At 37.3% G+C, this 68,439-nt stretch overlaps 3 protein-coding genes across 5 annotated transcripts; 1 reads left to right on the top strand and 2 right to left on the bottom strand.

Moving 5' to 3' along the window:
* Positions 1-9,833: 9,833 nt before the first annotated feature.
* Positions 9,834-54,010, top strand: LOC117921775 (P-loop guanosine triphosphatase YjiA-like). The gene is made up of 11 exons (XM_034839734.1): positions 9,834-9,884; positions 10,146-10,406; positions 16,365-16,430; positions 16,646-16,826; positions 39,422-39,618; positions 39,948-39,998; positions 40,095-40,186; positions 44,965-45,083; positions 50,740-50,831; positions 51,080-51,184; positions 53,662-54,010. The coding sequence occupies exons 1-11, from the start codon at positions 9,834-9,836 to the stop codon at positions 53,803-53,805; spliced, it is 1,359 nt and encodes a 452-aa protein (XP_034695625.1). The 3' UTR covers positions 53,806-54,010.
* A 2,254-nt stretch (positions 54,011-56,264) lies between these two features.
* LOC117922593 (putative disease resistance protein RGA3) lies at positions 56,265-62,537 on the bottom strand. 3 transcript variants are annotated; one of them, XR_004652510.1, is made up of 3 exons: positions 61,572-62,537; positions 59,755-60,381; positions 56,265-56,543 (listed from the first exon to the last, which is right to left on the bottom strand). XR_004652510.1 is itself a non-coding variant. In XM_034840754.1 (2 exons), the coding sequence occupies exon 1, from the start codon at positions 62,445-62,447 to the stop codon at positions 61,611-61,613; it is 837 nt and encodes a 278-aa protein (XP_034696645.1). In that variant the 5' UTR covers positions 62,448-62,537; the 3' UTR covers positions 56,265-56,543; positions 61,572-61,610. The 3 variants fall into 3 exon arrangements, 1 of the variants encoding a protein (XP_034696645.1); XR_004652509.1 differs by having other exon boundaries at positions 59,755-60,364; XM_034840754.1 differs by lacking the exon at positions 59,755-60,381.
* LOC117921774 (putative disease resistance protein RGA3) lies at positions 62,537-64,330 on the bottom strand. Its single transcript, XM_034839733.1, has one exon. The coding sequence runs from the start codon at positions 64,328-64,330 to the stop codon at positions 62,537-62,539; it is 1,794 nt and encodes a 597-aa protein (XP_034695624.1).
* Between the last annotated feature and the right edge of the window lie 4,109 nt (positions 64,331-68,439).

Here is a 68,439-nt window from a genome sequence, read left to right as displayed (position 1 = left end):
ACACACTCTAATTGATTGGAAATATTCTGAAAAACACTTTTGAAAATTTTAAAAAACATTTGAAGTGTTTTTTAGAGAAGCATTTGGGGGTGTTTATTTAAAAATAAAAATAAATATGCCAATGTTTTTTAAAAGTCTTTTTAGTCCTAAAAATGCTTTAAAGTGTTTTTAAGATAAAAAATAAGAATCCGTTTAATAGTAATTTTAAGAAGTGTTTTTAATATTTATAATACTTGAAAAATTTTATAATTCAAATATTAAAAATGCTATAAATACTTTTTAAAACCATTTCCAAACGCACTCTAATTGATTGGAAATATTCTGAAAAACACTTTTGAAAATTTTAAAAAACATTTGAAGTGTTTTTTAGAGAAGCATTTGGGGGTGTTTATTTAAAAATAAAAATTTAAAGAACAAATAAAAAAAGCTTCAAATTTTTTTGTATATTCCTAAAATACCCTTTCCTGGTATCATCGATTTCTCTTTCACTTTTTGCTTCATTCTCACTCTTCTCTTCTTCTTTCACTTTCTTTTCATAAAAATAATTATTTTTAGTTTTTTAACAATATAAATGCTTATATTTTTGTTTGTAATAAAAGTTTTTGGTTTATTATAATTTTTTTAGTAATAAATCTCACTTTTAGTATTTTTTTATTATTAAAAGCATTTTTTTTATTTATATAATATATCATCAAAAACATTATTATAACCACTTTTTCAGATTCTCATAAAAACCTTTTTCATAGAAATGGTATAGAAGAAAATACATATAATAAAAACACTTCCGATAAAAAAGCAGTGCCAAATGGGCTCTAAGTGATGTTGGATTGTTTCTCCGATGAGATGCATATATGATTTTGTCTTTAATTTTATATCATACACTAGGCTTTTGGATTCTTTCAATTATATAAAGTTATTTTTTTATTTTTAAAATTTAGGAGTAATCTTTGAAAGCAAGGCCTAATGGTTAGACGAATCAATTATGCTTTCCCTATGCACTCAATGAAAGCTCACGTCTAGTGATAGTGGAATAATTTAAAATTGAATTAGACCACTAAGAAAGTTTCAAATGATCAAAATGTTGAATGAAGGAGCAACTATAAATAATTCAAATGATCAAAATTGAATTAGCTAGCGTGATCATAGTTGAAATTTGAAGAAATTTGGGGTATGTTTAGGAATTTTTTAGAACTAATTTATTTGAAAAAAAAAATGTCAAAACAATTTTTATTATCGTTGTTCATCAGACAAGTTCCTAAGAATTGATTTAAAAATAGAGTATTTTATAGAAATACATTTGAATTATTTTTCATTATTTTCACTTATTTTATATGAATTATTTAAAAAATTATACTACTGCATTAAATGATTGAAGATAAAATATTATAAATAAAAGTTATTTAAACTTTTAACGCCTTAATTAGTGTTTTTTTTAAAATAATTATGAAAAACAGTTTTTCAAAATTGTTCTTTTATATTTTGTAAAAATAAATTCTATTTGAAAAGTCTAAAATATTATTAACATATTTTTAATGTTTTTAAATATATTTTAAAAATAATTTTTATATTTAGTGTTTTATTTTTAATCATTTTACATGTTTGTATAATTATTTTTAAAAACAACCCTCATAAAATAAGTGAAAATAATAAATAAATAAAAACTAAAATATGTTATTTAAAAATATCTTATTTTATATTCTTAAAAACAAAAAATAGAAAATAATTTTTGGTTGTCAAATATATTTTCCTGGATTTTTTGTTTTAGAGAATATAAAACTTTTTTCGAAAACAATTACCAAACCGACCCTTATTATTTGCCTTGTTTGAAATTATTTTCTATTTTTGTTTTTAAGAACAAAAAAAAAGTTATTTTCAGATAACATTTTTGTAGTTGTTACCAATTGTTTTTACTTGTTTTTTGAAAATTGTTTTAAAAAATAATTAGACAGGTGTTTTAAAAAATAATTAGACAAACATGTGTAATGATTCAAAATCAAAATTAAGACAAAAAAATTATTTTTACATCTTATTTAAAATATTAAAAATAAGTTAAAAACATTTAAGTTCCCAAATATATTTTTATTTTATAAAATATTATAGAATAACTTTCAAAAACTATTTTTGAGAAGTATTTTAAAAATCAATTATCAAAATTTTGTTTATCTGGCAAGTTTTAAGTAAGTTTCGGGCCAACTTCGAACTTGAATCAAAATAGTAGTTAAAAATCCTGAAATTAATAGTGTCCCATTATTTAATGTTTGGTACGAGCAAATTTTTGGATCCAACAAACTATTTTTAAGCTCAATCATTACCATAGTTGTATGATTATGGTTGATAATGTCTCCCCATGCTTTGGGTAAAAGGAATTCAATGGCAGTAAAAGATAAGTAATTATTAGACATCTATACCAATTTGTTAACTAATGAAAGGTCATTTTAGCAGATCAAACACACACACCCACATCTCTTTAACGCATCTATCACCGACTCAATGATTAACGAATTGATGTAAATTTTTTAATTTTTTTTTTTTAAAGAAAAAAATAGTAGGAGGTAAAGACAAAAGACTTGCCTTAAAAAGGAGGGGAAATTAAATTAAAGAAAAGGGGGAGAGATCAACGAACACATCCCAAGTACTCTACTGGGACGAGGGAGAGAGTGGTAAACTACACCCCGGGTTATCAAGTTCACAAATTCCTAAAGAAGTTCATGAGGAGTATCTGCACTCCTTAAAAGGAATTTTGAAATATCCTCGATGTTTTTTAAAATAGTTCTAAAAAATATTTTTTTAGAATAATTTTTAAAATTATTATTATTATTATTATTTTCTGTTTTGTTAGATGAAAATGTGTTTGAAAACTTGAAGATTATGTTTAATTCCTGGAAAATGTAAGAGAAATAAAATAGAGAGAAAAAGTCAAAGAAAAAAAAAGTAAAAGAAAATTTAAAAAAAAAATTAAAATCAATAAATTATTTTATATATTACTTAAAACTCATTTCACTTTTTTTTTTACTTATATAAAGATTGTGTAAATTTCCAACTAATTTTAATTATATTTGATTTTCTTTTGTATTTTTTAACGTTGAAATAAATATAAGAAAATCATTCTTTCTAACATTTTTTTTCTTTTCTTAGTATTTTCCGGAATCAAACATAACCGAAATGTTCCTAACCTATTTTATATGTTTTTCAATGCATTTTAAAGATAAATTTTACTTTATTTTTAATCATTATATATATTTGTATAATTATTCATTAAAATAATTTTCATAAAATGAGTGAAAACAAATAAAAATAATTAACAATATTATTTGAAAACATCTTATTTTTTTGCTTTTAAAAACAAGAAATTGTTTATTATTGTGTTTTATTTTTTTATTTTTAACATCAGAATACTACTTAAAAACCAATTGTCAAACAATAACTTAATCATCCTAAACTTCCAATTATACCAGTTTTTGGTATCACCACTTAACCTCCTTATGTACCTCTTTGTGCATTATAGACTGTTTTGAAGCTACTTTATTTATTAATTAATTATTATTATTATTATTATTATTATTATTAATACTACTATTATTGTGATATTAGTATTATTACATTTATTTTATTATTAATTATACCCATTATTATAATCATTGTTGGCATTATTATTAATATTATTGATGTTATATTAATAATATTATTGATATTATCATGATGATTATTTTATTATCATATTATATTACAAGTCATCATAGTTTTATTGTATTTGTCTTATATGTCGAGTGACTTCATGTCATATATGATTTTTATAAAAATACTAAATGTCTTCAAAATAGTAAGAAAATCTTAAAAAATACTATTCAAACCCACTTATAATTGTTGGCTTGTAATAGAAAACTAATGTTTAGCCCTATTGTAAGGCATTTAACTTTTAAACTATTTGCCTCATATATCTAATACATTTTTGTCACATCCATATCTTATAATAAGTTGCAAAGGTGTCTTATTATACTATATTAGCCGGTGTTTTAAGTCATTGTAGTTTTAGTGCATTTGTTTTGTATGTTAAATGTGTTCATGTCATATATGATTTCTATAAGAAACTTAAAAGAGTGGTGACTTCTAAAGTTGGTCATTGGAGGTTGGTTGCAAGAGCCACACACAAATGTTGACTTATGGTATCATATAGCTTATGTTTTAAGCTACAATAATTTAGTGTATTATGTTCATACATTCAATGTAGGGATAAGGATAAAGAGAAAAAGAAAAGAAAAAAAATGGAATATATATAAGATCCATAGAATAGCATAATATACCTATTTTTCAAATCAATAATTTTTTTATAGGATACAATGAACATACTTAGATTTAGATGTTTTCAAACCTTTTTCCAAGCCAATGTAAAGTAACCTTCTTATCTTAGAGTCTTTCATCTTATGGTTCTTTCTTCAAATTTAGGCATAAGAGAAGAATGGACTTCTTTTCGTTGATGGGATGGTGGCTAAGGTTTCTCCATAGAGTATGGGAGTTCACAAGCTTAAGTGATTAGTGCATGTCAAATGGGCTTAAGTCACTTAATTCAGCCCACTTATTTTTATCTAATTATCTTACCTAATTGATGGACTCTAATTAATTAGCTCAAGTAGAAATCATAAGCTACTTGATTATAAACACTTGTGCAACCTTATGCTTATGCAAAAACAATTATGTTTTTATGCTTATGTACACTTATAATAATAATAATAATAAATAAATAAAAACTCAAACTAATAGAAAAATATTGTTTCCTCATAATCAAATTTGGAAACTCAACACTCCACTAAAGATGATCGATTGCACTTTGGTATCCTACAACGTTAAATTAAGATACAAGCAATTAATTAATTTCTTGAGTTGATGACCTACTATCAATTGGATACAATTTCTCCACGACACCAATGTTTTTATAATGCAACAAGGCAATAACTATCAATTTTTTAGGATTACATCTCCAATATTTAAGTCTCAAATCCACATATGTCATGATTAACTTGACAACTAACCTACTATTGTTCACAAAGAATATATGTTAAATTCATTGGAAGGAATTATTGTGGTCATAGATTTCATGTAAATGCTTAGAATCACCTTAAAGGACATACTACCTAGTGAAGGTTGCATGGTTGAATTATCATAGAATTTATGGAGCCTTATGTGGTTGTTAATGGATACCTTGGAGATGGAAAAATTCAAGTGAAATGAAGGAGATGCAGCCGTATTGATGTTTGTCCTTGGTGGAGAAAGTATGTTGAGTTGTTAATGGTGAGAAATGGTTGAATTGCGGAGAGTTTAGTAGAGATAAATTTTAGCTGTGACGGAGGATTAATATAGTGGAGAGATTCAACCAATTTAAGCTATAATGAAGCTTTGTTTAAGGGAAGAGATGGTTGCCACTTTGTGCGTATTGGTGCCTTAGATTTAATGGAAAGGCTTTCGTCCATTTTCAATGGAGAATTTGCATTGGAGAAGACCTCTAGAAAGACGGCATTGGGAGGTTTTCAAAAAGGAAAAGAGGGTGCCAGCTCCTTCGAAGGGGAATCAATGAAATTTTTTAGTGGGTATCACAGGTGAATTATTTTTAGGAAGAGGCGCCACCAGAATTTTGGAGAGGGGATCAGGTTGAATCATTTTGGAAAGAAAAGCGCAGGCCACACAAAAATACATAGACGGAGGGGAAGGATTGCATGGAGGCATAAAGGGGGGAGTAAGCCTTAGTGCACCGTGAGCAAAAAAAGAGGATTTCCATTTTTTTTTTTTTTTTGAGTCAACACGCACATAACGACCACTGATCGAAGGAAATCAATCCACCATGCTACCACTTTGGATGGACACTTGAAGCACACACACCCATTCACACAAAGGGGATACACCACACAGTCCACCTTGAATGAAAGAGATACACAACTGCAATTTGAGAAGATGAGACCATTCAACACGCTGCCATTCTAAAAGTCCACTATCTGGAAATTTCACATCGTTGCATCTAAGTGGATTTCCACAGCCATCTCATGCTAAAAGAGAGGAGACATCAACCACGAATTTTTTTTTCTACACAGCCAGCACACATTTAATGTCCACGGGCAGGAATTCGGAGTTGAAATCTACGCAGCCGACATCCATACAAGGCAGCACGCAACCAAGGCACATACCCTCAATGAGGTCAGTCTTGATTTTTAATTTTTGTTTAAAAAGTTGGAATTTTTCTTGAGTTTATGATTCATTTGTTTTGGTTTGAAAAGTTAGGTTTAGTTTTTGTTGCTATTCATTAGACTAGTTTGATTTTGTTTTGACTTAGATTTGATCCATCTTACTCTTATAATTTTAAAATTTTTTATTCATTAGTATAAGTGATCCATAGTGGTAAAGTTGGTGATTTTTTTTTATTTGTTATCATTTTAGTTCCTAAGCTTTTAGAATTTAAGTTGATTAGTCCAATGGGTCCCTTGTCATTATTTTCATGTTCTAAGCTTGTTAATTTTAACTCGTGGTTGATCCACGTTTAGTTCATATGTTTTAGAATTCTACATGCTTGTGTTACTATATTCCACATTATGATAATTACATGTTTAGGTGTTCGATTGATCTTAGATTAGTTTCTGTTTGTTTATCTCAATTTATGTATTTGATTTATCCTTGTTAATTCTCAATTAATATCTTATTAGTTTTATTTGATCTAAAATCGTTTGATTTATTGCTTTGGTGGTTGTTTATTAAATTGGATTTTCAAAGGCTCTTGAAGATAATGAAGATCGAGCTCCTCTATTCTCACCATATTAGTTTGATTGGTTGTCAAAATTTTCAATTTGTAATTTTATTTTCCTTAGATTTGTTTGTGTTTGATCCTTATGTTTTGTTTGTAAAGAATTTCTTCTTTTTTTTTTTTTAATAAAAATAAACTTTTTCCCAAGATATTCCTCATGAATGTCATTCAAAAACTCACTTAGGGTCCTTCGAATAAAAAATCATAAACTCGATCTTCAAAAAATCATTTCAAAATAATGATTGACCAATTAAAAAATAGATGCAAAATCTTTAGATTTTTGCAATGCAAACAATCCAAAATTCATGTGAACTCCAACCACAATTTTTATTTTAACCAATTTTTTTATATATATTTTTATCATATATCTTAATATACATTTGACAAGCTACTATAACCATGTGATATGGTACTAATGCAATGTGTTCTAAATAATAAAATATAATATGTTTTTTATTGTGAGTATACACTTTCAAAATTTATATTCTTATCCATGCATATTATATTATTGCTCAATATCACAAATTGTTATATTGTTTTCTTAGAAAAAGAAAAAAAAAAAGAGCATAACCAATATGTTTATTATTATTATTATTATTTTATCATTTTTAAAGGTTTTTAAAAAATATTTTTTACAAGTTTTGAATGATTTCCATCCAATCAATAATTTTTTTTAGGTTATTTGATTAAAAGGATAATTGAAAACTCAATTTTGGAAATCTAATAATTCATTCATTTTTTTTACCTCATTTTGACAAAAATATCCTTATTATTATCTTATAAAAATAATAATTTCTTTTAAAACATATTATAAATACTTAAAATAGTTAATGACATTATTATTATTATCTTGTAAAGATAATAATTTCTTTTAAAACATGTTGTAAATAATTAAAATAGTTAACGACATTATTATTATTATTATTTTCTTGGATCTGTTGGGATGTTTTTGAAAAATCCAATCACCAATATTTTATCAATTTTCAATATATTGAATCTTGATTATGGTTTGATGTGGACAGGAGCTAGAGACTTTTGCCAGGGGGCATTGAAGAAAAATATTATATATAACCATCATTCATAAATTGTAAGGTAATTAATGACATTTTATATTATTATTAAATAATTAAATAATTTTAAATATTAATTATGGAAATGTATCAAGTTAAACAACCATCGAACTAAAAACACTTAAAAAAGCTTTAAAAGAAATTTTCAAAAGAATTAAAAAATAGAAAAAAAAATCATTAGAAATTTTTAATCATTTCGTAACAAATACATTTAAATTATTTTAAAGAATTCAATAATTTTTATTATAGATATTTTTTAAAATGAAAGAGGTGTGTTCTTTAAGGTCTTATTGTCTTAGAACTTGATCTCATTCATTTATACTTTGATTTCATTTTTTATACTTACATCAAAAAGCCTAGATTTTTCTATGTACTTTCAAAAGTATGAGATTAAGATTTCAATAGATACCCAATCAATACTTTTATTTTTATTTTTTCCTTTTTAAAATAACTAAATATAAGATAGTTGAAGGTAAAGTATTCTTTTTAAACTCATGTTTCATATTATAAATCATTGAAACACAAGTAGCTTAATGGTTATATTTTAATGGACTTATATCATATTCTTACTTCCAAGTAACTCGTTAGGGTAACCTAGTTGGTTAGGGCGGATATTAGAAAATGTGGTTTCAGTAAATGACACATGGTTCTCGGTTCCAAACTTATTACTGATGATTAGGGTCCCATGGAAAGTCGTAAGGGCTTGGCCATGATTTCGGTTATTAAAAGAAAAAAAAAATCTTACTTTCAAATAAAAATATAAATAGTTAATAAAAACTAAATAAATATTATTTTTTATGATTTAGTTAAACCAACCATAAAAATAAGTATAAAAAGAAAAAAATATTGAATCAATGAGAAAAAATAAGTATGAATAATATTAAATAATATATCATTATCTTTTTGGTAATATTATTTAATCATATTTATTAAAAAACTTTTTACATGTAAGGAAATATTTTTTTGGAAAATTGAGTGGGCATGTCATGTGGCCTCCATGAGCCTTGGCTGGCTCCGCGAGTGGATGTAGGTGTAGGAGACTCTGAACATTAGAAGTGTGGGCACAGAGGATAAATAATCTCACTCTTTTCTTTTACATACTTTATGTTCTTTGTAAGCAGATCAAAGATGGATGAATATACATGTCGTAGGTATCATGATCTAAATTATTAATAGATATGCCATACAGCAACTCTTCTCATTTTTATTGCCTCACAATACAAAATGCAACAAGTTGAAAGTGATTTCCTAATGTTTGCTCAAGGTAAGAATTGTCTCGTCCGATATAACTAGCTTTATTTATTTATTTATTTAGAGAATAAGAGAAATAACAGAGCAATATTATTTGATGATAATTTAGAATGTTATTTAAAATCCACTGAGAGTGTTATCATTATGCATATACAATTTTTAAAAGAGATAACCGATTAAAATGGATGAAATTTTTTCCACTTTGGAAAACTATTCATTTTTTTTCAACTTAAAAAATTCAATTTTTGACCAAAATATCCTCATCTTTTTTCTTACAAAAGTAATCATTTATTTTAAAATACATATGTAAATAATGAAAATGTTAAAAGTTATTTATGTAAAAAATGAGTTACTCTTCAAGTTCAAAAATAGGAAAAATTAGTTTTACAAATTTGAGATGTTTTCATCGTTTTTAATCAATTAATCCCTTTTAAAATAAGCACAACGTGATGACGATCAAACATCTGTATAAAATATTTGTATATCATGATTATAACTCGAAATAGTCGTGTTAACATTTATTTCAAAAAATATTTTCAATTATATGATGTTATGGACAAAACCAATAAAGATATGACACGTGGAAAAACTTGTTAGCTATATATAAAAAACGAATCTTGGAAAAGAAAAGTGATCTCAGCATATTTATAATTTTCTCGCTGATTAAAATTTGTTTTTTTTTTAATCATGTCAAAATCGTTCCCTTAATAATAAGAGGTGCATCTGAGATGGGTTGTATCGGCTTGATAGTCAAGCCGAACACAAAATGCACCGACAAAGTGACATGCAAAATTATTAGAATTGTCTTATAATTGGGTTAATAACAAACATCTAGAAGCAACGTTTGCTTTGGCATTTTCCTAGGCGCATTCATAAAACTATCTACAAAATCCTACAGACGAGACGACAACTACAACCATAGATAAGCCTGTCCTTCTAAAAATCTAAAACCCCCAGACGCGAAAGCCACACTCTCAACCTATGGCTGCCGTCTCACTCGACCTCGCGACCACCTTTCTCACCTTCGCTTCACGTCCTAGGGTTCGTACCGCAGTGTTGCCCCTTCTTTGGAGGCCGAAGGCTTATGGTTCCCATTCTCTCAACTTTCATTCGTTTCCGGTCCCTTCGAGGAGGATTGTTGCCGTCGCTGGCGTTTCCTCCAAGCCCCAGGGGACCGCCGTCGATTCTCGGCGGTGGCGGCCCAGACGACGCAGAGTGAGGGCTCCGATGTGCTGACGAAAATCCCCCCTGATGATCGGATTCCAGCGACTATCATTACTGGGTTCTTGGGCTCTGGGAAGGTAACATTTTTGCTTTGTTCGTTCTGGAGAATTAATATGCGAATTGGGGTGTCCTCACGTTTTAGTGTTCGTTTCGAAATGAGATGGGCACTGCCATTATTCATTGGTTTCAAAATTTTCAATTTTTTTATTCTTTGTAGTTTGTATAACAGCATAAATGCAGTTGATTTTGCTGGGTTATGTGGATTGCATTTTTGGGAGTTCTATTAATTTGTAGGAAAATTTGGGGGCGTACGAATTGTCTCTTTTGGAGAAGCCTTTTGAGAATCCATGAAGGCCTCATATAGGATAGCTTTAGCTTTAGCTTTTGCTGCTATATAGTACTGATAGAGAAGTATACATTATACAATAGCGTTTTCTGTAGGCTTCGATTTGGTGTTTAAAATCCGTGTTTAGGAACTTTGTATTACCTTGAAATGATGTGATTGCTTTAATGATAGGTACTTTTCTGTTTGTTTGGTAGCTTAAATTCTGATAGTTGAGAAAATAAAAAGAGTAGAACTTCATGAGTAGGTGAGAATTCAAATGCACCCTGAAAAGCTGGAGAGGTCGATGAATATTACATGAATTTAAGCTATCATTACTGAACTCTGTATTTTATCATCCTTCCTGAACTTTATTTTCCTATGACCAGTCATAAGAAATAGGAAAAAAAAAACTTACACCCCCATAATTTTTTCATTAAGACTAGAGAAAACCAAATCTTGAAGATCTCACTGGTATTAAAAATCATTAGCCTTTGATACAAGCTTTTTTTTTCCTTTTCTTAACCACTCTCTTTGCTATCCTTAGTATAGGAGTGGAAAAACTTTAAGGGCAACTAATTTTACTTATACTAGTCTCATTGTTAGAGAAAAAACCTCGTCATTCTAATCTAGTTTCTGGATGCAAATAGCAAGTTTGTTGGTTTTGGTAACCATGTAAAACCTAAGGATATTGTATAAAAATCTTGTTAAAGAACATGATATAAATTGTGAGCCAAAATCCTACAAGTTTAAGTTTTTAAGAAAATTGGTAGTCCAACATGGTATGAGAGCCTTGTCTTACCGGAGGTCATCTGTTTGAGCCTCACCACATATATTGATTTCTGCAATATATTAAACTCGCATTTAAGAGGTTAATTGTGGTTGTTTGCCTTTGGGCCTATGTATTTCTCCATGTGTGGGTATGGGACCACATGTGATGGAGAGTGTTAAAGAGCGTGATATACATCGTGGGCCCAAATCTAGTAAGTTTAAACTTTTAGGAAAATTGGTAGTTCAACAAATATTTTTTTATTTATTCTCTTTGTAGGGGAAATTCCTTTTATACACTTTGCATTTACAACTATCCATGTGAGGATGTTATTCCACGTTGCACATGGCTCATATAATGTTATAATAAGTACATGCCCTTGAGGCCTGACTCAAGTGGTAAAGGGATGGGAGGGTTTGTGGGAGGTTTTAGGTTCAAGTCCTAATGGGGACAAAAATTTAACTATATATATAAAAAAAAATGTTGTAATAAGTACATGTTTCATATTCCAAAAAAAGGGGAAAGTCTAGAATGTACTCCTACAACATATTTTACCATTTATGATGCATAAGTTGCTAGTTGAAATTTGCCTCGAGGTTGAATTTTTTCTTTTTTGATAGGTATTTTTTTTTAATTTTCCTCTTTTTGTCCCTGGTAGGTCTTGAACCTAAAACCTACCACAAACCTACCTTAACCCTTTACTACTTAGCTAGGCCTAAAGGGCTTATGCTATAAGGTTGATGTCATGTGGCATGGATGTACTTAAAAATTTTGTTCCTAAAAGACCAAGTCATGTCAGCTAATGAATTCCATTTTATAAGTTAAGTATTTTCAAAGATTTGATGATTGGAATTTATTTTAATTAAATCAATGGGTGTTGGAATATCTATTAGAATGTTTTGTTGAAAGAATGTCAAACTCAATTGTTAAACCTTGTCATGGAAAAAAAGAATTATGAATGGTGACATGGTATCTAATGAATTTAATCAAGTTGCTTAAATGTACTAAAAGCAATTTGGTGTGTGATTCTAAAGCAATGTTTTTAAAACTGGACTTGTCATTGAACCAGAAAAGTTACTGCTTCATGGTTCAATAGTCGGACTGATGGTTAAATCAAAATTGAATAAGTGATGTCATAAATATGTAATTGATATAGTAATTAAAATTTAAAATATAGATAAATAAATTAAAAATCAATAATATTTATTTTTTTATTCTTGATATTATCAAATTAAACCATAAATAATTATTAATATTTTAAATTTTATTAATTAAAATATATAATGTTTAAATGTGAATATATTAAAAATGAAAGATAATTCAGTTGTTTAATTTTACTATATGTTTTTACTTATATAATTTAAATATAAATATTACAATTTTTTTTGTACAAAAAATATTGTAGTTTTGTTTGCAACATTGATCAATAATTTGTAATCATTGAAGTGGTGCCTCTTCCATATTTTGAACTCAAAGTCCAAGGTTTAAGTTCCCAGCTGAGTTTCTTTCATGAATGTTCTTAAACTCATCTCACATCGGATGTGGATGAGAATAAAATGGGCTTTAAATTCCTTATTTAGCCAAGCAAGAATGTGCGTGTGGGGGGGTGGGGGACTATAGTGGAGCTCACTAGGCAGCATAATGGGTTGGGCTTACATTTTGGTGGTGAATAAGACCAACCCAGAGCCCAGAACTGGCCGGTCTCCACCGTTTCAGCGGTCCACATTCGATGCTGGTTCATTATGTAATTTAGCTCAAAGCCTCAACCGGACCAGATCAGGCTTCAGTTGACAGTCCAACTAGTCTGGTCCGATTCTTAGAACATTGTTCTAAAGTTAAGGTCTTCACCACATTATATGAAGATTGCAAATGGTGGAAAGTTTTGTGGAATGTTCTAGAATGAAAACGAAGTTCAAACTTCATTTACCAGAAACAAGCACATAAATGAGCAAAACAATGGGAACAGAAGTGAGAATTGCAGTCTGTAGGACTCATTGCATGAGGTTTGAAAATTGGCACTGTTTTCTTGTCTGATGCATATATAAAGAGCATAATAAGAGGAATTTTGAGGGTTTGGAGGATCGGTCAGAATTAGCAATGAAAGACCTTGTCTATGCTTGATCATGGGTTTCTTGGAAGATGGGTATTTTTTCTATGCCAATTTCTTCAGAATGCTAGCACACCTATTGTTGTATTTATTTAAATATTGAGTTGTCACATTTGTGTGTGCCTTGCATACTCCCTGTTTACATTGCATAGTACCTGTCTTTTGTTTGGTATCTATCTAATATATCTCTAATTTGCCTGTCAAAAGAACAGCGCAGTCTGAAAAATTTATGGACTATGTGAACAGGAAAATTATTTACAAGCTAATAGAAATGTGTTGGAAGACTTTGTGTGAATCTTATGAAGCGAATGTGAACTATGAAAAGGCCATATGGTGAATGTGAACTTTAGGCAAAAGTCATTATAGAACCAAAATCATTCCGGTATTTATTATTAGATTCAATCAAATTGTAAACTTAAGAATGATTTGAGAAATTTCAGAGAATGTTTATGAAAAATTATGAGAAAAAGACTTGATAAACATAAAAGATAGATTTTGAAGCATGTTGTTTATTGGTTTTCGCTGGATTTTGTAGAAAGTCTTCTAAAAGTTCCAAATAATCATTTCCAATTATTTTTAGTTTTTCTGAGTTTCCATATTGCATGTGCTAACTTTGAAATATTTCTTCATTGTCTCACAAACAGGGTTACTACCAAAACTACTCTTTATAAGATGAAGCTGATTTTTGTTGACTGCTGAATGTGGCCCATTACTTGCCCTGTCTCAATCCTTTTTCTTCTTGCTAATGTGGCATTGTAACTTGGAAAATAATACAAATAGAACTTACCTATAAAAAAAAAAAAAAAAAAAAAAAAGGACAAATAGAACTGAATGTCAGATCCTCTTCCTTGTTGCATACAAGGAAATGCTCTCTATGAGGAGTTTTGTAGTGTACCATTGTGGTAGAATGGAGGCTTTCCCTTCCTATCTTGTATGGAACCCTTGGATCTCACTAAGAGTTAGATTTTTTGCTTGGGAAAATGGGTGGGGAAGAATTTTGGTGGTGGATCAACTCAAAAGAAGGGGGTGAAAATTCCGAATAGATGCAACATGTGCATAGGAGAAGTAAGAAACAATTGACCACATTCTCCTTTATTATTCAAAAGTAGTCATCTCGTGGTAGTTGATCTACACTCAGTAATAGAGTATGTGATGCAATCCTTAGTAAGGAAAGTACTCTTTAGCTGAGTATAGAAGAAGTAAGAAATACTTGACCACATTCTCCTTACTCTTCAAAAGTAGTCAGCTTATGGTAGATAATTTACACTCTGTTTGGAATGGAGTGGGTGATGCAATCCTTAGTAAGGAAAGCACTCTTGAGCTGACATGGCTCCTTTGTTGGGAAAAAGAGGAAGAAATCTTGAAGATTTGCTCCTTTATTCTTTTTTTTTGACCATTTGGAAGGAGAGAAATAGGAGGGCCTTTGAAAATATTGACAAAGCAAAGCGAGCTATCAAGCAGTGTTTATGCTTAATTTTTGGGATGGTTGAAGGTGTATATAGGAGATTACACTTTGTTCATGTTGGACTTTATTGATTGGTTGAGCTTTAGGTTGTGGCTGGTAGTTGTTTTTTGTCTTTACTATGACCTCGTGGGGCCTTTTGATGCCCTTGTATACATTGTGTATACTTTAGTGCGTCCGTTGGTTAGGCTTTGTTCATTTAATCAACATATTGCTTTTGCCTATCATTTAATGAACATATTGCTTTTACCTCAAATGCATTCGATTTTACTCTTCTTGCACTCCTTGTGTTTTTGTCTTCCTTTTTTTTTTATATTCAATAGAATTTAGGTTTATAGTATTTCTAGTGGCTTTCAAATAAAAGTTTTGGATTGATCTAGAAAATTTCTAGGGAGTCCTTTAGGTTTCTCTTTATATCAAGAAAGATAGTTTATGCTAAGATTTTCTAGGAGAAATTTATTTTAAGTAGTTTTTGGATAGGATGATACTGTTTGAGGTTGAAAAAAAGTAGGATTGTCATGTGACATATTTCTAGTGTTTGAGACCTTGAGTAGCACTGGACTTGCTCTTGACAGCTTAAATACAAGATATTAGGGTGTCCACTTCCTTTGCAACTTAACCCAAAATGTTCTCTATGAATTTCCATTAAAAATGTGAATCTTTTTGTTGGAAATATAGGATCTATTTAGGAATGTTTTCACTTCTCTGATATTTTCTAGAACAAAAGTTTGTCTAGGAATTTGAAATGTTCTCAACTTGGTTTCTGTTTCTAAGTATCTCTTAAGAATAATTTTTATTTGGCATGCTTTATTTTCAATCATTCTTTAGAAAACAACCCCCAAAAACAACTGAAAACAACTGAAAACAATTAAAATATGTTATTAGAAAACAATCTATTTTCAAAACAATCCTCAAAAACACGTTTGGGAACAATTGACAACCAAAGGTGTTTTAATGTTTTTTTGTTCTCAAAAATAAAAAACTGTTCTTGACAACAGTGCCCAAACATAGCCATAACTGTAGTTTTCCCTAGAAATATTTTTTGAACATATTGTGGACTAGAGGGGAAAGGATATTATTTTATGAGAGTGAATTTATTCAAATTTGCCCCAAGTTTCACAATGAAATATCTATCAAGAATTTAAAGATGATACTTCCCCTAATCTATTTGACTCCCTGAAAAAACTGGAGAAAACATATGAAAAAAACGCTTAAAAAAATCAGTGATAGGTTCTTTTCTCATTCTTTTTTCAGGTTAGCATTTTCTCTTTATTTCTTTATGTCGATTCTTTTAGAGAATTATTTCCTTTTTTTTTTTTTTTGGGGAAAAAAACCAGTCAATAATATTGATCTGTTTCTCTATGGTTTTGAACAGACTACTTTACTAAACCATATATTAACTGCTGATCACGGGAAACGCATTGCAGTGATTGAAAATGAGGTATGGAATCAATCTTCAATTGCTCAATTGTGATGAATTTATTCAGCATTTATGCGGATTGGAATAAAATGATTTGGGATTTTCTGCTGAAAACTGTGATAGTTTTCAAGCTCGTCTTGTTTAAAAATTTACTAGTTGTTAATTAAGACCTGGTGCTTGTGGTGCCATCATCGAAATGGGTTATCTAAATTCACATCCTTTTGTTGACTTTGCAGTATGGTGAAGTCGACATCGATGGCTCTCTAGTTGCTGCAAAGACTACTGGGGCAGAGGACATAATTATGCTCAACAATGGTTGTCTCTGCTGCACTGTGAGGGGTGATCTTGTTAGGATGATTTCAGAATTGGTCAATAAAAAGAAAGGGAAATTTGATCATATTGTTATAGAGACTACAGGTAGGTATTTTTCTCAAACAACTTTATTAAGTTAATGTATGCTTTGGAGTCTGCAATTACCACATGTTCTCTTTTGATGCTTGCAAGGAAGGAAAAAGTGAGAACAAATCTATAAGAGAATTGTAAAAGCCTGTTGGTTTTGCATTTTTTTTCTTGGGCAAAATATTATTTATTAACAAGGCACCTTACAAAGAGAAACAAGCAAAGCATCACTAACTGGCTCCTTGGAGTCCCTCAATAGGAGCTGATTTCCTGTGGACAATCATGAAAATTTATAAGTTGGCCATGTTTTACAGTCCTCTGTAACAGCACATCCATAATCCTTGTTTTTCCTACTGTTAGTTTCAAACTCTTAAGCAGGAAAAAATCCTATTAACTTTGTTGCTTTTGGAGGTAAGAGTGACTTTCTCCTTTGGAGTCTACAAAGTTAACTTTGCCTGTTTATTCATAATGAATGCACATTGGCTTTAGTGTAGAGGTGCATCTTTGTCCTAGATCCATCTCAATAGCATGAGACAAGCATTCATAAGCCTTATTATCTATATTTTTTTTTGATAGGCAAAAGCACAAATATATGTTAGAGAAAGGGTGCTTGAAAGGCAACCCAGAGCATACAGGGAGTATACAAGAGATACCTAAAACAAGCAACAAAAACACAAGCACTCACCGGCCCTCAACAAGAACCCAACCAATCCACAAAGTTAAACAAAGATAAGGGGCCTACAGCTATAGAAGAATTAGCCTAGGATAAGAGATTACAAACAAATGAGTTTTTCAATCTTTGAGTCGACAAAGCCTCATTATCGAAGACTATCCTATTTCTTTCCTTCCAAACTGTCCAAAATAAACAGAGAGGAGCTGCCCGCCAAACCTTTCTATGATTCTTGTCCTTAAAAGAAACATACCAACTTAAGTTAAACAAATATTCTTGTGCTGTAGTAGTGAAAAAAGATGAGAGAGAGAGAGAGCGAGGGCGATCCTGCGAGCGAAGGGGGAGAAGGGGAAAGCAGGGCGGAGAATCGAGGGAAGAGGAAGAGAAAGAGCTTCGTGGTGGAATCAAAGGAGTTTGAAATAGTAACTGAGGAGAAAAATGGTAAGAGCTTTGCCATTATCTCGGAGAGCAAGGGAGGGGTAGTGTCTTGGGTCCGGCTAGGGCCGGCGAGTGTGGGTCTACTCTTAGAAGGGTTGACACAGTGCTTGAAGGACGGAAAAGATGGCAAATGGGAGAAAGGTTGGAAGGAAAAAGGAAGGGTCTACTCCTTGGTAAGAGAGACTAACAGGGCCGGGAGTTTCATCTGCCTAGGGGTGACGGATCAGGAAAAGAGGAGATTTGGGATCTGTATACCAAAAGGGAGAGGGGAAAAGGGAGGATGGGTGTCTTTGATGGAGTCCCTCTTGTGGGCTGGATTTCGGCGCGAAGGAAAAGCAGTGGAACAAGGGCCAGGGGAGTCAGGTAGGTCATATGCAGAGGTGGCCAGGGGTTCGGGGTTAAGGGACTACGCAAGGGTTAGAGTAGAGCTGAAGGAGGAGGATATACGGAGCAACGTGAACAGACTGAAGCATTGTCTGATAGGGAAATGGAACCCTAATTCGGCTCGCGAAGAAGATCTAACGAGGCTGGGGTGGACAGCGGCAAGAGCGTGGAGATTGAAAGGAAAGTTAGGGCTGGCCAGATTGGGAAAGGGCTGTGCTCTGATGGAATTTGAGACGGTGGAAGAAGCTAAGTGGGTTCTTGCCGCGGGGGAGAGATCAGTGGGAGGATTCCATTTGGGCTTGGAGATGTGGAGTCCGAGCTTTGGATGCGTTGCAGAGGATGAAGAGAGGAAAGATGCGTGGGTAAGGATCCTGGGGCTTCCAATCTCGTTGTGGGTGCCGTCGATTCTGAGGAAAGTGGGGGACGAGTGCGGCGGTTTCGTAGGAATTGATCCTCAAACAGAAAGGAAAGAGGACTTGGAATGGGCGAGGATTAAGGTAAAGATGAACGGAGGCTTCTTGCCGAGTTCGTTGGAGATTGGGGTGGAAGGGAGATGTACGTTGTATCCCTGTGGTGGGAGATCCTGCCGGCATTGAGAAGAAACCAGGGGGATGGGCGTGAAGATGCTGGACGGCAAAAAGGGGAGGTCAGGGGTGATGGCTTTCCACGCGCGGGTTGGTGCGTGGGAGAGAAGCTGGGCGCTGGAACCAAGGAGCAGCACCGGTCAGAGGAAGTGACGGGAGAGCAGGTGGGAGGGGAGGGGGGAGAAGTGTTTGAAAAGTGGGCCTATGTCGGGCGGGTGGCCCGACAGAGCTCTGGTCCAACGGGTGATGGGTCAAGCTCCTCTGGATCGGGGCTTGGTCTCGTGGGCTTGAAGCGGGACAGCGGGCCAGTGTCCCAAGGCCCATCTCTGTCAAAAGGGGATGGAATGGAAGCAGGTGGGCTAGAGTGTGGGCCGGCTGAGGTTCAAGCCCCCGATGGAATGGCGCTCCTGGCCCATGGGCCTGCTGTTTCGGCTGGGGGCCTTCTGGGCCAAAGGCAAGCAAAGTTCATGGGCATAGACCATGAAGAAGATTTGGGTCTTAAAATGGAATGGGATTTTATCAAGTGTCGCGAGAAGGAGATCTATGGAACGCAGATGCCGGCTCCCTTGTGCTCCATGGCAGAGAGAGAGATCGTGGAGGAAGCTCTCAGGTATGGGTCCTCTTTAAATCTTAGGGTTGGGGATTCCTCTCCCTCTTCTTCTTCTCTTTTTGGTCGGACTCCGGCGAGGGAGTATTGCGACCTTTCTGGGGATTTAAGGGTGAGCCGCCAGCAAGAAATCAACATAGAAGATGCAGCTTCAGGGGGGGAGCCAGCGCGAAGAGAGGGCTGTTGGGATTTAGTTGCGATTAATGGCGATGCTTTAGAGGTCCAAAACCCGGACTGGATACCAGCCGTGTCTGGATCCCAGGCCCAAAGGAGTGAGAAGGAGACTATTTGGGAAGAAAGCAGCTTGGCTAAGTTCAGCAAGCTGTTGGGATTTTCAATAGAGGGACTGGAGAGGGAGATTCTGGATTTCTTGTCTAAAATAAGGAAAAGACGGGAAAGGATACACAGCAAGGGATTATTGGAGAAAACAAAATTTGAGAGGGAGCTCAAAAGGCTAGAATGCTCAGTCAAATACAAGGGGAAGGAAAAGAAGAATAATTCCTTGAAAGATAGAGGGGGCCAATTGCTGTTGGGTTAATGAACCTCAAACTAATGAGCTGGAATGTGAGGGGTGCAAATGACATCAATAAAAGAAGGATTATTAAGTCTGTAATTAGAAAACAGAGGGTGGATTTGGTGTGTATCCAGGAGACAAAAATTCAGTTAATGACTGATGGGGTGGCGAAAAGCTTAGGGGTGGGGAGATTCTTAGACTGGAGATCTATTGAAGCTGCTGGTGCAGCTGGAGGTGTTCTGGTTTGTTGGGACAAAAGGTCTTTGGAATTGTTGGAGTGGGAGGAGGGCATGTTCTCAGTTTCTTGCAAATTTAGAACTGTGGAAAATGGGGCAATATGGGTGTTCACGGGTGTGTATGGCCCCTTCAACAAAGAGGATAGGGAGTGTTTCTGGAATGAGCTCGGAGCAGTGAGAGGTATTTGGGGTGATCCATGGTGTGTTGGGGGTGACTTTAATGCTATTCTCGCGCAAGGAGAAAGAAGCAGGCAAGGGAGGGTGACCTCAGTTATGAGGAGGTTTGCTCAGGTTATGGATGACCTTGAGCTCATTGATCTTCCCCTTCAAGGGGGAATTTTCACGTGGAGTGGGGGGCTTCATAACCAAGCCTGGGCAAGGCTTGACAGATTTCTGGTCTCGTCCAGTTGGCTTGACCAGTTCAGCAATGTGACTCAGAAGAGGCTATCTAGGCCTACATCAGACCACTTTCCAATTACAATCGAGGGGGGTGGCAAAAGAAGAGGCCCCTCACCTTTCAGGTTCGAGAACATGTGGCTAAAAGTGGAAGGCTTTAAAGAGCTATTGAGGAATTGGTGGCAGGGGATGTCGGTTAGTGGTAGGGCTAGCTACAAATTGGCAACAAAGCTGAAGGGAATTAAACAAAACCTTAAAATCTGGAACAAGGAGGTGTTCGGGAATTTGGAGAGTAATAAACTGGCTGCCTTGCAGCAAGTGGACTATTGGGACCAAGTGGAAAGTGAGAGGAGGCTGTCTGAGGAGGAATTCTCTAGAAAGAAAGAAGCAAAAGAAGGATATGCTAAGTGGGTCAAGCTGGAAGAGACTCACTGGCGGCAGCTATCTAGGGAGCTGTGGCTAAGAGAAGGGGACAAAAATACGGGGTATTTTCATAGAATGGCAAATGCGCACCGAAGAAGGAATACCATGGGAAGAGTTAAAATCAGGGGGGCTTGGCTGTCAGAGGAGAATGCAATTAGGACCGGGATAGTAGACGCCTTTCATCGGTTATTAACGGAAGACTCGGAGTGGAAGACAGATATAGGGGGTTTAAATCTGAATCAGATTAGCCAACAAGAGGCGGACATCTTGGAGCTGCCATTCATGGAAGAGGAAGTCCACTCGGCTCTAATGGACATGAATGGGGACAAGGCTCCAGGCCCGGATGGCTTTACGGGAGCTTTTTGGCAATTCAGCTGGGAGTTTGTGAAGGAGGAGGTGTTGGAGATGTTCAAGGAATTCCATGAACATAACACCTTTCTCAAGAGTCTCAATGCCACGTTCTTGGTGCTGATACCCAAAAAAGGAGGAGCGGAGGAGCTGGGGGACTTCAGGCCGATCAGTCTTTTGGGCGGATTATACAAACTATTGGCTAAGGTGTTGGCCAATAGGGTTAAGAAGGTGATGGATAGAGTGATTTCCTATGACCAGAACGCGTTTGTAAGGGGAAGGCAGATTTTGGACGCGTCTCTAATCGCAAATGAGGTGATTGACTCATGGAAAAAAGAAGGAAAGAAGGGCCTAATCTGCAAACTAGATATCGAAAAGGCGTACGATAGCGTCAATTGGCAGTTTTTGATGAGGGTAATGGAGAAAATGGGCTTTGGGACTAAGTGGAGGGAGTGGATATGGAGCTGCATATCGACTGCCAAGTTCTCGGTTTTAGTAAACGGGGAGCCAGCTGGCTTCTTCCCTAGCTCCAAGGGACTTCGGCAAGGCGACCCCCTATCTCCATATTTGTTTATCATGGGAATGGAGGTGCTGAGTGTCCTGATTTGAAGGCTGTGGAAGGGGGCTGCATCACTGGATGTAGAATCCAGAGGGGTAGGGGGCAGGCTGTTAGCATCTCTCACCTCCTCTTTGCGGATGATGCCATAGTTTTTTGCGAGGCTAAGAAAGAAGATATGACCTGTTTGAGCTGGACCTTATGCTGGTTTGAAGCTGCTTCGGGGCTGAGGATTAACTTGGCTAAAAGCGAGATTATTCCGGTGGGGGAGGTGGAGGAGATCCGGGAGATGGCTGTGGAATTGGGATGCAAGGTTGGGCAGCTGCCTTCAACCTATCTGGGGCTGCCCCTGGGTGCGCCAAATAAAGCTAGCTTCGTGTGGGATGGGGTGGAGGAACGGATGAGGTGGAAACTAGCCATGTGGAAGCGGCAATATCTCTCTAAGGGTGGTAGAATCACCCTTATAAAGAGTACACTGGCCAGCATGCCACTATACCAGCTGTCCCTATTCCGTATGCCTAAGACAGTGGCGAGAAGACTAGAAAATTTGCAAAGAGACTTCTTGTGGGGAGGGGGAAGTTTGGAGAGGAAAGCTCACCTTGTCAGTTGGGAGAGGGTGTGTGTGAGCAAAGAGAAGGGGGGGCTTGGCTTGAGGAAACTAGTCTTCTTGAACAAAGCCCTCCTTGGAAAATGGGTTTGGAGGTTTGCTCATGCTAAGGAGGAGATGTGGAAACGTGTTCTTGTGGCAAAGTATGGACAAGAGGATTTTGGGTGGAGAACTAAAAAAGCAAATGGGGCTTTTGGTGTTGGGCTTTGGAAGGATATTATGAAAGAAGCAGATTGGTGTTGGAACAATATGGCTTTTAAGGTTGGAAAAGGCACCAAAATCAGCTTTTGGAAGGACACTTGGTGTGGGGATGTGGGGCTGGCCAGGAGATTCCCTAATCTCTTTAATGTGGCTGCACAAAAAAGTGCCACTGTGGGGGAGTTATGGGACCAGTCTGCTGGCCAAGGAGGCTGGAACCTTAGGTTTATTAGAAGGTTCAATGATTGGGAGCTGACCCTGGTTGACGAATTGCTACAAATCTTAAGGAGTCAAAGAATATCCTTGGAGGAAGACTTGGCTGTATGGAAGGGGGGAAAAAATGGGAAGTATGAAGTCAAGGATGCGTATGGCTGGTGACCAGCCATAGCACCCCTATGTTTCCCAAAAAAGGAGTTTGGGTGGAGAATGTTCCTTCCAAGTTAGCGTTTTTGGCTTGGGAAGCGACTTGGGGAAGGGTTCTTACTATTGATAGGCTTCAAAAGAGAGGATGGCAGATGCCTAACAGGTGTTACCTTTGTGGTAGTGAGGAGGAAAATGTAAATCATCTTCTCATTCAGTGTACAGTGGCTGGAGTGTTGTGGGGGATGGTTCTTAGCCTGTTTGGAGCCCAGTGGGTTTTTCCAGAAACTGTAAAGGAGGTGATTATCAGCTGGAAGGGCTCTTTTGTGGGCAAAAAGAGGAAGAGAATTTGGAGATCCATACCGTTATTTATTTTTTGGACGGTATGGAAAGAAAGGAATAGATTAGCATTTAGGGGGGGGAGCTTGCTATACAGAAAATTAAATATTCTTTTGTTTGTAATTTGTGGGGGTGGGCTAAGTTGTATAATGGTGCGGAGTCCCGCTCCCTTATAGGTTTCCTGGAGTGGCTAGCCTCCAGTTGAGGGCTGGTGGGTTTTTTTGTTTGTTTTTTGGTCTTTTGTTGTGAGGCCGTCGTCGCCTCGTATACTCCCTGTGTACCTTGCGGCGTTTGCCTTTGCTAATATATTTGTGTTTACGTATCAAAAAAAAAAAAGAAACATACCAACTTAATAGAGTGTCTCTCACCGAAAACGGTAGAACCCAATTAACCCTAAAAAGAGAAAACACAAGATCCCACAAAATCTTCGTCTTAGAACAATGAACAAGGATATGATTTATCGTTTCCTCTTCAACGCAACACAAACAACATTTGTTGGCTAAAATCCAGCGTGTCCTCTTGAGCTGATCTTGAGTAAGGACCTTCTCCCAAGAAGCTTCCCAAGCAAAAAAACTCACCTTTGTAGGAACATACGGACTCCAAATAATATTGCCCGGAAACGAGACTGCACAGCTATGAGCAAGAGACTTGTAAAGAGATTTTACAGTGAAAATCTCATTTTTCGTCCCTTTCCACAACATCCTATCCTCCCCATCAGCATCCAACCTCTTCCCTTGAATGGACGATAGGAGTCTCTCCACCTCCTCCACCTCCCAATCGTTGAAAAGTCTAAGGAAAAGTGAAGTCCACCCTCCCTCTTCCCCCATTGGGTCCCAATAGTCCGCAACCCACGCATCTTTAGAACTCGCTAAATCAAACAAGGAGGGAAAAGCCTCACAAAGGGGGGTGTTCCCGCACCAAATGTCTTTCCAAAACCTCACCCTTTTACCATCCCCCACCGAGAAAGATACATTATTGAGTAGTAGCAAACCTTCCTTGCTGATTTCCTTCCAAAGCCCTAACCCATGGCCCTCCCTAGCCCCGCAAGTGCTCCACCCTCCTCTTTCAATCCCATACTTCGTACTAATAATAAGCTTCCAATATGAGTCTCTTTCAACCCAACTCCATTTGCACAAGAGGGCTCTATTAAGAATGGAGAGAATTCTAATCCCCAATCCACCCATCTTTTTGTGAGTACAGACAACAGCCCACTTAACAAGATGGGGCCTCTTCTCCAACGCTCCCCCTCCCCAAAGAAAGTCCCTTTGGATTTTCTCATGTCTTAATTTAACCACTCTCGGCATGCACAAATAATGACATAAGATAAGTTGGCATACTCGCCAAAGTACTCCGGATGAGAGTGATTCTTCCTTCCTTAGAAATGAATTGCCTCTTCCACAAGGCAAGTTTCTTCCTCATCCGCTCTTCCACTCTGTCCCAGACCTTCACTGACTTATGCGAAGCACCCAAAGGGAGCCCCAAATAAGTGTAAGGGAGAGATCCCACTTTGCAGCCAAGCTCAGTTGCCAGTAACTTAGCATTCTCCACTCTACCCATCGGAAAAATCTCACTTTTGTTCAAATTAATGCGCAGTCCGGAAGTGGCTTTAAACCACATTAATAACCAACTTAGAAAAGCCAGTTGCTCTTGAGAGTCATCACAGAAGACCAAAGTATCATCGGCGAACAGCAGGTGCGTAACTTGGATCCCGACACCTTCCCTTCCCCCTATCCTGCAGCCTGAAAGAAAACCCCCTCTCACTGCTCTGTTGATGAGACCACTTAAGGCCTCCATTCCTAAGACAAAAAGGTAAGGAGAGAGGGGGTCTCCTTGCCTTAACCCCATGGAGCTCCGAAAAAAACCGGTTGGAGAACCATTGACCAAAACCGAAAACGAAGCGGTGGATATGCACCATCTAATCCACCCAATCCATTTCTCCCCAAAACCCATTCTTTGCATCACTGATAGCAGGAAATCCCAATTAATTCGATCATAGGCCTTCTCTAAGTCCAATTTACACAAGACCGCACTTTCCTTTCTTTTCAACAAGGAGTCTATGACCTCATTAGCAATTAACGCAGCATCAAGAATTTGCCTACCTTCAACAAAGGCATTTTGGGTTGAGGACACCACTTTTCCCACTACCTTTTTCAATCTATTGGCTAAGACCTTAGCAAGCAGCCTGTAGAGACCCCCCACCAAACTGATGGGTCTGAAATCGCTCAAGTCTTCAGCCCCACACTTCTTTGGGATTAAAACCAAGAAGGAGGTGTTCAGGCTTCTGACGAATTTTCCCCTCATAAAAATCTTTGAAGAAACCCAAGACCTCATCTTTGACAAAATCCCAGCAGAATTGCCAGAATGCAAGGGAGAACCCGTCCGGACCAGGGGCCTTGTCCCCATTCAGATCTGATAGGGCCGAGAACACCTCATCCACAGAAAAACTCTCCTCCAGCCTGGCTTCCTCTTCAACCCCAGTGCTCTCAAACTCAATGTTGTTGCAACAAGGACGCCATCCTCCTGGTTCTGATAAAAGGTCCTTAAAGGCCCTCACTACTCCCCTTTGAATATCATGATCTTCTGAAAGCCAGGTGCCATTGACTTTAATTTTTTTCAAACAGTTCCTCCTTCTGTTAGAATTTGCCATCTTGTGGAAAAATCCCTTGTTCTTATCGCCTTCCTTCAGCCAAATTTATCTTGATTTTTGTCTCCATGAAGTCTCCTCCATTAGAGCCCATTTCTTAAACTCCTCCCTAGCCTCCTTTCTCGCCTCTAGCTCCTGCTCATTTAAAGCTCTAAGTTGCTCCTGATTATCCCAGTAGGATACCTTATCCAGAGCCAACCCTTTATTCACCCCCACTTTACCAAAGACTTCCGAGTTCCATTCCTTCAGTTTAATTTTCAGAGCCTTTAATTTTTCTGTCAAGATGAAACTATAGGACCCACTGTAATTAAATCCTTGCCACCAGCCCTTTAACAGCTCCTTAAACCCCTCCTCCTTCAACCACATATTCTCGAACCGAAATGGAATTGGACCTCTCCTTGTCCCACCCCCATCTAACAGAATTGGGAAGTGATCAGACACCGGTCTTGGGAGAGAACACTGAATCGCCCATTGAATTGATTCTCCCAATCCTCCGAAATCAGAAAACAGTCTAGTCTGGACCTTGAAAGACCATTCAGCCCTCCACTCCACGTGAACAACCCCCCATGGAGAGGCAAATCTTTTAAAGCCAACTCCTCAATCACCTCCGAAAATCTTCTCATAGAACCAGTCAGTCTTCCTTCTCTACTGCGCTCGCTAGGAAATCTGACCATGTTAAAGTCCCCGCCAATACACCAAGGGTCAGACCACAGCCCTCGAATGGCTCCTAACTCTTCCCAAAACAACTCTCTATACCGTTTCATAGTAGGTCCATATACTCCCGTAAAGTCTTGTAACAATATCTCGAACTCATCCCCCCTTCCTTCACCACCCGAGGATCTCTTCCCCTCTAGGCCCATCTCCCCATTGCTGCCATTTGCCAGTATAATGCTAAGAGGGAGCTGCTCCTCTCCCTCAATCTCAGAAATCAAACTAGACGAAACCCTCTCTTTCGTCCCCGCCCGATCGATCCCAGAAAAAAGAAAAGAAGGAGAAATTTCCCGACCCCCCACAGAAGGCGAAGGTAGTCCGACATACCTGGAAGCTTCATCACGCAGCGCTTCATCAGTCAACGACCCACTTTTCGTCACCGCAGAGGCTTCCAACGGCGACGCAGCTCTCAAATTGTCGACGATAGGGTCCTCCACTACAAAAGCTTCACTCTCCGAGCTAAACATCTGAGCCCTAGGATGAGAGGCCGAAGGTGCTTCCCCAAGGACAAGAAGGTCGACATCTCCTAAGCCTTTCTCCACGCCTGGTGATTGTGCCCTAGCTCGAGGGCTCGAAATTCTTCCCCATTTAAATCTCCTCCTTTTGCTGCAACAGGCCCTACAATCCCAAAGCCCTCTCCTTTCACCCCGTAAGTGACATTGGGCCTTAAGTCACAGCCTAATTCCTCCTGGGTTTCTTTAAAAGGCCCCTGCCTTTCCCCACTTAATTGAGAAAGGCCCAAAAACACCCCATGGGCTGGCCCGTTTGGCCCGATACTTGGCCCAAGAGCTGGGCTGTCCAACTTATTCAAAGAGATCACATCGCCCTCTCTAACCCGTCCATCAGCTGACCTTACTCTACCCTCCACTGCATCCCCTGCCTCATAGAACACAGCAGGACAGAGGGTAGGATTGCCTCCACAGGCTGACACCGCACTCTCTCCCTGCTGCAACCTCAATTGCTCCACCTTCTCCTTTTGACTTCCACGGCTGAGATCACGATCTGTTCCACCAACCTCTTCTCCTTCCCTTGAGCTACCTTCCTCGCTAAAACATCCCGCCAGCACCACCTGCGTGAACCAGGGGGAAGAGTCCCACCAAAGTTCAAGGGAATAACAACCCGACCCCACAACAATATGGGCAGTGCTGGGAAACTCCCTGTCCACGCACCTCACCAGTATCCGAGCCCATTGCATCTCATGTAAAGGTGATTTATCCGCTGCTATGAATCCTCCACATTCATCTCCAATTCTTTTAAACACCTCCGTGCTTCTTAAATGAAGGGGTGTCCGATCACCCTTACCTAAACTTCTTTAGCCATGGGCTCCTTGCGAAGACACCCCACCTCAGGGTTCCATCTCTCCAAGACTATAACATTCTCCTTGAATTTCTCAGGCCTCTGGCTAAAACACGCTCAACCTCGCCTGGTAACTCGAAATCAAATAGCAATAATCCTCTGCCTAGCGTGGCCACCCTCAGATTCCCCTTCAAAGCCCAATGCTTCGGTGCCTAACTTCTTACGTACTCCACCTCAGGGCAAGGAGTTGAACTAGGTCCCCACCAGCCTACCAGACACTGACTCATTTGTTCTATTCTTCCACGCACTTCTCCTTCTCCCACTTCTATCCAAACTGACTGGCCTACCCTTCCCGGGCTTTTCCTTACAGCATCTGCATATGTTTTCAGCTCCACCCCTTTCTCCCTCCACTGGACCTTCGAGCCCCCTTTCGTCCTCAACAAGTCCTCTGACCCTTTAGGACCCTGCAAGCCACCTAAGGGGGTCACACCAAGATCTCTCAGCCTCTCAGCCAAGGAATTCCAGCCAAAAGATTGTCCCTTTCCCTCTGGAACAATAATGCTGTACTTTTTTGAATCAATGTCACGAACTGAGCAGAAGATGAACCTACCTGCCCCATTCGAACGGCGCTCCAACCTATACTTTCTATTCCCCTCCTCCCAGCCAGAAGCCCAAACACTATTGTTAACCTCTCTACAGCAAGCTTCCACTCCATCTAGTAAGCACCTTAAGCTAGCCTCCCCGAATCTAATCCATGAGGAGACCCCTTTGCTTCTCTCCCAAATGCAACCTCTTAGCTTGCCTCCCAACTCTTCAATCAAGATTTCGAATGATTTGGCCTCCACCACGAAGCAACTTCTTCCCTCCCTTGAACCACCAGCTTCACCCCATGCTCTCATCCTCACCTTTACCTTGACAACAATTTAAAACTTTTCAATGAACAGATAATTGATTCCAACTTATTTAAGAGAGAAATTCTAAGCTTGACAGAGTCTTCATCTCCACCATCGCTCCAGCTTAGAAGTGCTTACCAAGATGATCCCTTTGAAACCATGGTTTCAGCTTCAACATTTTCCAAAATTCAAAAGCAAAAAGGTGGCTCATGAGGCATTGATAACAAAATGGTAACTTTCAGAGCAAACTGGAAAGGGATTCTAACTATGGACATAAGCCTTATTATCTATATTATCACCTAGTAATGATAATATAGATAATAAGGCTTATGATTTGTATTATCATTACTAGGTGATAACATAGATAACAAGGGTGGGTGGGAACTGGTTGTCTGGTGAGGAGGAGATTAAGGAGGGGTGATCAATGCATTTAGTCATCTCTTTATTGAAAACAGTTACTAGAGACCTAGCATTAATGGATTGTCTTTTGAGTCTTTGAGTCGGGAGGAGGCGAGGAGTTTGGAGCATCCTTTCTTTGAGGAGGAAGTCTTTTCAACTCTATCAACTTTGAATGGGGATAAAGCTTCAGGTCTCATGGGTTTACCATGGGTTTTTGGCATCTTTGTTGGGACTTTGTCAAGGGTGATGTGTTAGGCTTCTTTAAGGAATTCTTTGACCTTGGGCAGTTTGAAAGAAGTTTGAATGCTACCTTTTTGGTCTTAATCCCAAAAAAGGGTGGTGCAGACGATTTAAAGGATTTTAGGCCTATTAGCTTGGTTGGGAGTTTGTACAAATTATTGGCCAAGGTTTTAGCAAATAGACTTAAAAGAGTGGTGGGAAAGTTCATCTTTTCTTCTTAGAATGCTTTTTTGAAAGGAGACAAATTCTTAATGCAGTCCTTATTGCCAATGAAGCCATTGATTTGAGGTTAAAGAGTGGTTCTAATGGCATTCTATGTAAGTTAGACAGAGAAAAAGCCTATGATCATGTAAATTGGAACTTCTTATTTGCGGTTTTGGATAAGATAGATTTTGGTCATAAGTGGATTGAGTAGATTACTTGGTATACTTCTATAGCCAAATTTTTAGTTTTGATCAATGGGACTCTTGTTGATTTTTTCATAGCTCAAGAGGGTTGAAGGAAAGAGATCCTTTGTCTCCTTATTTATTTGTTTGGCTATGAAGGCACTTAGCTTTCTTCTTAAGAAAGCTAGGGAGGGGGGGTTTTCTTTCAGGATTTAAGGTGGGAGGCAGATGTGGCGAGGGAGTGGAGGTGTCTCATCTTTTGTTTGTGGATGATGCATTGATTTTTTGTGAGACTTCTAAGGACCAACTATTGCATCTTCATTGGGTCTTGATGCGGCTTAAAGCAATTTCTGGGCTTAAGATCAACCTTGAAAAAGGTGAGCTCATCTCAACTGGAAGGGTTCCTATAATGGAGGAGTTGGTGGATATTCTAGGATGTAAAATGGGGTTGTTACCTTCCAAGTATCTTGGGCTTCCTTTGGGTTCTACCTTTAAATCGACCACAATGTGGGACTTGGTGGAAGAGAGGATGCAAAGAAAGCTCGCAAAGTGGAAGAGACAATACTTGTCCAAGGGGGGGTGCTTTAACTCTTATCAAAAGTACCTTGTCTAGGCTACCATTTATTTCATGTCCATTTTTGTTGTTCTAAGAAAGATGTGTTGTAGATTGGAAAAACTTCAAAGGGACTTTCTTTGGGGAGGGGGATCTCTTGAAAATAAGCTTCACTTAGTGAGTTGGCGCAAAGTTTGTAAGCCAAGGGTGGAAGGAGGGCTAGACATTTAAAATCTTTCTATTTTGAACAAGGCTCTATTAGGCAAATGGAGTTGGAGGTTCATGTCAGAAGGGGAGCCCTTGTGGAAGAAAGTAATCATTGGTAAGTATGGGGTAGAAGAAAGGGGTTGGTGCTCTTTGGAGGCAAGGGACAGTTATGGCATAGGATTGTGGAAAGCTATAAGGAAAGGATGGGAAGCTTTCAAAAGCAAGATTTCCTATGTTTTGGGCAATGGAATAAGGGTAAGATTTTAAAAGGACATTTGGTGTGGGGACACCTCTTTGAGGACCTCTTTCCCTTCTTTGTTTGCTATAGTCACTTAAAAGAAGGCTTGGGTATGTGATGCTTGGAAGCAGGCTGAATTTAGGGGGTATTGGAACCCTCATTTTGTAAGGAATTTTCAAGATTGGGAATTAGGTTGTGTTGAAGCACTCCTTTTGTGTTTGCATGGTAAATCAGTGAGTAGGAAGGTGAATGACAAAGTGGTGTGGATGGCTACTAAGGGAGGCTAGTTTTCAGTTAAATCTTTCTATGATGGGATGGTTCAGAGGGGTTTAGATTCTTTCTCGGCAAGGCTTATTTGGAATTCTTGGGCTCCAATAAAAGTTAGTTTTTTTTTTCTTTTTTTGTTTGGGAAGCAACTTGGAAAAGGATTCTAATCATGGACACCTTGAAGAGGAGAGGTTGGACTTTGGTGAACAAATGTTTTCTATGTAAAGGTGAGGGGGAATCTTGCGATCACATCCTTCTTCATTGTTTCAAGGCAATTTTGTTATGATAGTTAGTCTTCTCCTTGTCTGGAGTGGTTTGGGTGTTGCATACCTTAGTCTAAGTAACGCTACTTAGCTGGCATAGCCGATCCATTGGGAAGAGGAGAAAGAAGGCGTGGAATGTAGCTCCTCTTTGTTTGTCTTGGACTATTTGGATAATGTTGAGCTTTTAGATCAAGAGCTAAAATTCTCTCTTTTATGTAACTTTTACAATGGACCAAAGGTGGTCTAAGACAAGAGTCCTTCTCTATGATTGATTTTATTGATTGGTTAGGTTGCCAATAAGAGGAGGATTTTTGTGTTTTTTCTTTGGTGCGCACATGTATATTTCCTATATGCTTTGTGTAGCATTTTTTGGCTCTTTAATATATCTATTGCACTTTTGCCTATAAAAACAAATCTATATTATCACCTAGTAAATGTAACCAGATGAAAGGAAGTAGGGTGCTTTATTTCCATTTTGAAATCATATAACCTTGTAGAGGTTAAGATGCTTTTAAATGGGCAACCTCAACTTTTTAACAACCTTCACTGAAACAACGTTCTGGCTGCTGCTGACATCAACAATAATATTGCATATCTTACTATGACAAAAGACTCCAGCACAAAAAGAATTGTCTTCTCCAACTTTCTTAAACCTCCAGCATGTCGTTGATCATTGCAAAGCCAATGACTCCCCTTGCACTGGAAGAATATTATTTTGTCCTCTTCATCATGTTAGCCCCTTGTTGTTCCTTATCTCCCTTTTTTGTGGACATGGGTAAGCAGTGCCTCCCATTTTTGCACAAGCAAATGATCAAATCTGTAATTTTCTGCTTTGTTTTGAGGAACTTGAAGCAGTGTTGCTTGACATTCCAAGCTTGCTATTTCCTTCCCTTTTCCACTCCTTATCAACGTCAATATTCATGTCACTGATGGCAATCCCCAACTGATTTTATTTTCACTGAACAACACTTTTATTAGTCTCTGGCTCACCATTTAGGTTTCCAGATATGATTTTCTTTCACTGAACTCCAAACCCTTTTTATGTTTTTTGCCATCAAGGCATATTCTCAAGTATCTTCTAGGTTGACATGAACCACCCCATTTCATCTCAAATGGTTGGATTAGGATCCCTTGGTTGTAAGATGTCATTTATTCATTACTTCATTAAACCAATCTGTATACAAAGATAGTCAAACTTGGAGGTTTGCTCCACTGCTTTCATGCCTCTTTGTTTGTATGAATGGAAATTCTTATACAACTCCATCATTCCTATCCATTTTGCTCCATGTTATCTCTATGTTTGGTATGTTGAAAGGGAAAGTGCTAGGAAACAAAGGATCCCAGATGAGAGAGAGAGCGAAAGAGGGCAAGAGAGAGTGCGACGGCGAGTGCGATGGTGAGGAGGGGGAGGAGAGCTCGGCGCCGCGGATCAGAAGGAAGGAGTGCTGCTTCACAGTGGAATTCAAGGAGTTCGAGATTGTTGTGGAGGATAGAAGAGGAAAAACCCAAGGCTTCATTTTGGAGAAGAAGGGAGGGGTGTCGTCATGGGTCTGATTGGGTTCGGATAGCATAGGGTTTTTCTTAGAAGGGTTGAATCTCTGTATCAAGGATGAGAAAGAAGCAAGATGGGGAAGGGAATGGAAGGAGCAGGGGAGAATGTATTCTTTGATACGAGGGATAAACAGAGCGGGGGGGTTTATACGGCTAGGGATCTCCGATATAGAGGGGAAGAGGTACTGCATTTTCATCCCGAGAGGTAGAAGGGATAAAAGGGGGTGGATGACCATGGCGGAGAAGCTTAACCAGATGGTAGGGTTTCTTGGCAAAAAATCAGACAATCAGGAAGGAAAGGTTGCGGAGAAGGCTGGTGTGGGAAGATCGTATGCAACAATGGTGAAACGACCAATGTCGGGTATCCCAAATGCTGTTGTAGTGAAGGTGAAAAAGGAGGAATCAATAGGACTATTACAGAAATTGAATCATTGTGTTGTGGCGAGTTGGAAACAGAGGTCAGGAGGAGAAGATGACCTTGCGAAGTTGGGGCAAATCTGGGCAAAGTCTTGGGAGCTTAAAGGTAGTTTAGGGCTGGCTAAGCTGGACAAGGAAAGAGTGCTGCTGGAATTTGAAAAATTGGAGGAGGCTAGACGCGTTGTTACCTTTGGGAATCGCGCGATGGAAGGAAGGCAGGTAAGGCTGGAGTACTGGAGCCCTAGAAGTGGATGTTGGGCAGAGGAGGAAGAGAGAAAGGAAGCCTGGGTGAGGATAGTTGGACTTCCAATCTCATTTTGGAGTCTAGAGATATTGAAGAAAGTGGGGGACGAATGTGGCGGGTTCATTGCAGTCGATGAACAGACGAAGTTGATGGGTGAACTCCAATGGGCCAGAATCTTAGTGAGATTGAGAGGAGAACTTAGACCGAGTGTTCTGGAAATCGAAGTGGAGGAGGAGATTTACGCAGTGTCCTTATGGTGGGAATGTTGGCCGGTGATGAGGAGAAAGCGCAAAAACGAAGCCAGTCGTCAAAGTAGTGAGGTTAGGGGTGAGGTGACTTCACGCGCGGGGCAGCGAGTGACGAAGGAGTGGGTGAGCGTGAGGCTCGAGGCGCTGAATCCGTCAGTCGAAGGGATGGATGTGCAGGAGGCTGGGTCGGGTCGGGTTGAGGTCAGTCCAGATCTAAGCCCGACAACCCGGAATTGGGCTTCAACTGGCAAGTCTCATTCTTTAAGTCCAATTGCGGGCCCAAAGTTGAGCGGGTCCATGGATTTGAAGAAGAAAGGTGTGGCTGCAAGCGATTTTGGGCCAGATGCAGGCCCGTCGTTTACGATGGAAGATGTGGGCTGCTATGCTAAAGGCCCAGCTTCGCCAATAGTCCGATCGTCAAACGAAGGTCCAAATTGTTCAAAGGGCTGCTCCCAACAGCCCGATCCAGGTGGAAAGCTAAGGGAGGGCCCAAAAGCATCAGCAGCCCAAGAGGAGACGGGCTTTTTGTTGAAGTGGCTTGTCTCTGGCTATCCTCCTGAACCAGAGCCTTTTGTTGCGAGGGAGTCTGACGATACAAGGAAGCTTCAAGGTGGGGTTAGGCTGACAGAGACGGATAGGGCGCTTGAAGAGGAATCAATGAGGTATGGAATGGGGTCTGGTTCTTGGGGAAAAAGGGTTTTAGGGGATTCTCATCTCAACTCTTTTCTTTTTGATCGGACTCCGGAGGGGGAGTTTTACGATCATTCTGGGGATTTGGAGGAGGCAGTTCGGGCTGATAATTCAATGTGGCTTATAGTGTATGAGGCTTGTAATGAAAGGATTAATGGCTGTAAGGAATTGGGACTAACCAAAAGCAGTAGTGACAAAGGCAGGGGGATGGAAGGGGTCGATGACACATATGATGCTCAAGTTGAGAGAAGGGAGCCGGAGGGCAAATGGGAAGAGAGTGGCTTGGCGAGGTTCAGCCAGTTCCTGGGTTTCCCCACGGAGGGGTTGGAGAAGGAAATATTGAATTTCCTGACCAAAATCAGAAAAAGACGGGAGAAAATTCATAGCAAAGAGCTACTGGAAAAGTCTAAGTTTGAAAGGGAGCTAAGAAGATTGGAATGTTCCATAAATTATGAGGGGGGGATGAGACAGAAAGGCTCGGTACAGGGCAAAGGGCGCCAAATTACGATTATCCAATGAAGGTGAAAATTCTGAGCTGGAACGTGAGGGGAGCAAATGATAGCTCCAAAAGAAAAGTGATTAAGACGTTCATAAGAAATCAGAGGGTGGACTTAATTTGTATTCAGGAGACAAAAATGCAAATTATGACGGATAGCATAGCGAGAAGTTTAGGCTGTGGGAGATTCCTCGATTGGAAAGTTGTGAATGCGGAGGGGGCTTCGGGAGGAATTTTTATATGTTGGGATAGAAGGTCTTTGGACATTATAGATTGGGAGGAGGGACAGTTTACATTATCTTGCAGATTCCGGAACGTAGAAAATGGGACTGTCTAGGTTTTTACGGGAGTGTATGGACCTTTCTCTAAAGTGGAAAGGGATGTGTTATGGGAAGAGTTTGGGGCGATTAGAGGGCTGTGGGAAGACCCCTGGTGTATAGGGGGGGATTTTAATATCACTTTGTTTCCGAGGGAAAGGAGTAGACAAAGGAGAATTAGCTCAGCAATGAGGAAATTTGCTGAAATTGTGAATGATCTTGGGCTGGTGGATCTTCCTCTTCAGGGGGGAGAATGTACTTGGAATGGGGGCCAGAATAATCAGACCTGGGCTCGTTTGGATAGGTTCCTGGTGTTTTCTAGCTGGATAGACCAATTCAGTGGGATTAATCAGTGTAGATTGCCCCGCCGGGTATCCGATCATTTCCCAATTATGTTAGTGGGGGGTGGGATTAGACGAGGCCCGACTCCATTCAGATTTGAAAACATGTGGCTTAAGGCTGAGGGTTTCAAAGAGCTTGTGCGCAGCTGGTGGCAAGGAATTGACGTTAGGGCAGTGCTAGTTACAAGTTGGCTACTAAGATGAAGGAAATCAAACAGAAGCTGAAAGTCTGGAATAGAGAAGTCTTTGGTAAGCTGGAGAGCAACAAATCTGAAGCCTTGCAGCAGGTGGAATTCTGGGATAGGGAGGAAAATGAGAGAGTTCTGACTGTGGAGGAAACAGAGCTGAAGAAAGAGGCAAAAGAAAATTACAGAAAATGGGTGATTATGGAGGAAACTCACTGGAGACAGCTCTCAAGGGAAATATGGCTAAAGGAGGGGGATAGAAACACGGGGTTCTTTCATCGCATGACAAGTGCTCACCGTAGAAATAATTCTTTGGAGAGAATTAAGATTAATGGGGAATGGTTTCTAGAGGAGCAGGAAATTAGGGAAGGTATTGCTAATGCGTTTAAAAATTTTCTCTCAGAAGATACGGGGTGGAAGGCGGATATTGGGAGACTCCAGCTTGATCAGATCAGCCATCAAGAGGCTGAGAATCTGGAGAGGCCCTTTACAGAGGATGAAATCCATGCGGCTTTGATGGAGATGAATGGGGATAAAGCCCCTGGCCCGGATGGCTTTACTCTGGCTTTTTGGCAAAGCTGTTGGGAGTTTATCAAAGAGGAGATTCTAGAAATGTTCAAAGAATTCTACGAACATAGCTCTTTCCTCAAGAGCCTAAACAACACTTTCTTGGTATTGATCCCCAAGAAAAGTGGGGCTGAGGACCTTGGAGACTTTAGACCCATTAGTCTACTGGGTGGGCTTTACAAGTTATTGGCTAAAGTGCTAGCTAACAGATTGAAGATAGTAGTTGGAAAGGTGGTCTCTACTTCTCAGAATGCCTTTGTGAGGGGAAGACAAATCCTTGACGCTTCCTTAATTGCAAATGAAGTGATAGACTCGTGGCAGAAACGAAAAGAAAAGGGCCTTGTTTGCAAACTGGATATAGAAAAAGCCTATGATAGTATCAATTGGAAGTTTTTGTTGAAGGTGTTGCAAAAAATGGGCTTTGGGCCTAAGTGGGTGGGGTGGATGTGGAGCTGCCTATCCTCAGCTAAATTTTCAGTGTTGGTTAACGGTGTGCCTGCAAGTTTCTTTTCTAGCACTAAAGGTCTTAGACAAGGAGATCCCCTGTCTCCTTATCTCTTTGTTATGGGAATAGAAGTGTTAGATGTTCTTATTAGGAGAGCTGTGGAGGGGGGTTTCTTATCAGGGTGCAATATAAGGGATGGTAGTGAACCTCCTTTGAATATCTCTCACTTGTTTTTTGCTGACGATACAATTATATTCTGTGAGGCCAGAAAGGAGCATCTAACCCATTTAAGTTGGATTTTATTCTGGTTTGAAGCGGCGTCAGGCTTAAGGATTAATTTAGCCAAGAGTGAAATCATTCCAGTTGGAGAGGTGGTGGAGATGGAGAAGTTGGCTGTTGAGCTAGGCTGCAGGGTGGGGTCCTTACCTTCTCAGTACTTGGGTCTTCCATTAGGGGCTCCCAATAAAGCGCCTTATATGTGGGATGGGGTGGAAGAGAGAGCCAGGAGGAGACTAGCGCTTTGGAAACGGCAATATATTTCTAAAGGGGGAAGAGTCACCTTAATAAAAAGTACTTTGGCTAGCATGCCAATCTACCAAATGTCTATCTTCAGAATGCCCAAGATTGTTGCTAGAAGGCTTGAGAAAGTGCAAAGGGACTTCTTGTGGGAGGGGGAAATATGGAGGGGAAAATTCATTTGGTAAATTGGGAGGTGGTATGTACAGATAAGGATAAAGGTGGGCTAGGCCTAAGGAAGCTAGCTATGTTGAACAAAGCTTTACTTGGCAAGTGGATATGGAGGTATGCTTGTGACAAAGATAATCTTTGGAAACAAGTGATCAAGGTGAAGTATGGGCAGGAGGATTTTGGTTGGAGGCCTAAGAAGGCTAATGGGGCGGTGGGAGTAGGGGTTTGGAAAGAGATTTGGAAAGAATCAGATTGGTGTTGGAATAACATGACCTTCAGAGTAGGGAAGGGCAACACGGTCAGATTTTGGACAGATGTGTGGTGTTCAGAGTCAACGCTGTCCCAATGTTTTCCTCATCTTTTTGGTATGACGGTTCAAAGGAATTCAACGGTTGAGAAAATGTGGGATCAAAACTCGGGGCAAGGAAATTGGAACCTAAATTTTTTGAGGGATTTCAATGATTGGGAGCTGGAGTTGGTTGGGGATTTTCTCCATATATTGAGGGGTCACAAACCCTCTTTGGAGGAAGATTCAGTCCTGTGGAGGAAAGGAAAAAGAGGTCAGTTCAGGGTCAAGGAAGCTTATAGTTTGTTGGCGAGGTCTGATGATACAGGCTTTCCTTTAAGGAACATTTGGGTGGCAAGGGTGCCAACTAAAGTTGCTTTTTTCGCGTGGGAGGCGACATGGGGGAAGGTGCTCACTTTGGATAGACTTCAAAGAAGAGGGCTTCAACTTCCAAATCGCTGCTTCCTGTGTGGTTGTGAGGAAGAAAGTGTAAATCATATCCTTATTCATTGTACAGTGGTTAGAGTTCTATGGGATATTGTTTTTGGTTTAGTTGATGTGAAATGGGTTTTTCCAGAAACTGTAAAGGAGGTTTTAGCTAACTAGAGGGGCTCGTTTGTGGGAAAGAAAAGGAAAAAGATTTGGGACGCCATTCCGTTGTGTATTTTTTGGACGGTTTGGAAGGAGAGGAATAGATTAGCTTTTAGGGGAGGTGTGTTGAACGTGCAGAAGTTAAAGATTTTTTTTGTTTGTAATCTGTGGAGTTGGGCCAAATTGTATGTAGGTGAGGAGGCGTTCTCCCTTATAGGCTTCCTAGAGTGGATAGCTTCCATTTAAAGGGAGGTGATTTTTTTGTTGTTTTTTGAGGCCTTAGCTGCCTTGTATACTCCCTGTATACCTTGTGGCGTTGTGCCTTTTGAATGAAATTCCTTTACTTATAAAAAAAAAAATGTTTGGTATGTTGAAAGGGATTTCCTTCCTTTACAATCATAATGCCTTGCATAATCTTTGTATGATTTGAAACCACAGTGATAATTTTAAGACAACTTTTTTCCGTCCCTTTTTTCAATAAGTAAAAAGGTAAATGGTATAAATATCAAATAAGGATGCTATACACCAAGGTATTCAGGATGTATAGAAAGGGTGCCAAAAGGTACAACTTTAAAGGGGGAGAACAACCAAAAACAACCACTCCCTCCCTTACCAAGAAACCACCCAATCTGACTTTATTCCCTGTACTTCGTGTTCTACATCATGAAGTCTTAGGGCATATGATAGAGTTGTATATACACTTCCTTTACAGATATGTAGCATTTCAACTAGCTAAATGTGTTGGATTTCTCTGGGTTTTATATTCATGAATCTTGTTTGCAACTTCACAGGATTGGCAAATCCAGCACCAATCATTCAGACATTTTATGCTGAGGATCAGATTTTCAACGATGTCAAACTGGATGGCGTTGTTACTTTGGTTGATGCTAAACATGCTGATTTTCACTTGGATGAGGTTAAGCCTAAAGGAGTAGTCAATGAAGCAGTAGAGCAAATTGCCTATGCTGACCGTATTATAGTAAATAAGGTACATATGAACACTCTTATCTTGTTGCGCTCTGTAGTTAAGCTTTGACCTTAATCTGCTCTAGTTGAAGCATCAGGATTCTTGAAAAGCCTATATGTATATTCTCTGGTCATAAGATAGCCCAAACCCAGCTCATGAACAGCCTGGTTTGTCACCATGTGCAATGTGGTTTTTCCATTTAAGGAATCTCATGGTACCAAAGTTCTGTAGAATCGCTGCAACAAGAAGTTGTACAGAAAATCATGCTAAGATCCAGGATAGATTTAACTTCAGATGTTCGATTTGTTGTCCTAAAGCCTGATTGATTTACTTAACCATGATGCCACCAGATTGATCTTGTTGGTGAGCCAGAAATTGCTTCATTGGTCCAGCGGATAAAGGTTGGTACCTTGCTTCTTGCTTGGATGGCTTTCATTTTTCTTATTTTTTCGTTTTGGATGTGTTGGACTGTGGTGTGGTACTTTTGCTGAAAGCAGAATATAAATCGCATGGCTCATCTCAAGCGGACAGAGTTTGGAAAAGTTGACTTGGATTATGTACTTGGAGTAGGAGGCTTTGATTTGGAGAGGTTATTTCTCTATCTTCTCTTTGTTGTAGGGCTTAAACATTTCCCTTGTCTATAAGCTAACTTATTTCTTAGGTTCCGGTTGATTTAGTGTATTTTCATTTCTAGCACTTAAGATAAAAAAAATTCCATCTTTGCTTTATCTATTTGCTTGCTACTGGTGATATGCTTAGTTGTTTTACATTGATAGCTTTCATTTCTTCACACACGCCAACCACCACCCCACGCCCCCCAACCAAACCAACACCCCCACCCCCCCCTCTTTTTCCTTCTTTTTCATTTCTTTGTGTTTCATATTTCTTAATACACTTTTGTTCAAAGGGAGGAAGGGGGTTATAGAGGGCCTAATCACATAAAATGAACTGAATGCTCTATTTTTGTATAGTTGTTTATCCTTTAATATTATCTGGTAAAAAACTTAGTTTTCTCTGAGAGTAGTTCAGTACTGATCAAAAAGCTATCCTTAATTGAATTCATCAGATAAGAGTCATTTGCATGTGGATGAAAGAAGTTTGAGAGCAGTGTTGTATTTGAGGTGTACCTCAAGTTGCTTCCATTTGATTTCCTTCTTCAGTAATGCATGAAAGCTGTAGTTGTTAAAAGAAAGTCCAGGAGCAAAAAAAGCCCAGGGTACAGGGAGGTGCATGTGAAGTGCCTTGCTTTGCCTCAAGCAAGCGTCACTTGAGGCCCAAGGCATAGTTGGGCTGAGCCCAAGGCACAAGGAAGGCATACCTTTTATTTTATGCTATTTATTATTCATTTCATGGATAAACAAGATAGTTGATGGTTCATAATTAACATCCACAACTAATATCGTAAGTCCAACCCCAAAAGTTCCAGAATCCAATTACTAAAACAGACATCCCAAAATCAAAATTATGGGTAGCACAAATCCTTTTGTTGAGCAGCTCCCAAGTCCTATCTCAGAAGCCTGCTCAGTGACTAACCCCAACTCCTCATCATATCACTTCTTGCCTGACTGCTCTTTATTACAAAATATTTTCAGGGGTGAGGCTGCAACTCATTAACAAACAATAATCCAACAGGGTAGAGCAAACAACAGTTCAAGATGGTGTCCAAAATAAGACATGGCCTTTTGTGGAAGTAGAACCTGTTAGCCAGATATAGATTTTCAAAGCATATGTCACAGGCATCTAGGCAATTTAACAAATTCTCAGTGAGTTTAAAGTTCATATAATTCCAAAAATCATGTTTTCTCAAAATCTCTAGTTTTTAAGACAAATATCCATAAAAAGGTCTTAACTACAATTCATTGAGTCCTAACGGACGTAAAAGGCCCAAAAAATAGCATCTTGTTGGCTAGGATCAAATACTGTAGCTAGACTAGTGTTTGATAACAAATGGTGCCTGAACAGATCACGGCATGGGTGCCTTAGGTCAATAATTTACCACCTATTGGTTAGGCACAATGTATGGTAACCCCCATTAAGAGATGTAAAGGTTGGCAGCTTGCCCCTTTCTCCCCTTGCCCACTAAGGTGAAACAGGTAATACACACAGAGCATATTCAAGTGATTCTGACGCTATTTGTTCAAATAAACATATTCTTAGAAGCCAAGAACACATGCTCAAAGAAGTAGCTTGTTGTACGTTTTCAGGTTATTAAAATTCCATATGTAATAAAATAGGCTAATATGATTTCCTTCACAGTGTTCTCAAAGAAAAGTTCTTATTAAAATAACAAGCTATATTACAACCCCTTACCCTTCACTGTAGTTGCAATTCTAAGGATTTTCCCTTGCTTTTATCTCTGGACGACCTTTCCCTTGAAGTTAGACATAGAACTAATTTAGTTCACAAATGCTTTCACAATTTCTGACCTCAGGTCCTCATTTTGGTAATGGTGGAATTTTTCCATGTCCATTAATTGAAGCATTGGTTCAATCCATTGAAATTCTTCCTTGATATCAGGTCATCATCTCATTCAATCAAACTGGACAAAATTCTAGATCACCAATCAAGTTACAGTTCCAAGAATCTGATTTCATGTCCCAAGTGTCCAAAATCAAGTTATTTTCATCCCATATATATAACTAAAGGCTTTGGTGTCTTATTAACATGGATTAACACTGAATAAATGATTTGAGACCTAGGTCTAGGGACTGAATTCAACTTATTTCTTACTTTTTAGACATGCGAGTTTCCTACCTTTTTCTATGGTTGATTTCTCCACCTAAGACTTCTAGGTCTCTGGATTATGAAGAAAGGAATTAGTTTACTTACCATGTCTCAAAGTCCATTGATAATGCTCAAGGAAAGTGAGTTCTCTCTGTCGGTCTGTCTGTCTCTCCCTTCCTCTCTTTTTTTCTTCTCTCTCTCCCCAGAACAATTGTCTTTTAAGGAGTCTGAAGACCCTATTTTTGCTTAAGCTCATTTTAGGTTTTCTGTACATTCCGACAGATTTGCCAAAGTACCTCTTAAGTTTTATTTAATTTCTTCTTAGCCTTGATCTAAAAGAAATCCTGTAATAACCTTGAATAATTCAGGATAGAAATTCCCCCTTCTTTATGGCCCCACAGTTACATAGTACATATATCCTTCATTATTAGCATAACCAAGTAATTAATTTACCATGAAATCCAGAAATTTGGGTTCGAGGTATTGCATCATCTTTTCATTTTGATTTTATAGTTGATGCTGACCAAACCTTCTGCAAGGTTGTGAGGGGAAAGAAGAAATTGTTGCCGGTTACTTGATTGGAGAGAGAGATTTGTAAACTAGATCGCTCGGTCAATTTTAATCGCTCGCCTCTCTCAGCAAAGGGAAGAGGGAGAGGCAGTGGGATCACAGTCTCCTTCTGTACGAGGTTCTTTTATTTTTTTCCAGTTGGGTTGCAGGGATTGGGATACTGGAGGTTCATGCGGATTTTTGTTAGGCTTTTGGGGTCTTTTATGGTTTGAGCAGTGTTTTTAAGCAATGGGTTGTTTCAGGGGGTAGGTATTTTCCCCCCTCTCTTTCTAGCCTTATGGCCTATACGGTATACTCCATGTGTACGTTGCCGTGCCATTGTGCTAGCGCTTTTTAATATATTCTATCTTTTACTTATCAAAAAAAAAAAAAAAAAAAAAAAAAAAAAAAAACACCTTTTGCAAGGCAAAGTGGATGCTTGTCATCTAACATTTGTCATTATGGTGAGAAGTGAAGTTGGTTAACGCCATTTTCATCTACAATGTATTTTGGCAGATGGATGCAGACTCTAGTTACTCTGTTCCTCATAATAGTTTGTGCCAATCTCCAGCTTGGTATTGGTAAATCAGTTTCACTATGAAGGTAAAAGCTGTCGAGCAGATGTGGGAGCTTGAAAGGAACAAAAACATGCCTCTCTTGGACGATTATATCCAATGGGCTCACTTGTGCCTCCTAGGTGGTGCTTCTTTGGAGAATTTGGCAGGATGTCATAACAATTTTGGATATTTTTTGGTGGTATCCCATTTTGGCTAAACAAGGGATCTCCCTGTTTATTATTTGGTTTCTGTTTTCTGTCCTCTATAGAGTTTTAGTAGCTTGTTGATGCTTGAAAGAACTCCTGATCTGGATTCTTATTAGGTTCATAATTCTCTCTGCATATCATAGTTCCCTGGCCTTATTAAGTTCCCTTGGAACATAGGATTTTATTTTATTTTATTTCCCAACTTTTTGAATAGAAATAATGTTTTAGTTGATATATCCTCTTGATGGCTGGGAATTAGGAGCAGGTAGATGGATATTCTCAGTTTCACTCAGTTCTGAATAGTTGATGGGAAAAGAGCCAGATACTGTTGTAATTTTTCATGTGGGGATACTACCTTGATGCATATTTTTCAGGACTTGTTTAGTATTGTGCCGAATGAGGACACATGATGTGTGATTATTTGGTGAGGGCTGGACTGGCAATCACTAGTCCCTTGTTATCATTTGGAGCTTTAAGGGCTGGTAGCTAGAGGAGTTGGTTGAGTTTATGAGTCTGCTATATGAGATATTGGTGGGCAGAGCCAGAAAAGATACTATCAGTTGGAAGCTCAATATGGATAGAAGATTCTGTTAATATGCTTTTCAGGAATATGTTATTGAGGTTTGGTTGGCAGCTGTTCCTTCCAAATTAATTTTTTTGAGTGAGAAGCAGCTTGGGGTAAAATCCTTACCATGGCCAATTGAAGCAGACCATATGAGTGTAACATGACTGAGTAAAAATGTTCTTGCTTGGTGGCAAAGAAAGTTCCTGAAAAAGAATGAGAGTAAAGATCGGAGAGTGCCTATCAAAAAAAGCAAAAAGAAAAAAAGGTTGGAGAGTTCCTCTCTTATGTTTGTTTTAGTGCCTTAAGGAGTTAACATGACAGAGAAGTCTACTGAGTATGAAAGTGGAAGGATAGCCTAGTCAAATCCTTATTTCTATGGATCTCATCCTCATCTGTAGCCCAGAGAGTTTCCTTGTAGGTTTTTATTTCTGCCTGTTCTGTGCAGGAGCAGCTTGACCTCACATTTTACTGTTTTATTTTAGTTTCTCTGCTGGTGTCAGTGTTTGTTTGTTTGTGTGCTTGGTTTTGTTTTGTTTATCTTTTTTTTTTTTTGTCTACTTATGGCCTCATGTATTTACCTTCGGCATTGGGATTTACCCATGAAAAAGGGACAATGAAACAACAAAGAAGAAACGGTTCTATGCTCTAGACAGATGAAGTACTTTACTGTTTGGCTTCATGAAGACTTCTTTTCTCTCTTTCTGGCCTTTTGAGCATCTTTTTGTGACTTGGGGTTGTAAGCTAACATCTAGTGGAACCTTGCCAGGATTGAGAGTGCTGTCAATTCAGAAGGTGTGAAGGAAGATCATGCCACTCACAGCCACGATCATGATCATGACCATGATCACCATGATCATCATCATCATGAACATGACCACGGACATGGTAACTCTAAATATTTTTTCAGTATCCAGGCAAAAGATGTTTGTTCTTGCATGCCACCCAGTTTTGTCTTCTTGATTTCAGCCATGTTGTTTTGTAGCAATAGTGATTTATATTTAGTTTTCTTATTGCTTTTAATGTGTGTGAATGATGGCTTCCTGTTATCTGTTGGCAAAGATTAGATAGTCCATGACACATAGGTAGTTTGTGATTTCTTGCCTGTTAGAATTTTTTGGATTCTCTCCTGTTTCTATTTTTGCTCTTGTAAAGCTTGCTCTGTTTTGTTTATATGTGTACTGGATGGGCACAGATGTTGATATGAAATTTGTTGTTTTTTAAACTAGAACGAGATGACCTCAATGAATGAATCAAGTTATTGTATAAAGGTTTTTCCAAAAAAAAAAATAAAAAAATCCTAACTATTTGAAATAATTTAATTTTTTGCTGCCAAAGAATATCTTCAATTCTCAAACCATTTTTTTTTTTTTTTTTTGTTGTGAGGAATTTTCTAAAATATAGAATAAGATTGTTCCTATCTAATTATGCATTGGCCCTCAAGCATTTTTATGCTTGAAAGTTGAATCAGCTAACATCAGTCATAAAAATGAAACCTATTTGAAGAGGTGTGATAAGAGAGAAGTTCACTTAAAAGTCCACATGATGATATGGTCCCTGAGTTGCATGAAACGCATTTAACTGTGGAGAGTGGTTGCTTAATGCTGGCAAACACATGCTATTATCCATTTTAGCTTTTGGATGGCAGGGAAAGAATATCCACTTTCCCCTAGCTGGTCTTGATACAAAAAAATTGTCTTCAATTTTTAAATACTAAGTCAATGAGAGAGGCATATCCATAAAAAATTTGATGCTCCAATAATGTCATCTAGGCAATGAAAGCAATAAATAGACTGCTTCTAAGAGGAGAAACTCATCTTTTAATTGATAAATATCAACAGTGATCTTCTTCTCTTTTATTTCTTTGATAGGAAAAGATCAATTATATTAATAACTCCTAACAAAAGGGCGCATGAAAGCATACATGGTGTATACAAGTTGCCAAAAGGCCAAACACAACAAAGGGTTACACAAAAAACGGCACTCTTGCCTTGCTTAGAGCTCAATTAATAAATGAAGTTTACCATTGATAATGAGCAATTGTGTATGTATGCTTTAACCGACTCCAAAAAATTAGATATAAATGATTGCTTGATTCACATTTTTTATTTTTCAAATGCTCTCCTATTTTTCTCATTTCATATTGCCCAAAATAAGTACATGGAAGTTGCTCTCCAAGTGTTCTTCCTCTTCCCAACAAAGGATCCATGTCAACATAGAAGGGCATCTCTAACTGAGAACATCATCACCCATTGCACTCTGAAAAGAGCATAAGTTAACTGTTATAGTATAACTACTTTAGAACAATGAAAAAGGATGTGATAATTCATTTTTTCTTCCCCTTTACACAAGTAGCATCTATTCAGCATCCTCCAACCCCTCCTTCTAAGTTGATTCAATGTCAATATTCTTTCTTGCATAATGGGACCTGTGGATTCCAAATAATGCAGGAGGGGAAAGCCTCTGTCACTCCCTTTGACAAGGAGGAATATAGATATTTAATTGTGATTTTGACACACTTTGAATTTCCCAGATCATATTATCCTCTATATCCCTAATGTCGTTTGCGCTTGTATCTCTTAAAAAAGGTCTCCACCTCACCCAACTCCTAATTGTGAATGTCTTGTGAACTTAGGGTTCCAACAATCTTCCTCTACATTCTGCTCTCACACCTTGGCTACTCATGCATCTTTAGCAGTGGCTATTGAAAATAATTTAGGAAAGACCTCCCCTAAGGATTTGTCACCACACCACCTATCCTTCTAAAATTTCACCCTTCAATTGTTTCTCACCCTAAATAAAATCTTACTGTTAAACACCTCCCACTCACTTTTGATCAATGTTTTCAGAATCGGACCGGTCATTGAACTGAAAAAGTTACCGGTTCACCGGTCGAACCGGTGACGTGATAAATATGTAATTTATATATTATTAAAATTAAAAATAATTATAAAAATTTTAAAATATATATGAATAAATTAAAAATCAATTATATTATTTTATATATTTGATATTATCAAATTAAATCATATTAAATGAAATGTGTATAATATTTAAATGTGAATATATTAAAAATGAAAATTTTAACTAATTTTATAATTTTTAAAAATATTATATTATTTTTATTTAATATTATAAAAAATTTTAAAATCCAATATATATTGTTTTGTTTGGCATATCAAATAACAAATCGCGTGTAGCTGAGTGGTGTCCTAGTTTACTTACAAAACCTGAGGTCCCAGCTTCAAATCCTCTTGGGTGCATTTGTTAATTTTTTTTCATTGATATTAGTTTGCAATCCCACATCAGATTCTGAGAGAAATAAGGGTGCAAAGGATGCTTATAAAAGGTATCCTCATTGAAAGCCACAGCATCATCCCATCTTGTGGGCTTAAGACTCAGCCCACTTAAATAGTTTGGATGGGTATAGGCTTTGTCATACTAAGACATGGCCCAGTATGGTTTTTTGCCTAAAGTTTTTATACAATAGGGTCCTCATGCATGCAAAATGATGGGCCAACTTGGATTGTTCGGTTTGTTTAGAACCGTCCGGTTTCACCGGTTCACCGGTTTGATCGCTGGTTTAGGCGGTCCGTGACCGGTTCAATGTTAAAATGGTCTAATAGGGTAAACCGGACCGGAATTGCAACTGGTCGACGGTTGAACCGGTTGGACCGGCCGGTCTAGTCCGGTTTTTAAAACATTGCTTTTGATTGTCTTCTATAACCTCACCTATTACCCTTCCTTCACTCTTTTACTTACCATCTGCCCTTTTGCTCCCCATGCTTTCTTGTAATCACCCGCTTCCAAAGGGATTCACTTTCAATTGTGAATCTCCAACGCCATGTACTAAGAAAAATCTCCTTTTTAATGGACAAACTTCTAATACTCAAGCCCTGACCCCTCTTTTCTATGCAGATTGTTGATCAATACACTGAGTGCAAGTGGCTTTCTCTTAAGCACTCCTCCCCTCTAAAGGAAATCCCTTTAAATATACCCTAACCTTAAAATTGCCATTCTTGGTATGAAAAGTAAGGAGTAGTAATTGGTACACTAGATAGGGTGCTTTTTATCAAAGTTATCTTCTTCCTTTCAATAGGTACTCTATCTTTTGCATGGGGAGCTGTTTCTGAAATCCTTCCTCCACTACATTCCAAACTCAAGGAGATTTGAAAGGAGCTCCCAATAGAAGGCCCAAATAATTTTTCGGGAGAGTACCCACTCTACAACCCAAAACCTTAGCCAGGTCCTCTATATTAGGAACCCCCTAACTGGCATCAACTCAAGTTTCTCCAAATTAATTTTTAAACCTAAGATTGCCTCAAAACCACTTGAATGCCTAGCTCAAGTACTCCATGTGCTCCTTACTGGTACTATGTAGAATAAGGGTATCACAAACAAATAATAGGTGGGACACTAGTTGAAAACCTCGCTATAAAGATCCTTTCCTTTTCCCTGTTCAAGATATAAGATAGTGGCTCCGTGGCCATAATGAAATCATAAGAGGAAAGAGGGTTACTTTGTCTCAAACACTGGAACTCTAGAAAAATCCTATTGGGATTCTATTAATCAATACAAAAAAGCGAGCCATAGAGATGCACCACTTGATCCATCTTGTTCACTTAGGATTAAATCCTGTTTTTTCCAAGATCACGAGTAGAAACCTTGATTGCTATGATCATAAGCCTTTTTGATATCCAGTTTACATATTACCCCACTCTCTATAGTTTTCAACCTTGAGTCAATGTCTTTATTTGCTATGAGGATCACATCTAAAATTGGTCTACCCTCTACAAGCACATGTTGAAAATTTGAATCCATTTTTCTCACTACCTTTTTAGTTTATTACCCAAGACTTTTTCTAGAAGTTGTATAGCCCCCTACCAAACTAATTGATTTGAAATCCTTTAAATCTTTGCACCTCCATTTTTTGGGAGTGACACTATAAAAGTGGCATTTAAGTTTCTTTTGAAAGAGCCTAACTTATAGAACTCTGCAGAAAAAGCCCATCACCTTACTTTTCATGAAATCCCAACAAAATTGCCGAAGCCCAGGGGCTTTATCCCCACACAAACTGTAGAGGGTTGAAAAGACGGCCTCCTCAGAAAATAGCCTCTCTTTTATAGAAGCATGAATGCTGCATAATCATTAGTTAGCAGCTGGAGAAATACTTCCATTTCCCCCTGACCCACCCTGACATCCATTCTCAAAAAAGATCTGTACTAAATGATTGCTAATGATCTATGTTTTTATGTGTACATAGATCATGTGGCAAATATTTATGAAAGTTAATATGTGTTTGTTAGGATACCTATAAAAAAAAAAGAAGATGTTTGTTAGGACATATGCATGCAAATGGAGGGTGTGGGGTGTGGGGGGTGACATGGCTCTGCTGTTCTATTTGTAGAAGGAGATGATTAAAACTCATGCCATTTAGTATTGTGTTTAATTCTGGTGGAGATCTTACCTTGAAGTTGGGTACAGCTCTTGGGAGTTTGAACGCTTCACTTTCTAATTATGAATGAAACTAATGATTTACTATTGCCCCAGCAAGAGACAAAGAAAATAGAATGATCTGGTTAATATAATTGTGCAGTGTCACTCGTCTGACATTAAGATAGACACAAACACGGATTAGTTTTCACAGATAGGGAACACACCCAAATGCCTAAAAATAATCAATCATGCTACCTCAAAATGATGAGTTAATAAAAATTTGTATGCAATGGAACATGTGTTCATCCTCGCAAAGATATGTCTTTGCTTGGTTTTGACACTCTCAGAGATGAAGATTATTTAATATTTTTTAAAATACACATTAGGCTTATGCCTATTATACAGATTGGCACAACAACCAAAATTTATTACCTCACTCTCTAATTTGTTCTGTCCCACTTCTATGTTTCTTAATCCAATTACAAGTTACACACCTACTATAAACTAGTAATTTCCAGCTGGTATAGGTCTTGTGTTTGTTATTTCATTTTACATCAACAATTACTTTTGACATCTGTTAGCTGTTTTGTTATTATTCTGTGCTCATATTCCGGATAGGTTGCTGAATCCCCAAGCATTCAGAATGCTACTTAGGGCATCTTGGATGCTGTACTATTTTTTCTTTAGAAACAAAATAAAATATTGGAGTTATTCAGAGCTCATGTAAGAAATAAATTAGACAGATGAATTCGTTGCTCCTAATCCTGTAGAGTGCTTGATTTGTCAATTTCCATTTGATGTTAAAACTAAACATCTCGTCAGCTGAAACAAAAAGTATGAAACTCCCAACTCAAGTTTCACTTTTGATGCCATTGTGTTTTAATCTTCGTTTGTGATATAATATCCATGAACTATTGCTGAACGAAGCTTTTAATTGTACTTGCCTGTTTATCACAAGACAGTATAATTCAAGGTCCCACAAGGAAGAACAAATAGCATTCTGAATATCTGGTCTATTGTTGGGTTCTTAATTCAACAAATCTCTATGGCTCTTATACTTCTAATGACAGGAATGAGTAATATTGATGTTTTCAACATTGACATGCAGAGCACAATGATCACCATTCCCATGATCACACTCATGACCCAGGTGTTTCTTCAGTCAGCATAGTTTGTGAAGGGAGCTTGGACCTTGAGAAGGTTGGTTTTAGTGTTTTTGCAGGCAGTTTATATGCAAGTTCTTCAGAACTGCGTCTAAAATTATGGTCCAAATTTTTTATATCCTTGACCTGACCTATGTCAGTTTATGAATGATGAGAAATCATTTATTCCTTTTCCATGGAAGCTCTTTCGAGGAGCATTTTTTCCAATTCAGATTTTACTTATCTCAGGACATAACATATTGATAATATTGGACTGATGAGTTGGTTCCTTATTTTTTTTTTCAGGCTAACATATGGTTGGGTACATTGTTGTTGGAACGTAGTGAAGATATATATCGGATGAAAGGTCTCCTTTCTGTTCAGGGTATGGATGAGAGGTTTGTCTTTCAGGTGGGTTTGATGCCATATATCTTGGACTTGTTGGTCTGAAAATTCTTGGTTCTGGATGGTACAAAATGATCTGTTATTTACATTAAAATTATTTCATTCTCTTCCAAGTTGATTGATATCACATCTTTATTTTTGTTGCTGCACTATACTATATCATCTTACAAAATCTTATACAGCCTTCTTTTTTTGATGAACCATTAGCCTTAAGATGACACACTAGAAATTGTATCAAACTATTTTCAAAGGAAAATAACCTAATAAAACTGATTCATCTACCAGGGGAGGGGAGAGGAATAATTTTCAACCCAGTAAAGTCTTATGTCAACTTTGCTTGTATGCACAATATTTGTAAAATTGTTGGCTATGATTTCTTCGTTTACATCAAATCAATACTGGTTTTAGCCTTTTCCCTTGTTCTTATAGTGGCATCAATTTTTATTTTTTGAGTTTTGGTTCCAAATTGTAGCTAGGCATATGTATTTATGTGTTGTGTGTCATCTCCATGTTCCAAGTTTCCATATTTCTGATCATTTCTCTCATTGAAAAAAGTATATGCAAAAAGCAAAATATGTTAATCGAAAGTTTTTTTATCATCAATCATCATCATTTTTAATGTCAATATTCTAATAAGTCAAATGACAATTCTCTAATATTCATTCAAGAATAAATTTATTTAACCTTCAACATTTCATGTGTGCCTTTGACAACAAATATGAATCTTTCTTATGTAGAATTATTTTACCTTTCCCTCCCACTCACTCTCTCCCTCCCTCCCTCCCTCCTCACTCTCTCTTTCTCCTCTCCTCTCCTCTCCCTCACCATTTATTTTATGATCAATCTCTAACCTTAAAGTTCATTTTAAATAATTAATATAATAAACCTTTTAAGAATTTTTTTAAAAAATTTGATTTTCTCTTAAAAACTATGAAAATAGTTCTATATATATATATACATATATCAATCATTGTATCATAGTATCACATATTTGTGTATCATGTATCTGATATATGTGTCCGAAGATATACTTATAAGATATGACATGTATAGATTTCCATAAAAAAATTATCACATTTTTGTATCATATCATTTGTTGTATTGTATCTCACAAGGTTTTAACAAACGCTCCACTTCAAAAATTGGTAACTTTTTTATAGTCTCTGTAACCAAATCCAGCGTATTTAGCACAAAATCGCTGTATAGATTATATGCTAACATCTGTGGACAGGAGTTATGATGAAGTATGACAGATTGTTGCCAAACCACCTCTAGCATAGGAGTAGCTGTTTTATTGTCTAAAACATGCCAATGCTTGAATACTTTATAATATCTCTTGGAACTGTGCTAATATGGCCTCAAGCTAAGGTCTCATGATCAAGGGCAGATCTGTTATGGTTTTGGCAATTTTCTGTCTTTTTTTTTTTTTGCCTTCAAGTTGCTTGTTTCGTTCTTATTTTTCTAATTTGATTATATCTCATCACAAATTATTTAACTATAAAGTTTGTAAGATGCCATGTCCTTTTGATAATAACTCAACACCTAGCATTAAATGTTGACCAGGTAAATATCTTGCATGGTGAGGTTAATAGACCTGACATTTCCCTTTGGTATCAACAATGCAATTTGTGGTCATTTATGTTACATAAATACTTCGAAATATGTGAGAACTTGCATTGGATATGAATATGTAACTGACAAGTATGTCAATGAAGGAGCAGAAGAACAAACCTCTATCTAATCAAAGCTTAGACTTGTAACTGACATTCTATCTTAGTCATTACTGCAGTTTGGCCTGCCTAGAGGCTTGACTCAAATGGTGAAGGGTTTGTGGGAGGTTTCAGATTTGAGTCCCAACGCAAAAGTTTACCCATCAAAAATTGAAAAACCTTCTGTTTGGCCTATGAAATATATTGGGAGGAATTGAAAAGTAAGATATTTAGTAGTGTCCCTGTGTCCTAAAGTCTGAGAATTAAACTGATGTGACACTTAGATGCTCACGGGTTTGCACAAACCAGTGTCCATGTAATATAACTGGCGACTGTTTGAAAACCTGTGGACATTTTGAGGATTGGCATCATTGCATATGTCAATGTAATCTCGATGGATGCTAGTTCTATATCTTTAGTTATGACTCAGCCATGGCTACTCCTGGAACAGACTACCATGAAAGGCTGCATTTTGTATTGGTCCAGACATAGTGAAAACAATTTCATGTGCCTGATGATGTTTCCTTTTAAATTGTTACCTCTTGTTCATCATTTCTGTTTAGCATGTCAGATTTTCTTTATTTATTTGGTGTTATTTAGAGTTTACCTTCAACAAATGAGTTTGTTTTCTATATCCTCTAGTTTCTTACTACATTGAGTTGCCCTTAGAATTTCCATTTGAAATTACATGTTGCACTGATTGATATTTTATTCAAGTTTTGAACAATTTTATTCTCTTCCTTTTTCTTTAACATGTGAATTATTCTATAACAGGGAGTTCATGATATATTCCAAGGTTCACCTGATCGGTTATGGGGCCCAGATGAACCAAGAGTAAACAAGATCGTGTTCATAGGGAAGAACTTAGATGGAAAGGAATTAGAAAAGGGTTTTAAAGCTTGTTTACTGTCCAAATAAACTAAAGACAATCTGTGAATATCCTTTTTAATAGATATTCTCCATTAATCGGCCTGTTGCCCTGTTTTGACAGTTGAAGACTGAATAATTTTGACAAATTAATACATGCTGGAGCTCAAGGAAATCCATGTATCTTTGTGAATACCATATTTTGTTGGGTTTATGGAGAAGATTAATTAATGATATGCTATTCCGTATTCCTTCAGCCGAAGTTCCTTGTAGAACATCCATTTTGGTTTGAACAATGGATCCTTACAGCCTTCTTGTAAGCATTATAGCGTTCATTTTATTATTAGCTTTTGTGCATTTATTCATTTTATTATTATTATTATTTTTCTTTTCTCTTTGGGTAGCTGAATGTACTTGATGGTCAAAGAGTTGGGGCTTTACCAAGGATTCTCATGTTAGGGATCTTATTTTCAGGACCCTTCTGTTATCTACTGTCTATTTACTCAAGGAAGTGTGTTCCCTGAGTGAGCTCGTCAAGATGCTCTTTCAGCGTGGTTTTGAATTTTTGGGTGCCTATATAAACTGTCCATGAACTTCAGTAAGCTGGTTTTAACCTTTTAGGTGCCTATCATGGCATTTGAGCTCCCAATTGAAAAGGGAACGGTAAGAACATGTTTGGAAGGTGGGAGCATGGAATGAGAATGGAAAATCCATTTTGTTGTATTTGGATTACTAATTAGAATCAAAATGGAATGCATGGGCTGAAGAATCCTAATGATGCAATTTCCTTGAGTCTAAGAGGTCTTCTTGGTATATTTGTATCCTACAAAAACTGACAATCAGCTATGGTTCATTCAATTTTCACATTCCTTATACTGAATTCCTCCTAGTTTCTATATTTTGACCATATGTTCTACATTCATGGCAGCATTTTCTTTTTGATTTTTACCCCATTCAAGCCCCATTGAACTCGAGGTACAGATCTTAACTTTCCAACTAGCTATTCAAATTTAAGGCCATGAAATCAGCATCCAAATAAAAAAGGGAAAATATTATTGTACTCACTGCATCTTCTCCAAATATGGCATGCTCCTTTTTGGGTCCTGCAGCAAAGACTGCACCTTCAAACTACTCCATTTTTCTTTACCTTAAACTTGTAGGTTGGCAGTGCATTTGAGAGCTTGTAATGTTTACATTTTATCACAAAATTGTTGAAGGGGGATTATTAATGAATTTTTTTTAATCATAATTTTGCTCCATTTCTTACTGTTTAGATTCCTATTACTTCTTTTGATCTTATTTGTCTCAAGACAACTTTGAACTTCATCAAATTTAGCTTCGAGTTGATTCAGAGTTGTTACATTCAATGTAAGTATGCATTTAAAGTTGATAAAACTTTTGGAATCACAATTACATGAAAAAGTACTAAAAAAGCATTTGAAAATAGTTTGAAAACATGTCAAATGGGAGACTGTTCAAAAGATCAGGGACATCATTCAAAATGATTGTTCAAACGTCCTCTGTGTTTTTTTTTTAATAAGTAAAATCATTTTGATGTTTAAAGGTTTGAAACTTCCTAATTGATTATCATGGTTTTTTTTTTGATTTTTACAATTGGGAAATTATGCACATAGAATTCTAGGTTTCAAGTATAATGGATTTGTTTATAGAAAATTTATTGACTCCAAGAAAATCTTAGTGAATGAAAACTCTAAAAGAGCAATAGTCATTCTAAAAATACATTTGGTTTCAAGAATGGTCAAAGATTTCACCATGAAACTTCAATAAGGGTTTCCACCAAAGAGCATATGAAGTGATGCAGTAAGGATGTGAAAAGATAGTGCAAGTGTTGACGGTAGTGGTGGAGCTAGAGAAAGACTTAGTGATGGAGGGCCAAAATGCTACACAACATAGTGGTAGGTATGGATTTTATACACAATGCAGTCTAAAATCAAATCCCATACTTACAATAATTTTTTTTTAGTAGGTCTTAACAATTAAGTAAAACAGTGTACTTTTCTTATAATCAGTGGATTATTTTACCATTTCTCAAAATTAATGAATTATTCAATAGTTAGGAGACCACTTACGATTTTCTACACATTACAACTAAAAAGGTAAAAACAAAGTTCCTAAAAGCATATTTATTTTTTGGTGATGAATGGTTGCATGATTTTCCTTTTAGTATATTGTTAGATGATTTTTTCATATTATATTTTATATTTATTAATACAATCAATTTTTTTTTTTAATACATACATGAGATTGTTTGCTCTTAATAAATAATGTATCTAAAGGACATACTAAAAGTTATTAACAAAGAATTTAATTAGAGATTAATTCAGGGAATATTTATTCATCATTGTCCAAGTAATTTCATATGCTAGGGTTACAAAATTTTCTTTCAATATTAATTAAATAATTATTTTAACCCAATTTAACTTCAAAAAAAAAAGAATAAAAAATAAAAAATAAAAATGATAGTTTGGCCATCTTTATGCCTAAAATTATTTAAATAAGGAAAGTGGACTAATGAATTAGCATTTGAAAAAGTGATTTTGTTACAAGTAATAAATTGGTATACAACTAAACAAATAGGGAATAGATGTTTACATTAAGTGTGCTTATATTAAAAGAAAAAAAACAACAAAGGGTATTAAGGGGAGTAGATGTTACCCACTTATTGTTTTGCTTATGTATTTATTTAAGTACTCATCTGCTAAGGATGACCTGGTCTGAGTTGGCAAAGAAAGCAAACCCTGGTTGTTGGGTTGTTGTCATCCATTTTCCTGCCAATCAAATATTAATATTAATATGAATGGTATTAGCAATGTTATTAATATTATATGAACAAATAAATGATTGTCAACCATCTAATGGAATTGGATGATGCATAACAGACCTGAACTAAAACAAACAATGAGGACTCCAACCTCCCCAAGAAATGAGGGTAAAAACAAAGCTGAAGGTGAATATTTAAATCATGCTTAGTTCCTGAGTTGAGAAAAAGAAAATAGAAAAAAAGATAGAAGCAAAAGAAAGGAGCTACAAACATGACCCAGGGAACCATTATCTTCAAGATTGTCATTGCCACACACCAAGAAGAAAGACAAAAATGAAACCAAAATTGAAAAATAAAACAAAGCAATTATCAGCAAACACAATAACTGTATGAATCTTCTAAGAATAAAATTTAGAAAAATTGAAATTGAAATTGAGAAATAAATGAAATAAACTAATGCTCATATTATAAACACTTTGAGAAAAAGGAAAAAAGACTCATCCTCTTGAAGTCAACTTGGTGGTTGGGCCATTTCTATGAACTCAACTACATGATTGCAGCTACAAATGAGGACATAAGCTGAAACTTTTATGTCCATCATTCATTTCTCAATTCTGCCCAATTCATCACACAGCATGGCTGATGCCCTTGTTTCCATTGTCTTGGAGCGGTTGGCATTAGTAATCCAACAGCAGATTCAACAAGAGTTGAGACTGGTTGTGGGTGCTGAAAATGACACCCAAAAGCTCACCAACACGCTCAAGAACATCCGAGCAGTTCTTGTGGATGCAGAGAAGAGACAAGTTAAGGATGAAGCTGTAAAAATTTGGCTAAAAGATCTCAAAGGATTGGCATATGACATGGACAACGTGCTGGATGAATGGAGCTCATCAATTCTCAAAGTCCAAATTCAGGGAGTTGACAATACTATCACTCACAAGAAGAAGGTGTGCAGCTGTATCCCTTTCCCTTGTTTTCTTATTCGTGGTATCCACCTACGTCATGGCATCGCTCTTAAGATAGGAGAAATCAATAAAAGACTAGATGTGATTGCCCAGGAGAAAGATAGGTATAATTTTAATTTAATTTCAGGCATGGAAGAGCCTGAGAGACCAAAAACTACCTCTTTTATTGATGTATTAAAGGTAGAAGGTCGAGGCGAGGATAAGGATATCACAATAAGCAAATTATTGTGTGGCAGTAGTAAAAAACATTGGATCTCCATATCATCTCAATCGTAGGTTTGGGAGGTATTGGAAAGACAACTCTTGCCCAACTAGCCTACAATGATGTTAAGGTGTGTTCCCATTTTGACAAAAGGATTTGGGTATGTGTGTTAGACCCTTTTGACGCAATGAGGATTTCAAGGGCAATGCTTGAAGCACTTGAAAGAAAAACTTCTAGTCATCTCCATGAACTTGAAATTTTACAACAAGAAATTCAAAACTCTATTGCAAGAAAGAAGTTCCTCCTTGTGTTGGATGACGTGTGGAATGAAAACTAACAGATTTGGGAGCTGGTGAATTGTCTCAAGTGTGGAGCACCGGAGAGCATAATTTTGGTGACCACCTGTAAAATGGGAGTGGCTAGAATGATAGGAACTACCTACACACACCCACTGGAAGAATTGTCTAAGAAGCAATGCTGGTCACTGTTCAGTAAGATCGCTTTTTTTTGGCAAAACTAAGAAAGGTATTGAAGAATTAGAAGAAATTGGCCAAAAATTAGCAGACAAGTGCAGGGGCTTGCCTCTTGCTGCAAAAACTTTGGGGAGTCTCTTGTGTTTAAAAGAGAGGAAAGAAGACTGGGTAAATGTTTTTGAATAGTGAAGTATGGCAACTGGAAATGTTCGAAAGAGATCTTTCCCCTGCTTTATTACTGAGTTACTATGATTTGTCTTCTGCAATGAAATGTTGTTTCTCGTATTGTGCAGTGTTTCCAAAAGATCATGTCATAAAGTGGGATAATTTGATCAAGTTGTGGATGGCCCAGAGTTACCTCAGCCCTAGAAGTAAAGAGATGGAGACCATAGGTCGTGAGTACTTTGAAAGCTTAGCAATGCGCTCTCTTTTCCAAGATTTTGTAAAAGACAATGATGGAAATATAATAGTGTAAGATGCATGATATAGTGCATGACTTTGCCCAATTTTTGACAAAAAATGAATGTTTTATCATGGAGGTTGATAATGGAAAAGATCTGAGGCTAGAATCATTCTATAAAATGGGTCGTCATTCAAGTATAGTATTTTCATATAGCAGCCCCTTTCCTGTCTCTATTTTCAATATAGAGAATCTACAGACTATCTTAGTTATGTCTCGAGGCAACTTACACATTCATAAAGGGCTACCTAATATATTCCAATGTTTGCAATCTCTTAGAACATTAGAATTGGCCAACAACTCAATTGAAGAACTTCCCAGGGAGATAGCACAGCTGATACATCTCAGGTATCTTAACTTGTCGAATAATGCTTGGTTGAAAGAATTGCCAGAAGCTATGTGCAAATTATGTAATTTGCAAACCTTGACACTTAGTCGGTGTTGGCGTCTTGAGAATCTACCTCAGGGGATGGGAAAACTGATAAACTTGAGACATCTTGAAACAGACAGCACTCTTAAAAGGGTGTTTCCCAAAGGAATTGGCAGATTAAGTTCACTTCGAACATTGGCAGAGATTGCTGTTGTGGGTGATGACGGTGATGATAATTCACTCAAAGTGGGAGACCTGCAAAACTTGAACAATCTTTGTGGGCATCTTGCAATAAGTGGATTGGGTAATGCCAGGGATGCAAGGGTGGCAGAGAAAGCAGACTTAAAGAAAAAGAAGCACCTCCATATTTGAATTTCTATACAGATACGGAAGAAGCAGCAGAGGGGATGAAGATCGTGGCTAAAGCCCTACAACCCCATCAAGACCTGAAATCTTTAGGCATATACCATTACAATGACATCAAATTCCCCAATTGGTTGACCACATTGCTAACCCAATTGACAACACTTAAGCTGGAAGGTAGTATAAAGTGCACCCATTTGCCTTCCTTGGGAAAACTACCTCAGTTGGAGGGGCTTGACATTTGGGGAATGGTTTCCTTGAAGTATGTGGGTCATGAATTTTTGGGAACAACAACAATAACACAACAATTGCATTCCCAAAGTTGAAGAAACTGACGTTTGCTTTTATGGAGGCATGGAAAAAGTGGAAAGTAAAAGAAGAATACCATGTTGCAATAATGCCATGTCTCCGTTCATTGACAGTGGAGAAATGCCCCAAGCTAGAGGCCCTTGCCGGACTGCTTGCTCCGGATGACGCAGCTGTAGACTTTGTGCATCTACTATTGTCTTGCCCTAAAAAAATACCTCTGAATAGTCCACACATTTCGGTAATTACTGATTTATTTATTTTCTGTTAATTATTTGGCATCATATATTCTTCTATTTCCCCTAAAAATAGTTGAAATTGACAATGCTTTCTTGGTTAATCCATACTCTTAATCATTGAAGACCTTTTTCTCTATTTTCTTAATTTTGTCCCTGTGCTATGTAGTAATCCAACACTGGCTCCGGCTTTGATCTTCTTTTAGGGTTTTCTTGTTATGATTTTGAATAGATCAACACTGACCTTTGGGTGAAGAAATCTCCCGCCACAACCAAACCCACCGCCATGGCTGGTTACTGCCTCATCACCACCATCCCGGAAGCTGTTCTCGGCACTAATCATTGGAGACTCCGCCCCTTCACCGCCATGAATAATTCGGCATCGCCCAATCCGCCGCCGTTCGTCGCCAACCGTTGTCTTCCTCAACGTCTCTTACTCTTCAATGGAGAAGCCTGAAATTTATAGAGCCCTCCATAAACAATAAAAATGAGAGTTGGCTCTGATCCTTATTGTCTCTGGTTTATGAGAATTGAGAAGAGAGGTGATTGAGGAATTTCTCCCTAAACTCTGTTTGGCAGCTAATTTCCAGCGTGTGTTATTTTGTTTCTCCAAGGGCTGTTTTGATGGCTTGTTTTGAACATAAAGTATTTTTAAAATAGAAAAATGTTATCTAAAACAGTTATTAAACAAGGTCTTAATCTTCTCAATTAATTTTGGCTTCTATTTCACCCATCATTTCAATAGGTTTATACTAAAATTTGTGGTGTTACTTTAATCATCTTAATTAATTTTGGCCTTCAAATTCTATTTCATCAACGATTTTAATAGGGTTTTGTAGAATTTGTAATTGCGAAGAACTTCAGATCACTCCGTTCCCTAGCCCTAGATCATATAGGGTGTATGTTATCTACCTAGGCTTCTCTATATCTAATGCAACAGAATATAACATCAAAAAACCATTATAATAATTAGATATAGAGAATGTAGTAATCATACATTCAATTTGAATGTTTCTGAATCGTTTCTAATTCGATGAAGATGTCAAAAACCATTGTAGAAGTTCTCTACCCGGTACTCTTCAATTGCTCTCTTTCAAGGGTATAAGCATGAGAAAATGGTGAACTTTTCTCTTTAGAAGACAAGTAGGGTTTTTCTTTTTGAAGGCTCTTTGGAAGATGATAGAAAAAAGACTAAAATCCTATCCCTTAAGGGGTATTTATAGGTTTCTTTGTTAGGCTTAAGTGACTTGATCCTAAATTGGACTTGGGTCACCTAAACCAGTCCACTTAAGATCACATATGACCACCTAAAATCTCTTCTACACTGCTGTTGGAGCTTTTTCAAGGTATTTGATCATGTAACAAAACACTTTTAGAATAGAAAAGGTTTCAAGTTTAGATGAGGTATTTTTGTACAAAAGGATTTCATTTTTTTTTTTTTTTAAAGATTTCTCTTAATTTATTTTTAAATTTTGCAAGGTATAGATATTATAGGATAAACACTTTAGTAACATTGTAAATGTGCCAAAATGGACCTATGGATACAAGATAATAATGTTATGCAAAATGGAAAGCTACAGAAAAAGAATATTTATGGAATATATTAATGTGTGCGATTATGGATACAATGGAAATGAAAACTAAGATAAATTCTAATTACCTGTAACAAGAGTGACATGAGGTGAAGTGAGATGACCATTCAGTCGCATCTACATTTGACTTGTGGGATATGAGATATTTTGTGTCGATCCTCTCCGATATCCTTTCGATAGCGTCGTTCCAGAATAGGAGAAGATCTGATGTTCAATATCTGCAATGTTGTCCTCTGGAGCACGTGGTTCGGCAGTCCCTCCAGCTTTGGGCAGCCTCTCATAATCAAGTGATTGAGACATGGCATTATTGACCTCTCTTCTTTTTCTTTTATTTCCCATTGCTTCAATTCATCCAAACCAGAAATAGCCAATTCCTTCAGCTTTGGGAATACTGTTGATGATGATCCCAAAAACTCACTACCTATGTATTTCACACCGTACATTTTCCATATCCCCAGCTCCTCGAGGACAGGCAGTTGCCCCAAAGGAGGCAAACATGGACATCTTTCGCAAAACTTGAGGTTAAGTATTTTCAGTTGAGCTAATGATGAACCCATCATCCAATTGGGCCACTCTCTGTCACCATAATAATATATATGTAGAGCTTTCAAGTTTGGATGGGGTTGTAAAGCTTCAGCCACACCCTTGGTCCCCTCCTCTCTATCAAATCCCAATGTCAAATCTTGGAGGTGTACCTTATTCTTCAATTCTGCTTTTTCTGCCTCCCCTGCATCTTTCACTTCATCCAACCCTTGAATGGAAAGATCTCCTCTTAGGTTGTTCAAGTTTCTCAGGTCTCCTATTTGGCCTTCATCATTGCCATGACTACTCACAATGAAAACATTCAGTGTCTGAAGAGAGCTTAATCTTCCAATTCCTTTTGGCAAGCCCTTATTATTAAGAAAAGAATTTTCAAGATGCCTCAAATTAATTAGTTTACCCATTGCCTGTGGTAGTTTCGGAAGACTGGAACATCCTTGAATATTTAAGGTTTGCAAATTATATAAATCATAAATTGTTTCAGGCAACTTCTTCAATTTCTACAAAATGATAGATTAAGGAATCTTAAATGTATCAATTTTCCTACCTCCTTAGGAAGTTCCTCAATCAACTGATTGCTGCTCAAATCCAATGCCCTGAGACATGTCAAATGCCTTAACAAATTAGGTAAGGCTACAAGAGCACTTGACTTGAATGCTTCCTTAGCCAAGAGGGTGTGTAGATTCTTCATGTTATAAGTGGAGACGAAATTAGGGATACTCTCTCGGACAACTAAGGTGATATGACGAATCTTTTTGAAGGATAAATCTATTCTCTCCATTTGTTGGTTGTCAACCTCCACAATAAAGCATTCATTCTGAGTCAAAAATTGAGCAAAATCATGCACTATATCATGCATCTTACAACGTATTATATTACCATCAGTATCTTTTTCAAAATCTTGGAAGAAAGACCGAGCAGCTAAATATTCAAAGTACGTTCTCCCAACCATCTCCATCTCTTTACTCCCATCAGATTTGAGATAGCTTTGTGCCATCCACAACTTGATCAGCTCATCTCTCTCAATAACCGAGTCTTTTGGAAAAACAGCACAAAATGAGAAGCAGCGTTGAATTGCAGGGGGCAGATCATAATAACTCAACAACAAAGCAGGGGAAATATCTCTCTCAAACTCATCTAGCTGCCATACTTCACTATTCAATACGTACTTCCATTCTTCCTCGCTATTTTTTATGCGCAAGAGGTTCCCTAAAGTTTTTATAGCGAGGGGCAAGCCCTTGCATTTGTCTGCTATTTTCTCACCAATTTCTTTTAATTCTTCCTCTTTCTCCCAAGTACTCCTTTCAGAGAAAGCTATTTGATGGAATAATGCCCGAGATTGCTCCAAAGACAGCTCCCCCAAGGGATGCTTGTACGTAGTTCTCATCATCTTAACAACACTCTCTTTGCGTGTGGTCGCCAGAATTCTACTCCCTGCTGCTCCGCAGTGGAGGGTGTTCTTCAGTTGTTCCCACAATTGATTGTCTTCAGTCCACACATCATCTAGCACAAGAAGGAACTTCTTTCCAGAGACACACGTTTGAACTTTTTGTTGTAAAGCTTCCAAATTATGGAGATTAGGAGACGCTTTCTGGATGATTTCAACAATATCCCTAAAAATTCTGGCTGGCTCAAAAGGATCAGAGACACAGACCCATATTCTTTCATCAAAATGGGCCTTCACCTGTCGGTGGTTGTAGGCTAGTCGAGCAAGAGTTGTTTTGCCCATGCCTCCCGTCCCAAATATGGAGACGATGTAGAGGCCAGATTTCTCTTGACGCATCTTACCCAACAAATGGTCTAATATGATTTTTTCATCCATATCCCGACCGTACACCTCTGAAATATCAATTGCAGAGGTAGTTATAAGTCGCTGTGGTCGCTCCTCACTCCTACTAGAGACAAAATTAAAATCGGTCCGTTCACTTGCAACTTGCTTGAAACGGATGAATGGGGAGGGCATACAGAAGCTTACCTTCGTCTTAGACGTGGAAGCATTTTCAACTCCCTCCATCTGGAATTGAAAAATAGCAATGCTCCACTCATCCAGCACGTCCATCATTTCGTAGGCCATGTCTTTGAGCCTCTCCAACCAACCTTGGACAGATTTTTCCTTCACTTTTCTCCTCTCGGCATCTTCAAGAACATCTCGGACGGAGCGGAGTGTGCTTTTGAGACTTTGAATTTCTGATTCAACACCCGGAACCAGAGAAACTTGTTCATGAATCTGCTGTTCAACAACCGAAGTTAAGCGTTCCAGCACAATAGAAACGAGGGCATCAGCCATGGGGAGGGTGAAGAAGGTGGGATTGATGAATGAAGAGGAATGGAGATACGATCTGCAGGTTTAGTGAGTTCAATACTTTAATTATGGTCTATACTTTTGTAGGACGGTGGTGGGGCACCATACTTAAATTTTCCTTCTATATTAAATTTTTGACGCGGCTCTACCGGCAACATGCCCCACTGACCTCAGTTTTTTTGCCTTATTTTGGAATATTCTGTAAATATTTTAAATATTATGTAACTATTTCATCTATCTATCACTCAGTGACACACCAAAAAGTCAAAGGTATCTAACTATTTATTTCAACCTTTCCTTCAATAATCCTGTCTCTAGGTGGTTTATTTTTAAATTTTTTATGATTTATTATAAATTTTTATTGAGTGTAAAAAATCAAAATATTTAATTTTATTTTTAAAAAATATATTAATTTTTTATCTTTTAATATTTAATAGAAATAAAATATTAAAAAAAACTATGTGATTTACGCTAACATATCAACAAACAACACTCTATATATATATATATTGAAAAAGTTCTCATTACTTCTTAATCGTCAGCTAAAGAACTCTGTTTATGATACTGTGTGTGATTGTGACATTGGAGCAACATAACCAGAGTTATTTGGTTCACCATTAGAAGGCAACAAAACCTTCTTCAAAACATATACATATATTTATCTTCAAGTGAATATTCAGCTTTGATATAGCCTTAATTTAATTACTTATAGCTCCTTACAATGAGACTAATTAGTAATTGGTTCCAAATCTCCATTCACCATGGTTGATAAATTTAACAAAATAATTCATTGTTCTTATTAAACATGCACAATTCATTTTTCACAAGTAAGGAGCAACTTATTAGTGCAACAGTTAAGCAAAACAAAACATAGTCCGTCGATTTAAAAATAGTAATTCACATGTCAAGAGAAAAAAAATAATTTGCCACTCTTTTCCCTTCTCTAGCATTTTCCATCCCCCTATAATTTACCAAGCACATTCGCGTATAAACTATATATATATGAAATAAGGAAAAGGAGGTAGAAGAACAAAATGATTAGTAATATAAGGAAAATGAGTTTGTTGATACCTAAACTCTTACATCTCACAATTCAGTTCTGGACTTCCATTATTGAGAAGTTCAGAGCATTTTTTGTTGTTCTACTTTACTTTTTTCTTTGCATATAGGTAGTTAATCAAACTTGGATATCTGTCCATGTTTGGAACTTAGAGTGATTTATAGAGCTTTAATTGGAAGTATATAGTAATTTATTTTTATATTTCTTTTTCCTAAATCCTAAATGAATTAAAAATGATGTAAAATTGTACTTTTATGCAAGTTCTCACCATTTTTTTTAAGATAGGTTAAGATAATAACATTTTTTTTGTTTATTTTAAGGGGGCAACACCCCTTGGATTCCTTTTTTTTTTTTTTTTTTTTTTTTTTTAATCGAGTTTGCTCCTATTGTATTTGATTATTGTATTCTTAAGTGTTAGTACACTTTGTATATATAAGAATCACAATGATCACTGAATAACATTAAAAATATCGTTTTTTCTTTATTTCCACTCGTGTGTGTGGTTCAAGGATAAAAATATCAATAATCACGGATATATCGATACTTCGATTTTACGGATATATCGGTAAATATTTTGGGAAAAGCCTTTCGGTAGACCTAAAATTGTTAAAAACTCATGGAAATACAAGAAAAACCTCATAACAATGTAATTAGAAGTAGAATAGACATTTTAAAGTTGTTTTATTGAAGAATTTGATATATGTATGATATAATTTGCGATATTAGATGTAATTATATATGTCGATCTATAAGAAATGTTAATTTTGTAATTGTACACTCATTATAAAGTTACATAAAATACCTCATTTCATTAAATATCAATAATTTGTACACATTACATTGTAATGTCCCTTTAGTACCAAAATGAGGATCGATATGGTTCAATGGAATTGGTAGATGAAGAAACCTCGTCTTGCTGTTTGAGACAATATTGGTACCAACTCAATGAGCCTTGATAATATTGGTTAAAAATTCTAACATGCCATGCATATATCTCTTGAGTCATGTCCAGTGCCTCTACATGGATAGGATACTCAAGGTTCATCCATGTGTTAATGTCAAATCCTTATTCCATATAATATGAAACTTGGTATGACATTTGTGCGAAAGGGGAGTAACTCAACATACCATACTCTTCATCGGCTGAACTTGAAGGTTGACCGTAACTCATCACATAAGGAGGGTAGACATTAGCCTCATTTGAGGAGTCACTAAATTAAGTCCCTATACTCATAGATTCAAAACTCCTTGAAAGTAACTCCTAGTTATATGGTTCCATTATTCGTTCTCTTCCTCTATAGGGCTGCCTAATAGCTCCTATGCCTAGACCAACTCTTCTAGAGCCATGGTCTTCATCATGTGTGCAGTGTGTGAAATCATTTTCACAGGTAAATTGACTCATTGGATATTGACTTTGTTGACTTTCCCAAATATCTCCTCCCGCATTATCACCTCAATCATCAGTTCGACCTCTTGAACCATCGTAACTAAAAGCAAAAGTACTTGCAACACTAAGTCTACTACTATGGCCAACACTTGTGGAGTCAACCTCTTAATGGGAATTCAATGCTGCCTAAAATGAATCCTCAGTATTTTTGCTAAAACTTTCAAAGTGAACTTCTTTGGATAACACACATTCAACATTAACTTTAAATTCTCGAGCATGAGAGGCAATTTGTGGATCAAGATTTCCAACATCATCATCCAAGTGTATAGGCCTAACCCATTGGAACAACTAATTATCTTATTCTTCACCCACCTTGGTTGAAATTTCAAGAAGATCAAAGTAATATTTTTTAGCAACTCGATCATTTTCTGCCTCCATATCGCGTAACTTTAGCCTCATATTATAGTAACAAAAAACTAATTGCTCCAGTCGAGGGTAAGCCAAATGATTTTGTTGCTTTTTGTGGATGAGAGCGAACATGCTCCAATTTTTCTCACAGGTAGAAGATGACATAGTTTGTGAGAGAACTTTGATGACTAACTTTCTCAATGTAGGTATTTAATTCCCATACATGAACCACCATTCAGCTGCAACCAATTTCATAATTATATAAATACTTATGTGGTGAATTTACAATAATGATAATCAATTTTTCCTATAAATACTCACTGGGCACCATGGTTGACCTTGCTACAATTGTCGCTTGACCACCGAATCCTGTTTTTGCATCTAAAAAAAGCACAAGTTATATATTCAACATTTAATTTGTTAATATCATATTTGTTAGTAAACGTTCAAATAAATTGATGAATGAAATTATTGTTTTATTGACAAAAATAACAGTTTTCTATTTACCTCATTTCCACATTGACCAAGAGATTTGGTAGTTGGGTTTAATTTTGCAAAAACGTCATAAACCGCTTGAAGTAGTTTTGGATCACTACCAACTCCACGTCTATATTGAAATATTGGATTCAAGAAGTATGCTACAATAAAATTAATTAGATTTAGTATTTTGTTAAAGAAAATTAAATACAGAGTAAAAACTTATAAAGATAGATAGTACTTAAGTACCTGCTACATGAAGTGGATGTTTTAGTATTTTCTCCCAATGATCTTTTATTATTTTGAAAATCCAATCTCTAGCTCCTTGACGAATAAGGTTCTCTTTCATCACTTGCATAAGCTTGTACACAAACAACATTATGGTAACAACTTCAGAATCCATAAGTCGAAGCACCACGTATAATGGCTCATATAATGAAACTATATTTGCCACTTTGTCCCAATACGCATGGTCAAACAATAATTGCTCCAAATCTCGTCCAATTTTTGTCTGATTGAGCTTGTGTTGTGCCCATTCATCACTTATAAACAATTTTTTCAAATCAACCATTTTTTTAAGAAGATTATCAAGAGCAATATAATTGGTAGCAAACCTTGTAGCTCCTTGTCGAACAATGTCTCCACCACAATACTTTCTCATTTGTGCAAGTAACCAACTATGGTTGTAAATGAAGTTGGTTATCTTGCGAGCATTGTTTATCATATCTGTAACACTGGGTCTTTTACCAATGTCTTCAAAGA

This window comes from Vitis riparia, chromosome 9, assembly GCF_004353265.1.
Source record: "Vitis riparia cultivar Riparia Gloire de Montpellier isolate 1030 chromosome 9, EGFV_Vit.rip_1.0, whole genome shotgun sequence".
Lineage (NCBI taxonomy): Eukaryota > Viridiplantae > Streptophyta > Magnoliopsida > Vitales > Vitaceae > Vitis > Vitis riparia.
This window is presented reverse-complemented; position numbering and strand designations above follow the sequence as displayed.

Coding starts and splice junctions, on each gene's coding strand:
- LOC117921774 (XM_034839733.1), bottom strand. CDS start 64,330: ATGGCTGATGCCCTCGTTTCTATTGTGCTGGAACGCTTAACTTCGGTT.
- LOC117921775 (XM_034839734.1), top strand. CDS start 9,834: ATGGGTTGTATCGGCTTGATAGTCAAGCCGAACACAAAATGCACCGAC. Junction 9,885..10,145: donor ACACAAAATGCACCGACAAA/GTGACATGCAAA, acceptor TTCACGTCCTAG/GGTTCGTACCGCAGTGTTGC. Junction 45,084..50,739: donor TGAACATGACCACGGACATG/GTAACTCTAAAT, acceptor ATTGACATGCAG/AGCACAATGATCACCATTCC.
- LOC117922593 (XM_034840754.1), bottom strand. CDS start 62,447: ATGGGTAAACTAATTAATTTGAGGCATCTTGAAAATTCTTTTCTTAAT.